The sequence below is a fragment of the Hyperoodon ampullatus genome (assembly GCF_949752795.1).
Source record: "Hyperoodon ampullatus genome assembly, chromosome: 4".
NCBI lineage: Eukaryota > Metazoa > Chordata > Mammalia > Artiodactyla > Ziphiidae > Hyperoodon > Hyperoodon ampullatus.
In genome coordinates this window covers 26437247-26498194 of record NC_136917.1, presented here as the reverse complement: position 1 = coordinate 26498194, position 60948 = coordinate 26437247, and the positions used below count along the sequence as shown (strand labels likewise).

Here is a 60948-nt window from a genome sequence, read left to right as displayed (position 1 = left end):
GATCCCACATGGCATGTGCCACAGGCAAAAAAAAAAAAAAATGTGCTTAAACAATGTTGTGAAGGCATGGACTCCTCAACTTCTCTTTCTCTCTAAGATCTGCCCTCTTCTGTTTTGTCTTCATTCTCATTAAAAAAAATTTTTTTTAACTGAGGCTCATGGTCCAGAGATACAAATACAAAACAACCACAATGATGCTCCCAGAAGGCTTAAGTCCAGCTGATAGGTGGGTGTGAATGCACAAACGAGGAACAGCAGAGTGGCTGGTATCTAGGGTCAGAGTCTATGTGGGACATGGTCACGCCCTCCAGATCTCAGAGCTGTTGGGTGGCAAAAAATGACTCATGGCAGCTCCAGGCTTCCACTGTATGGCACCATGAGTGACACTGCTTCTATTTCAGACTAAGTGCCTGGGATGACTCTCATTGGTCCCACTTGAGTCACATGTTCATTCCCCGAACCAATCACTGTGGATGGAATCTCTGTGGATGGAAATTCTCTGATTGACCGGGCTAATTTGATAATGGATCTGTAGAACCACATGAGCATGTGAGAGGGACAGTCCCCCACAAACACTGGAGTGCCATGTCCAGAAGGGTATGCTGGATCCTAAGAGAATAGAACACAGACAGCACTTACAAGTGCCCGGCTTTGATGGGGTTTCCAGTAAGGAGATGCCAACCCATTTCCATTGCCACCCCATCACAGTCCTGGAAACATAAGCACAGGCAGCTCCCCCATCTTCCTGATCCAGGACCAATGTCGAATAATACGCTAGTGTATGGAAGGCCCCTGTTCTGTTTATCCACTCGCGTCCATTGATGGACACTTGGGTTGCTTCCAGGTCTGGGCTATTGCGAGTAGAGCTGCTAGGAGCACTCATGTACAAGTATTTGAGTCCCTGTTTTTAATTCTCTGGGGTGTGCACCTGGGAGTCAATGCCGTGACTCCAGTCTCACCCCCTCTCTCACCCCCTCTGTTGTATCCATGCCGATGACCAGGCAGTACCCGAGTGGAAGAGACACCCCTGGACCAAGCTGTTATGTGTGTGCGCCCTGTTCTGCCCACCCCGCCACACTGCCTCTCCCTCCCCGCCTTAGCGCTGCCCTGTGGATGCACAGACTTGGTGCATGACTTCCATTAGAAAGATTCAGTGGCAGGTGTCTGGGGGGGGTGGATTCCCTGGTGGTCCAGTGGTTAGGACTTGACATTTTCACTGCCGGGCCCGGGTTTGATCCCAAAATTCTGCTGCTGTGCAGTGCAACCAAAAGAAAAGAAAGAAAAAAGAAAGATTCAGTGGGCCTTTGTTGGTTTTTCTCCCCAAAGTGGAGTTCTTTGTGTTGACACAGAGGATGCATGTTGTAGGCGGACATTTGTCTGCATGGACAGCCTGACAGCAGGGTCCCTGGACAAGGGGACCCCACTGGTAGACAGGTGGGTTGGAGGCCAGCCAGCAGCTGTCAGGTTGCAGCCAGAGGATTGCAGAAATCCTGTCTGTCCCTGTCCGGTAAGGAAATGAAGGCAGCATGCAAACAAGAGGCAGAGAGACAGGGATCACTTCTTTTCTCTCTTTTGTGTCTTTCCTGTTTTCAGGAGAATTTCACACAACACAAAATTAACTGTTTTGACAGGACAATTTGGTGGGATAGAGAGTACATCCACGATGTTGTATAACCATCAGTCCTATCTAACTGTGGAACATATTTATCACCCCAAAGGAAACTCCATGCCCATTAGCAGGCACTCCCCATCCCCTCCCCCAGCCCCTGACCCCACCATCTACTTCCTGTCTCTGTGGATGTGACTCCTCCAGGGACGCCCTCTGAGCAGAATAAGATAGTATTTGTCCTTCTGTGTCTGGCTTCTCTCACTGAGCGTCACGTCCTCAAGGTTCATCCATGTCATAGCAGGTGTCAGAATCTCCTTCCTTTTCGTAGCTGAGTAATATTCCGCTGTATGGATGGACCACATTGTGTTCATCCATTCATCTGATGACGGATATTTGAGTTGTTTCCACCCTTTGTCTATTGTGGATAATGCTGCTATGAACGTGGGTGTACAAGTATCCATTCAAGTCCGTGCTTTCCACTCTCTTCTGTATATACCCAGAAGTGGAATTGCTGGATTTTGGGGTAACTTTTTGTTTAACTTTTTGAAGAATCACCACAGTGTTTTGCACAGCAGCTGCACCATTTTACATCCGTACCTGTATGTGTTTTTGCATTTTGAGAAATTAAAACTAAGCAGAAAGATACATTGAAGAGATTCATTTTTTAGATGCAAATAATCTAGGCATTGCTTTTAATAACATACCAGTTAAAGAGCATTAAAAAAAATCAGCAGAGAATTCCCTGGCGGTTCAGTGGTTAGGACTCCGTGCTTTCACTACTGCCAAGGGCCCAGGTTCAATCCCTGGTTGGGGAACAAGATCCCACAACCTGTGCGGCAGGGCCAAAAATTAAAAAAAAAAAAAAAAATCAGCAAAACAGGGACCCTTGGCTAGCTTGGCTAGCTTGAGTGGGACATGCAGGGATGGAAAGATGTCTCTAAAAAAAAAAAAAAGTTAAACTAAAGCACACATTAATCTGAGTATTTAGAAAAGAAAAGAGTGATTAGCTTCCAGCAGGATGGCTTCCCGGAGTGCTGTTTCACGTAGGAATAGATTGGGAGTGGGTTCTCCCCTCCAGCCACCGCCTTCCAAGGGTAGACGTTGAACGGATCTTGGCAGGGGATTCCTTGGTTCTTGCAGGAGGGGAGCAGGGAGAAAATGGAAAGATTGAAATTTTTCCCCCTTCAGGGTCCTTCTAGACCTAAATCTTTCTCCTTGCTTAACAGTGGGGTTAAACCACGGTCTTCCAACCCCCCCCCCCCCCGCACTGTGGACAATTTGCGAGGCTGTTTTGGGGGCGTCCTATGCATTGTGGGGTGTTTGGCAGCATCCCAGGTTTTGATGCCAGGAGGAACCCCAGGCGTAACAACCACAAATGTCCCCAGACATCGCCCAGTGTCCCCTGGGAGTGGGGGGAGAAATTGCCCCTGGTTGAGACCCTCTGGGTTTAACCTCTTTAACCAGAATGAATAACCGGATTTGCTCATTAGCATGTTTAAAAAATTAGCATGTTTTGCCTGGGAGAGTCAAGAGGTCCCTTTCGCCTACTGTAGAGATGGGAAAGTGAGGCCGGAGTCGGCTGGGGCCCCAGAGCAGTACTGGAACCAGACCGCATCCTGGTCTCTGGGAACAAGCTCTCCGGTGCCACGGGGCAGCAGCAAACTGGACTCGGGGAGTGACTGCAGCGGGTGGCGTGTGCCCCTCCACCTCAGTCTCTTCACTCTGCTGATTTCCCAAAGGGCCCCCAGGGTCGGACTTTTCCCGCCGCCCTGATGGGTCTCGAACCCTCAACTCAGAGATCGCTCCTCTCTCCTGCCGGTCACAGGAGCAGCGTTCAAGAAAGGGGCCGAGCGAGGCCGCGCGGGCGCGCCCGTGCGCGCGAGCCCTTGTGGGGATTGTAGTCCCGGCTCCGCCTCCGCCTCGCGCTGACTCCGCCCCTGGAACTACGCTCCCGTCGTGCCCCGCGGCGCCAGGCGGTGGCGGAGGCGGGGCAGGCGGGCCGGTTGCTAAGACGTGGTGAGGTGCTGCGCTTCCGCCCGTCTCGTCAGGTAAGCGCACGGCCCCGGGGTCTCGGGCTGTTGCGTCCCAGGCTCCCGCGGAGGGCGAGCGGGAGCTGGGGCGGGGGTCGCGGCTGCGGTGGACGCCCGCCGCCCGGGGAGCTAGTAAGCAAACTGGGCCGGGCTCGTGCGCGCCTCGCGCGGGCGCGGGGAGCGGCGCGTGTGCGTGTGCGCGTGCGCGCGCGCGCGGGGCTGCCGGGCCGCGGGACCCCGGTCTCCGCGCCATCACCCTTCTGCGCGTGCGCGCGCCCCTGCCGTCCGTGGTGGAGACCCCGTGCCCCAGCTGTTTCCGGCGTGCTTTGCCCAGGGGTCATCTCGGCCAGCTCTATACCGCCGGGATGTCCACTGGACTGTCCACTTACCAGCTTCCCGCCCGCTTTGGGGGAAAGGCCCCAATCTTTCTGTACGTCCTAAACATTGATAATCCTACCTGATACTTAAGGAAAGTGAGTTTTCAAGACCTTTTAAAATTGTGACCTCTGGTCTCTCCCACACCCCACATGCACGAGGTTCTCAAATTTTCATGCACGAAGGCCCACTTATAGGGTGGCCACGTTCTGCAAATAAACACGCAGGTTGCCCCCTTAAATTGGAATTTAGTGTAAACAACACACACACATATATTTTAAAATACGTATATCCCAGTGATTGCATGGGACACAACAGTTATACTAAAAATTTATCTGCTCATCTGGAATTCGAATTTAGCGAGGCGTCCTGCATGTTATCTGCAGGCCCCACTCTGTTGGGGAGCTTGTCAGAAATGCAGATTTTGGGGCCCTCCCCCTCCTATGGGGCCGAGTCCTGGAAACAGTATTTCAAACCAGCGCACACCCAGACAGTGTGAGTCAGGAGACTCCAGCCCTGGCTGTTCCTTCTGCTCAGGGCTCCCCACCCTCCCTCCAGGCCCAGCTCTGGGTCACCGCCTCCGAGGAGCCCTCCTGGAGCCAGCCCGTCGCAGGGCACTGGGCCCCTGAGCCTCCTGTGGATTTTCTCACTTTCTGCCCCAGGCAGCCGTGCATGGCAGTGGCAGTGGATCCCATTTCACAGTGGGGGAAGCTGGGGGTGGGGTTAGGACAGGTAACACCAGGTCTCAGCCAGGAAACTGTGGGCTGGGTGAGGGCTTCAGGCAGGGCCTAGACACACCCAGGGGTGAGATAAGGCCCCTTCCTCTGGTTGGGTGTCGCCTTCAGAGCCTGACTCAGCTTGCTGAATAAGCCCTGTTGCCTCCTCGGACCCCAGACCCACAGCCCAGGAGTTCCAGGGCACCCAGTGAGGGGATTGGCTGTTAGGTGTCCTGGCTCCCTGGTTCCGCAGACCCTCCAGGGCCTGCCCCATGCAGTTGAGCCCTCCCTGAGCCTGGCAGCTGGTGCCCGCCACAGAGGCTACAACCATAAGTGTAAACAGTTGTGAAAGGGGCTGCCCCCCCCCCATTGTAGCACAGGCACCTTTAGGAGGTACCCTCGCTGTAGGCAGAAGGAGGTGGATGCACCCAGGGAAGGGCCTGAGCTTGGCGGGAGCAGCAAAGAGCACAGCGGGGGGCGGGGCGCAGTGGGGTGCCCAGAGCTGGGGGGTGGATGTGGGGCTTCAAGGACGAAAAGAGGACCAGGTCAGCCTCTGAGCGCGCGCGCTTAGGTCCCCGGGGATGATGAAGCAAGTCGCTGGGCGGGTCACCCTCTGCAGACCCTGTTTCTCATTTATAGAAGGGGCTCAGGACCCCCATTGTCCGGGGCTCAGAAGGCAGATTTGGGGAGCTGCTGGCCACCTGGCCTTAGCGTCAGGTCCTGGCTCTGTCCTCCCAGCCACGTGGCCCCAGGCAAGTTCCTTGGCCTCTAGAAAGGGAACAGCCCCACAGTCTCTGTCCTGGGTCATGGGAAGGAGTCGGGGAGCCTGTTCACGGCAGTGTGAGGACGTGCGGTGGTTCCAGCACCAGCAGCGGTCACGAGGTGCTGGGCCTCGTTTGGGGCCGGCTGCCCTGGCGACCACCAGATGTCCTCCACCACCCCCAAGAAGCAGCAGCTTTACTGAGATATGATTCACACACTGTGTGGTTCACCCACTTAAAGTGTATGTTTGAGTGTTTTTTAGTGTATTTACTATGTTGTGTGATCATCACGTCTAATTCCAGAACATTCCATCCCCCCAACAGGAACTCTGTCCCCATCAGCAGTCATTCCCCATCCCCTCCACCAGCCCCTGACAGCCACGAACCCCTCTCTGTGTCTGTGGATTTGCCTGTTCTGGACGTTTCCCATCAATGGAAGCACACACTGTGTGTCCTTCTGTGTCTGGCTTCTCTCATTGAGCATCGTGTTCTCAGGGTCCATCCACGCTGTAGCGAGTGTCAGGGCTTCACCCCTTTTCATGGCTGAGTGATGCTCCCGTGTGTGGAGGGACCACGTTGTGTTTATCTGTCCATCTTTCTGTGGACATTTGGGTTGTGTCCACCTTTTGCTGCTATGAATCCTGCTGCTGCAAACATGTGTGTGCGGGTGCCTGTGTGGATGTGTGTCTCAGTTCTGGACACACACCTAGGAGCGGATGGTGGCCTGCTGTGGTTTTTAGGCATCCTCCCTGGGAGCCGGCAGCCCGGCCAGCAGTGTCCCAATGGCAGCCCCCTGTATTTGTCACTTGTTTTATTTTGATCAGACAGAGCTTGCATTCTTGGAGACACAAACGGGACTGTGTCTGTCTTGCCTGGGAGACAATTCTCTCTTGCCTGGGAGACAATGGGAGCTTTTGTGGCCTGGGGCAGGCTGTGCAGGCCCTGGCATCCTGGGCACGGTGTGTGCCGGGAGCGGATTCAGAGCCAGTGCTCCGGACCCTCCTGAGGGCCCTGCCTGGCACGGGTGTCATGGGCGCCCGAGGGGCCCATCCACGCTGGCCGCTTCTCAGAGCTGCCATCTGCACCCCTGGTCCTGTGCGTTCGCCGAGCTCGTATCGTGAGCTTCAGACAGGCGGTGGTGGGCGAGGACCTACCGTGTCCTCTGGGGGGCCTGTGAGCTGGGGCACATCACAGGAGCAAAAGCCTCGTCCGGGGGGAGAGGCGGAAGGGGCTGGCCCACTCCGAGACGCTGCCAGGGTGCAGGGCGCTGCGGGCATGGCACCGAGATCCTCTGGGGTTCCGCGAAGGTCATCTGTAGTGCATCTCTAATGTCATCCAAGGCAGCCCTGACCAGTAGGAATATAATGCGGGGCATGTATGTGAGATGAAGCGTTTAGAAGCCATGTTTTTGAAAAGTACGAAGAAACAGGTGAACTTAACGTTAGTAATACGTTTCTTTAACCTGAGACAGGCAGAGTGTTCCCACTTCAGCACGTAGTCAACACAGTCGTTCCCCGGTATCCATGGGGAACTGGTTCCAGGACCCCCAAGAATAACAAAATCCGAGGATGCTCAAGGCCCTTATATAGAACGGTGTAGTGCAGACGGTCCTCGGTATCCGTGGAATACAGAAAAAACTGAGACAGTTCATGTTCATTCTTTTGTATTAAGTCTCTGAGGTCCAGTGTGAATTCTCCCAACATGAGACATCTCAAAGCAAAAGGGGGAAAAAAAACACCGTAACGAGGGCGGTTTAAACTCTGTGCAAAGCAAATGTTAGTAGGCGATGAGTGAGAGCACGACCGCTGATGCGTCTCGCTCGGTTGGACGAGCCTCCAGATTCGGCACGCTCCTGGGACCGACCCCTCGTCCGGCCCAGCAGGCTTCCCGCAGCTGAGGATGATGCCCTGCTCCGGTGTCTGTCCCCGCAGTCGGAGCCCTGCAGAGGATGGACCCCACCCCGGGCGACGTGGAGCCACACAGAGACGCGAAGGCCGGGAGCTCCGAGCGAGAGCCGGCGTGGCAGGCCCTCCCCATCCTGTCTGAGCAGCAGTCGGGTGCTGTGGAGCTGGTGCTGGCCTACGCCGCGCCGGTCCTGGACAAGCGCCAGACCTCACGCCTCCTCAAGGAGGTGTCAGCCGTCCACCCGCTGCCCGCACAGCCTCACCTCAAGAGGGTGCGACCCAGCCCCCGCCCCGGCTGCCCACACGCGCTGGAGATCCTGTTGTGCCTGGCGGGGCCGGCCACGGGCATGCGATCGCTGGCCGAGCTCCTCCCACCGCCGGCCGTGGACCCCCGTGGCCTGGGGCAGCCCTTCTTGGTGCCCGTGCCCGCGCGGCCGCCCCTGACCAGGGGTCAGTTCGAGGAGGCGCGCGCCCACTGGCCCACCACCTTCCACGAGGACCGGCAGGTGACCCGAGCCCTGGCCGGGCAGCTCTTCTCGGCACAGGAGCGGGTGGCGATGCAGGGCCACATGGAGCGGGCCGTGTGGGCCGCGCAGCAGGCAGCCTCGCGGGGCCTGCGGGCCGTGGGGGCAGTGGTGGTGGAGCCGGCCTCGGGCCGCGTGCTGGCCACGGGCCACGACTGCAGCAGCGCGGCCGGACCCCTGCTGCACGCCACCATGGTGTGCATTGACCTGGTGGCCCGGGGCCAGGGCCGCGGCGCCTATGACCTCGCACCCCACCCCGCCTGCTCCTTCGCCCCAGCCGCCGCCTCCCCAGGCGTCCGCGCGGGCTCCGTGCGCAAGCTGGACGAGGACGCCGATGGCCTGCCCTACGTGTGCACCGGCTACGACCTGTACGTCACCCGTGAGCCCTGCGCCATGTGCGCCATGGCCCTGGTCCACTCCCGCGTACGGCGCGTCTTCTACGGGGCGCCCTCGCCCGACGGCGCGCTGGGCACCCGCTTCCGCCTCCACACCCAGCCGGACCTCAACCACCGCTTCCAGGCCTTCTGTGGTGTGCTGGAGGCCCAGTGCCGCCGGCTGGACCCCGATGCATAGGCCCTGCCCGGACCTTCCTCAGCCTCCCTCATGTTGCCAGGGGCTGTCGACCCATCTCGGCTTGGGGACACTTGTGCTGTTGCTGCCGGCGCGTGGGGTGCACGCCTGTCTGGGTGAGCTCTTCCCCGGGCTTGGGCGTAACGGAGCTCCAGCCAGGCCGAGTAGCCGGGCAGCTTCAGACCTGGGCCTCTGGGGCCACCGGGATTGTGTCTCCTTTTCTCAGGTGTCAGGAAACAGCTCTGACGTGTGAAAATAAACAACTGAAAACTAGGTCGGTGTCTGGGACTTCCCTGGCGGTCCAGTAGTTAGGGCTCTGTGCTTCCAGTGCGGGGGGCGCGGGTTCGATAAGATCCCACGTATCACGCGGTGCGGCCAAGAGGAAAAAAGAAACCAGGTCGTTGTCTGTTGACAGAGGAGCGAGGGTCCCTGGGTCGGGGTGGCTGCTCCCGCCGACACCTGGGCTTGTACTGGAGGGGGGGTGGGCCACTCATGGGCAGGGTGGGGCCCCCGGAGTCTGGAAGGCTGTGGCTGGACTCTGGGGAGAAGCCCGGCCAGCCTGGACTCAGCTGACCACATCAATTTCCCGTCCTTTGCAGGTGCCCACGGGGTCCCCAGAGGGGCTCTTGGGCTCTTCCAAGGCGGGTTAGCACTAGGACCCGTGTGTGTGGGACTCGGAGCAGCCTGTTTGTCCATCCAGCAGACACACTTTGACTGACCACACGGTGCCACAGGGCCCTGAGACATCCCTGCTCTGAGCCCCTGCTCCAGCCCCCAACCCGGGGATGCTCCCAGCCCGTGGGGACAGGGCAGGGGGGCTCAGCCAGAGCCGGAGCAGTGGGCAGACAGTGGGGCCTGCAGGCAGGAGGGCAGGGCCAGGCTGGGCTGAGGGTCCCGGTGGGGCCCTCACTGAGCAGGGGGCTGGGGGGTGCACCCAGAGAAGTCTCGGTCACTGGATCCTTCCCACCTGGACCACCTCCAGGCAGGGCTCCCCCACCCACTCTGGTGCCAGGCACAGGGGGCAGTGCAGGGCCAGCTGTACCGTGAGGGCCCAGTGGGCGCTAGGCATGGCCACATTGCCTGGCCCGTTTCCTGAAGATGGCACCATCTGCCCGCAGGGCCCTCGTGGAACAGGTGAATTCAGCTCAGTTACACGCCTTGGTGGTGTCTCCTGTGAGGGGCTGCTCTGTGACACGGGCTCCTGGGTTCCTTCTGGGCAGGGCCGCTGGGTGCCGGGCCTGTCCCCTGGCATTTTACTTGGATTGCAGTGGGGTCCTTGGCCTTGCAAGGCTCACAAGGGCAAAAACCGCAGACCAGAGAGGTTGTGTGGTTTGCCTGAGGTCACACAGCAATGAGCATGGACCTATTTATCAGTGATTCAGAGATTCTTTGTGGCCATAGGAGGTGCTCAGAGCCATCCGTGGATAAAGGGGAAGTTTGGGGGTGTGGGGGAGATGAGGCAGGAGGGCAGTGGGGGTGGGTTGCCGGGATCCTCTGGCCTGATGCCTCCCCTCGCATACATGCCAGGCTGCCCGGGGGGATCTGAGGTGAGGTGGTGACTGGGATCGCACGTTCAGGGCTGGGCCAGCCTTTGGGCCAAGAGCCCAGATACCCCTGTGGACGGTTTGGTGGTTAGGACGGTGCCCGCGGTGGCTCTCTGGGTCTGCAGCTGGCGTTGGGGTCGCCCAGCAGCCATGGGGACCCCCTGACTGTGACTGTCTCCCCTCCAGGTGGCTTCAGGCTTCCGCCCCTGCCCTGTCTTCACAGCGGAAATGTCAGGTGAGTCCTGACCGCATCGCGCAGCGAGGGTTCCAGCTTCTCCACCCCTCTGGGAAGCGCTCATGCGCTGGACGCTGTGCTGCGGGCAGGATCACGTCCCCCTTGAGGCCCGTGCAGTGCCTGCCATGGCAGCGCGTGCGCTAAAATGGAGCCATACAAAGATGAGCACGGCCCCTGGGCCGGGGGACACGCGAAACCGGAGAAGTTTCGTGTTGAAAACCATGCAGTCTGGACCCCGGGACCCTGGAACAGGACCCTACTGCAGATGTAACTTAATTTGAGGTCCCAATGGAATAGGGTGGCCCTGATGTCTCATGGCAGACGTCTAGGAAGGAGGAAACGTGGGCATAGACACACACAAGCCAGGGAAGATGGGGGCGGACACTGGAGGGAGGGGTCCACAAGCCCAGGACGCCTGGAGCCCCCAGAAGCTGGAAAGGGCAGGAAGGACCCTCCCTTGGAGTGTGGCCCTGTCACACCTGGATCTCAGTCATCTGGTGTCCAGAATGGAAATGGATAAATCTCTGTTGTGTTAAACCCCCCAGTCTGTGGTCGTTTGTTACAGCCGCCCTGGGAAGTTCATATGTCCCGAGTGCCAGAACCTTCCCTGGAGTCAAAGGTGTGAATGGCACGTGGGCCCCACCATCGAGTCTGTGTGTGTTCCTGTGACTTCTGAGAAATCACCACCAACTCAGTGATTTAAATAAAATTTGTTCTCTGACAGTCCTGAGGTCAGGAGTCCGACTGGGGTCTCACGGGGCTAAATCCAGGTGTGGGCAGGGCTGGTCCTTCCGGAAGCTCCAGGGCAGCATCGGTTCCCGCCTTTTCCAGCTTCTAGAGGCGCAGCATCCCTGGCTCGCGGCCCCTCCTGCATCCTCACAGCCAGCAGCGCAGCATTTCCCGTCTCTCTCTGTGTCTGATCCTCCCGTCTCCCTCTTAGAAGGACCCTGGGATGACGCTGGGCCTCTCGGGGAATCCAGGGTCCTCCCCATCCCAGGGGCCTTAACTTAGTCCCACCTGAAAAGTCCCCTCTGCCCTGTGGGGTGACATGTCCACAGGTCCTGGGACCAGATGGGACGCATCTTTGGGGCCGCTACAAGCTGATTGCAGTGTGGGTTTTGTTCTGGCCCCTCTGTCTCTTCAGGAAAGGAGAACAACTTCCCCCCGCTGCCCAAGTTCATCCCCCTGAAGCCCTGCTTCTACCAGAACTTCTCTGACGAGATCCCTATCGAGCACCAGGTCCTGGTGAAGAGGATCTACCGCCTGTGGCTTTGTGAGTGGACAGGGCAGGAATGGGAGGCCACCTGCACCACCCAGAGACCCAAGACTGGGACAGGGGCAGTCTAGGAGGCCACCCTGCACCCGGGCGGTGAGAGCCTGAGGGTTTGGTAATAAAGCTCCTTTCTGATGAGCTGCTGTCCGGTGTGGATGGAGCAGGTGGGGGCGCTGGGCCCTCTGGACCCTTCTCTGGCGTGGGGTCCCTGCACTCATGGGAGCCGCCGTCCAGGGGTGGGGGGTGTCCCGGCTCAGCCCCTCTCTCCCCCCTCGCCCCCTCCCCACAGTCTACTGCGCCACCCTGGGCGTCAACCTCGTCGCCTGCCTGGCCTGGTGGATCGCCGGCGGCTCAGGAGCCAACTTCGGTCTGGCCCTGCTCTGGCTGCTGCTCTTCTCCCCCTGCGGCTACGTGTGCTGGTTCCGGCCCGCATACAAGGCCTTCCGGTGAGTGGGGCGGGCGGCCCGCACCCTCCAGGGCCCTCGGGGAGTGTCTGGTGCCGACAGCCCCAAACTGAGGGGAACAGGATACCTCACCGCGTGTGCTCCCCTCCGTGCCCAGCCCCGCATGGGCTGCATCCTGGTCTGCATCTGCCGCCGGGCCCAGGTGTGAGCTCCACCCCTTCCTCTTGTCCAGTTTGGATGGCACTTTATATCGGGTCTGCAGACAACGGCCCACGGGCCAAAACCAGCTGCTGCCTGTTTTGTTCACTTTTAATAACTTTATTGAGATAATATTTTACATATTCTGCAGCTCACCTGCTTAACCATTCGGTGTTTCTAGTATCTTCACAAGGTTGGATAACCATCACCACTGTCTAATTCCAGAACATTCCATCACCCCAAAGGGAAACCTCGTGCCCATTAGCATCCCCCCATCCCCCTCCCCAGCCCCTGACAACCATGAACCTGCTCTCTGTGTCTGTGGATCTGCCTGTTCTGGACGTTTCCTGTCAGTGGAATCACAGCCTGTTTGTCCTGTGTCTGGCTTCTCTCACTGAGCATAGTGTTCTCAGGGTCCATCCACGTTGTAGCAAGTGTCAGGGCTTCACTCCTTTTCATGGCCGAGTGATGCGCCCGTGTGTGGAGGGACAGCAGGTTTGTTTTTTTTTTTAAATAGTATTGTGGGGTTTTTTTTGGCTGTGTTGGGTCTTCGTTGCTGTGTGCAGGCTTTCCTTAGTTGCAGAGAGCAGGGACTACTGTTTGTTCCAGTGCGCAGGCTTCTCATTGCGCTGGCTTCTCTTGTCGCCGAGCACGGGCTCTAGGCGCACGGGCTTCAGTAGTTGCCGCACAAGGGCTCAGTAGTTGTGGCTCACAGGCTCTAGAGCGCAGGCTCAGTAGTTGTGGCGCGTGGGCTTAGTTGCTCTGCGGCATGTGGGATCTTCCTGGATCAGGGCTCAAACCCGCGTCCCCTGCATTGGCAGGCAGATTCTTAACCACTGCGCCACCAGGGAAGTCCCCCCACAGTTGTTTATCCATCATCCATTGATGGGCGTTTGAGTTGTTGCCACCTTTTGGGTGCTGTGAATCTTGCTCTGTGAATGTTCACCCCCAGCCAGCCCCCTGCTACTCAGGTGTGTGCCATGTTTGCCCCTGGAAGGTCCCTGAATCCAAGACTCAGTGGGAGTCAAACAGGGCCCCTGGTGCCCTCTTGGAGGCAAGAACCAGAAACCCGCTCTCATGTGCTGAAGCAGAAGGGGCCTGTTGCTTGAGGCCCCAGGCTGGCTGGTGCGACTGTGCGCAGGAACGGGGACCCCCAAGGGCTTCGGGGACTGCCTGGGAGCAGCCCTGAGCTACGCGAGCATCCCTGCTTCCCCTGCCCTTCCTCTGCTGTGGGTCCCCCAGCGCCTGCCCTCCTTTCATGAGCCGGAAGTGGTCTGGGTGAGCCCCGTGCAGCCTCCCTTGTCCGGGGCAGCAGGCATGGGTCCAGCATGCAGAGCACCTGAAATCCACGATGAGCCTCCCTCGGGCCACGCGGGTGCGGGCACGTGCTTAGGACGCAGGAGGCTCTTAACCTCCCCAGGAGGAGTGTGTCTGGGTGACATCCTCTGGGAAGGGCAGTGCTGGGCCCCTCCTGATGGGAACTGCACGGGAGGGGCCGTCCTACTCCCGCAGCCTCTGCCTCTTCCTCCTCGGCCTCAGTAATGGCTCTTTTCCTTTCCTCCAGATCTGACAGCTCCTTCAATTTCATGGCGTTTTTCTTCATCTTCGGAGCCCAGTTCGTCCTGACCATCATCCAGGCTGTCGGCCTCTCGGGATGGGGCGCGTGGTAAGCAAGACCCCCGAGAGCCCGCAACGAGCGGGGTCAGCTCTGGGGCCACGAGTCACTTGCTCATACTGTTCGTGCAGGCTGAGCTCTGTGACGAGGACCCCAAAACTCTGACAGCTGGGAGAGGGCTGACGTTTGTTCCTTGCTCTTGTCTACCCTCCAGGGAGGTGCCGGCTCAGGGGGCCGGGTGCGGCAGATCCGCCCGCCTTCTGCCGCCTCGTGCGTGGTCACCCGGCCCCAGGAGGACCTGGGAAGCGTGGTCCATGATGTGTCTGGGGGGTGGGAGAGCAGCTCGAGGGCCTGCCCTGAGCAGCCACCTGTGCCTAGGCCTACCTAGGGGGTGAGCCGTTTTCCATTTGTTTGCTTTTGGGGTATCATACGAGGTTTCTGTGGCTACTGTAACAAATTACTCCGGATTTAGTGACTTGAAATGAAAGAAACTTATGTCACGTTCTGGAGATCAGAATTCACTTAACCTGTGAGTGGGCAGGGCCGGTCCTTCTGGAGGCTCCAGGGGAGCATCGGTTCCCGCCTTTTCCAGCTTCTAGAGGCGCCGCATCCCTGGCTTGTGGCCCCTCCTACATCCTCACAGCCGGCAGCGCAGCATCTCCCGTCTCTCTCTGCCTCTGACCCTCCCGCTTCCCTCTTATAGGGACCCTGGGATGACGCTAGGCCCCCCGGGGTATCCAGGGTCCTCCCTGTCTTAGGGGCTTTAACTTAAGCCCACCTGGAAAATCCCTTTTGCCACCTAAGGTGCCACATCCGCGGGGCCCTGGAGCAGGACGTGGCAGTGTTGGGGCAGCGGGTCCGTCTGCAGCAGGCAGTGCCCAGAGGTGGCGCTGGGCGGTTGCTCTTCCTGCCTTGTGTGCCACCAGGCGTGTCCCCATGTCTCTTGGTAGAATTTCTCGGCATGTCAGGACCTTGGCCGCGTGAGCGGCGGGGAGTCTTCTGGGTCACGCCCTCTGGTGCATCTTCTGGCTCCTAGGTCGGGGGCGCCTGTTGCCATTGCCTTCAAGGTGTCTGTCCCCGTCACTCTGCCATGTCCGTGGGGACGGCTGCCACGTGCCCTTGGCAGTGGTGAGCTGTGCGCGCTCCTTTTGTTCCTGAGGCCCCGCTGAGGTTGCACAGCCTCTCAGTGTCCGTTTGCTGCCGGGCCTTCACCCCTCCCCAGGATTGTCACCCAGGGTCACCCAGGGTCATCTCCAGGGTGCGTCTCTCTGGGTTCCTGACATCACTCCCTCCCTGCATGGTGAGCAGACCCTGAATGCTGGGCCTCCTCTTGGCCGATGCCTTCCCAGATGCGGGTCTGGGATCCCCAGGACCACCCCAGGTGCAGGGATTCACTGGGCGACCCCCAGGCACGGCCGAGACCCCAGATCCAGCGGGAGAGTAGGTGCCCGGGTGGACTCCACGTTTGCACAGGTGGTGTTGGGACGGGGAGCCCCCGAGGTCTGGTTCCAGACACAGCCTCACGCCGGCACCCAGCCGCCTTCTGCTTGGCCCCCCATTGCCGTGGTTTCTGCACAGACGGGCAGGGTGCACACACCTTCCTTGGGGCCCAGCCTGCAGAAAGGGAACATCGGAGCCGACCTTCCCACCTCCCGTGGGGGCCTCCCCAGCTGGTGACCTCACCTCGCGCAGGGGCTGCCCCGAGATGTTCCCCTTGTCTGGGAAGTCGTGGGGAGGGGGAGGGGGGTAGTAATAACAACGGTGACAGTGACGGTGACAGTGCTCCTGGGTGTGCAGGGGGGCTTGGGCACCTCCCGAGGGCTGGCTCATTTGCTCCCCTTGAAGGGGTCTCCTGACTTCCTAGTCTGCAGACAAGGGGATGGGCGTGGATGGGGGCAGGGGTTAGGGTCAGGGTTAGGCTCCGTACCTGGTACCCAAGGCCCTCCCCTTCCTGCCAGTGTGGGCAGCTGTCCTGGCTCTGGTCCCGTACGGGGACCCCCAGGCTCCACAGACGTGGGGGAGTAGATGGCGCCTGGCCCGGGGGCCGCCTTGGGGCTCAGTGCTGGGGCTGGGGCCGAGGAGCTGCAGCTCTGCCCGTCTGCGTTCACCCTGACGGGCCAGCCTGGGCTTCCCCCGCCTGGGGTCTGCCCCACTGCTGAGCCTCCCCGCCCGGGGTCTGCCCACTCCGGGGGTCTCCTCCCGGCTGGCTGGGGTCTCCCTGTTCCCGGGGTCTCACCCTCCTGCCCAGGTGGCCGCAGTCCCGCAGGTCACCTCCAGGGAGCGAGTGGACCACCCTGGGGTCAGCGTGTGGAGCCTCGGGGATACCTTCCGGGGGCACCGGCTCCCAGCCAGTCCCGGGCCCGCAGGTCTGTCCCTCCCCGCTCACCCCAGACGCTTCCCTGTGAGTCCGTGCAGGAGGTGGACTTTTAAAACCTCTGACACGTCTTATACGTAAAAGGCCGTGATGCTGCTTTGCACCAGGAAGCCAACAGTGACCCCAGCACCTCAGATGCTCACATGTGTCTTTCTTGCCCTCTAGTGACCTTCTCACGTGGGGCCCCTTAGAGGTTCACGGACCCGGGGCAGAGCCCGCTGCCCACCACTCAGCCAACTCCCCGCCCACGTCCTCGCCTCGACCACGCATGGTGGGTGCAGTGCTCTTACCCACCTGCAGGTGTCTTGGGTTTCCACAGTGTTTCCATGACAAGTCTTTCCCCTCGGGGATCCCTGTGGGTTGTTAACGTCTGGTCTTTGTGGTTGGTTCACATCAGACTCGAGGTGAGGTGTGCACGCCTCTCTGATCCGGGAGCTCGACCGTCTGTAGTCTCCACGGTAGGGGCTTTATCTAGGTGTCTTCACAGCCAGGAAGGCAGCCTCTTAAGCGCACGATTCAGTGGTTTTCAGTGTATTTACAAGGATAGAGGTTCATCACCTCTATCCAATTCCAGAACATTCCGTCACCCCAAAAAGAAGCCCGTCCGCATCATCAGTCACCCCCACCCCCTCCCCAGCCCCTGACAACCACGCATCCCCTCTCTGTGTCTGTGGACTTGCTTGTTCTGGACGTTTCCCATTCACACACTGTGTGTCCTTCTGTGTCTGGCTTCTCTCACTGAGCGTCGTGTTCTCAGGGTCCATCCACGTGGTAGCGAGTGTCGGGGTTTCTCTCCTTTTCATGGCTGAGTGATGTTCCCGTGTGTGGAGGGACACGGTATGTGTGTCCATTTACAGACACATGGGTGGACGCTTGGGTTATGTGTGCCTGTCTGTTATTGCAAGTTGTTCTGTTGTGCAGTTTCTACAGGTATCCGTGTGAATGTGTGTTCTCGTTTCTCTTCCACCTGGTTGTGGAATTGCTGGGCGACACAGTAACTATTTAGCCGTCTGAGGAGCTGCCAGGCCCTCCCATAGCTTTTGCAGGCTGCATCCCTGTGCTGTCCTTTTGCACCTTCTGTCCCCATATCCCTGGCTCTGTCCCCTCAAGCTCCTGGCCGAGTGGCCTTGGGGGAGCACCTGGCACCCTCGTGTCCCTGCCGCCTTGTCTCCAGGCCTGTCATCCTCCCTGCCCTCCCCCCACTGCCACTTGCCTTGGCTGACCCGCCTGGTGGGTGCAGCAGGCTCTGCACGTCTGTCCGTAGCTGGTCAAGGCCGGTTTATCACCCACTGTCCTGAGTGGGTCACCCTGGGCTGTTGGTGAGATCGTTCTCTGGAAGCTCCGGCTGCTGGTCCCTCTGGGAGGCTGGGCAGTGGAGCAGGTCCCCATCCTACAGCCCCACCCTCCCCAGTGGCCAGGATCCATGGCCCCAGATCCGATGCGAGATCATTGGTCCCCAGAGTGGCCCCTCCCCCAGCAGAGCCAGCCCCTCTTCCGCTCCCAGTAGCCCACAGGACAGCATCCAGCCCCCCACTGGCCCAGCCCCAGCTGCCTGTCTACCCACCTGAGCCCCCCAGCCGCCCAGCTGTGCTCATACCCCTCAAAGTGTAAAGCAGTGTGTTCTGTTGTCCTTGTTTGTACACAAGGACGTCTCTCCTGGTTTCACAGAGGGGCGAGGCTTGTTCGTGTGTGCCTGCAGCAGGTTGCATACATCTTATAAACTCTCTCAGGAAGGATACATAGTAGATGAGCTACACCAGTCCCCTCTGGGCTGGGGAGGGGGTCGGCAGGAGAGAGACTGTCTATTGTGTATTTTTTTTTAATTTCCTGAATCTTGAACAGTGCGGTGTCATTACTTGCTAAGAAGAAACATTCTCAAAAACACCCTATTTCCTGCCTCTACCTCCCAGAGACCAGATGGGTGTTCTTCCGCATGTGGACTAGGGACGCACCCAGTGACCACCAGCTTTCTCTTGTTTTGCTGTCTCCTTAATAAACTGATGTTCCAGTCATTCCCAGCCAGTGGGCATTTACAGGTTACCCTCAGCTTTTCCTTCTTACAGCAATGGCCGTGGCGTAAATTTTTACAAGTGAAATAGTTGGGGGAAAAGGAATGAGCACTGGGGCTTCCCTGGTGGCGCAGTGGTTGAGAGTCCGCCTGCCAATGCAGGGGACACGGGTTCGTGCCCCGGTCCGGGAAGATCCCACATGCTGCGGAGCAGCTGGGCCCGTGACCCATGGCCACTGAGCCTGCGCGTCTAGAGCCTGTGCTCCGCAACAGGAGAGGCCACAACAGTGAGAGGCCCGTGTACCACAAAAAAAAAAAAAAAAAAAGGAATGAGTGCTTAAGTCTTGTTCTGGGTCGCACCCCACACTGACAATGTAGTATTTGTTTCTCCATTCCCTCACTATGTTTGCCGGGACGATGGTGTCAGAACGAGACTTTTTCTAACTTGCACATCTTTGTTGGTGGGTTCGAGCATCGCTTCCAAAGTTTGTTGCTCCTTGTGAATTGCCCATTTTCTCTGCCAGTCATTTACCTTTTTCTTGTTGGTTTATTGGAGCTCTTTACACATGAGGGATGGTGGGCCCTTGTCTGGTGGTCATGCTGGCTCCCACACACTCTCTCGTCCCTTGCAGTGGTTGGCTGGCCGCGATTGGGTTCTTCCAGACCAGTGTCGGGGCCGCCGTGGTCATGCTGCTTCCGGCCATCATGTTCTCCATGTCGGCCGCCATGATGGCCATCACAATCATGAAGGTAACTCCTCTAGGTCCCGAGACATCCCGCTTCTTCTCTCGCATCCTGTGTCCTGACCTCCCAGCCCCGGGGGCTCATCTTACCCTGTTTCGGTAGCAGGAGACCGAGCATCGGGAAGTGAAGTGAGTGCTGTCAGCAGGGCACACCCTCCGTGGTCCAGACCCTCGACCTCTCAGGCCAGGGCCCTGCTTTCCCGCCCACATGGCCTTCCAAGGAGGAGGGACTCGGGGAGACAGTGCCCTGTGGCCGATGGTGACCACTGCCTGCCAGAGCCCCTAGCACGCGTGTCCCAGAGGGTGGTCCACACTGCCAATTCAGCCACCACCGGCCACTAATCACTGTTTACAGTTAAATCCAAATTGAGTAAAGTTAACTAAAACTAAAAATTCCTTGTGTCCGTCGCACCCACCTCCTCCCGAGCGCTCAGGCCGTGAGTGGCTGGCGCCGACCAGCTCCACCGTCACGGGCTCTCCCTGGACAGCCCCACTCCAGGCGTTTGGAGGCTTCCAGCTGGAACATGAGCCCTATAGTCTGGGGGCATCGGCTGCATGAGGGTTTTCCTGGGGCCACGTGGAAACCGACGGGTGACGAGGCTGACGGTGCGTCCACCTGGCCTTCCCGGTGGTGATCCTCTCGGCCGTGCCCCTCCTGTGCGCCCAGTACCGCTGCTCAGGGAAGCCAGCCCTACCCACGACTTTTTTTTTTTTTTTCCCCATGCCGTGGGGCTTGTGGGATCTTAGCTCCCTGACCAGGGATCGAACCGGCACCCTTGGCAGTGAAAATGCAGAGTCCTGAGCACTGGATTGCTGGGGAAGTCCCTGAAAGCTGGGTTTTGAGTCCCTTCCAGCCTCCGTGCCGTGGGATCTCAGCTGTTTTGTCAGGTTTTGAGGCCTGCACTGTTCCGTCGGAGCCCTGGGTCATCTGGAAGGACAGAGGGGTGCCTGCTCCTCCGTGTTTGCCCCTGAAGTCCCCTGGCTCTATGGATGACCCGAAGGGGGCAGGAGGAACCAGCAGAAAGCAGACCCCGGGAGGCTTGGGGAGATGCTGGGACGAAGGCCACACAGGGACAGCTGTGGTTCCACCAGGAACATCTCAGCAGCAGACGGGAGGGGTTCCGAGCTGAGCGAGTCCTCCAGAGCAGAGCTGCCCCATCGGGGTCCCCAGCACCGCCCCGGTTTGGGGGTTCGCCGGGAGGCCATTGCACAGGAGAAAGATAAAGGACAAAAGTGTCAGCTTCACTGCTCAAGAGCCTCAAGTTAAAACAAATGCCATCTTTTCAGTTAGTGGATTTGCTGGGATTTCCAAAAATAGCCCAGCCCCGTGTCTGAGGGGCCCAGCCTTCCTGGACGGTGGGGAGGAGGCAGTGGTCCATCCCCAGAGGTCTCTGCTGAGGAAGTCATTGCAGAGATGCCCTTGGCAACACGGGGGCCCGGGACCTGATGTGCCCCGGGGGGTGAGTCACTGGGTGGTCACCAGGCAGCAGACCTGTCCTGGACGAGCCCCTTTCTGCTGGGGCGGTGGAGACCCTCGGACGGGCAGGCAGTGGTCACAGCACAGGCGTGGCCTTCAGAGCCCCCGTCTCAGCTTCTGCACTTTTTCTAAAGTTCCTGCAGTTTGTCATCCGTTTAAGAAAAGCCCCGCCTCGAACCCAAGTGGGTCTCTGCACTGTCCTTTTTTCCACCCCCGCAGGTGCACAGCATCTACCGCGGGGCTGGTGGGAGCTTCCAGAAGGCGCAGACGGAGTGGAGCACAGGTGCCTGGCGGAATCCGCCGTCCCGGGAGGCCCAGTACAACAACTTCTCAGGGAACAGCCTGCCAGAGTACCCCACCGTGCCCAGCTACCCGGCCAGCGGCAGCCAGTGGCCTTAGCAGGAGCCCAGCGGCCCCGCTGCCTGCCCTCCACCGGCCAACCTGCCCCTCGCCATCCACTCCCGCTGCCCTGGGTTTGATGAGGCCCCTCCGCCAGCCGGGACGGCAGACCCGGGGGCTCTCGGGGACCCGCCCCCGCATTCACCTCACTCCCGAGAGCAGGGCTCCCTGCAAGCTCTGCCCAGAAGCTGTCCGGCCGCCGCTGTCCAGCAGAAGGACACCCCCTGTGGTCCTGAATGCATTTAGTCACTGTGACGTCCACTGTGCTGCAGCCACACCCTCTCCCCTCGGGGTCTCGGGGGGCTGACCCGGGCCTTGCAGGTCAGAGGTGGGCCGGCTGCCCCCTTTCCAGAGCTGCTGACACAGAGAAGGGCCCCGGCCCCGCGTCCACCCTTCCTGGCCATGCGTCCACCCTTCCCGGCCTCCATCCGGGTGGTTGCCCTCGGCCCAGCTTCCAGTAAGAGGGAAAGAGGGAGGCCTTCCCAGCACCAGGTTCCGGTCCCTGGTGGGAGACGGAGGGGCTCGACGGTAGCTGGATCCTCCATGTGTTTGCCCTCTTGTGGACTTGCCGCCTCACTGCCACGATCTGAGCTTCACCCCGTCTGGCTGGCTGGCTGGCTGTCCATCTGTCCGTTGGCAGCTTGCCTCCAGTCCCCCTGCCCGTGGCCATGCTCATTCCGAGATGCTCTCATCCCCCCCGGAGGGGTCTTAGAGCTGGGACCCTCAGGTAGGACCTCGTCAGATCCGAAACCTGGGACCAACTCGCTCTGCGGGGAAGGGGAGCCGCTGGTCTGTCCCGGATGGAAGCAGACGGGAAACCAGACGCATCTCCGCAGAGCGCACGCCCCAGGCCGAGCGCTGGGCCCGAGGCTCGTGGGCTGCCATCCACGCAGCCCTCCTGGGACCGCGGGACCAGGAGTTGGAGTCCCTGAGGGGACAGAGGAGAGTGACAAGTCTGTGCCTTATTAGGAATCTGAACCTGCCCCTTCGCTCTGCCCTCCGGTCCTTCCAGCTCCTTCCCAGACAAGCAGCCTGCACCTGTGTGAGTGGATGGGCCCCCGTCCAGGCTCCCGGGCGCCCCAGACGCTGCCCCTCGGCTCCTAGTCACCCAGCCCTCGGGGCAGGACGCCCTTCCTGTCGCACCAGCTGGGCCGCCCCCCACGCCCCCGCCTGCTTGCTTGGCTACTCATGCTGACCACCCCGCGGTGCCCGAAGGCGGCCGCGAGAAAGCGCCCGGGTCTGGGACCCTAATGGGCCCCTGAGATGGGAAACCCGGGTCCCGTCGCGTCCCCAAGGCCACCTCCCGTGACGGAGGCGTGCGTCACACTCCCCGTGGGGCCAAGTCGCGCGTGAGCGGGGCGCCACCAGTGACGGGCGATGAGCAGGCATCAGCCAGCCCGGGATCGCCCACGGCACCCACCCCCACCCCACTCCTCGCTGTGCGTTGTGGTTTTTGTTACGTGAGAATATCCAGGAAATAAAGACATCCTTTCTGCATCAGAGGAGCCTCCGCGGGGGCTGTTTTTGGCGCCACGTGGTATCACCTCCGGGGCCTTCATCCCCTGGATCCCAGCGCCCACGGCCTCCGGCGGGATAAACCAGGACCAGGCTGTGCGCTGGGCCAAGTCCTGTCCACGCTGCCGGCCGCCCCTGCCAGGGACCCTGCCCCACCCACCGCGGAGCCTCGCCCGCGAGCCATGTCCCTTCGTGTTCTTGCTTTCAGTCACATTTTCTTCATGCTCAACAGCTTTCAACCGAAAAAGAAAATTTGCAGGAAGTGAGACACCAGCTCCACTTGCCATGAAGGAGACACGGGGGCTGAAGTGGCTGGGATAGGAGCAGTGTGGGTCTGCAGAGGCCCCAGTCCGGCTCATGGGGGGCCCTGGTGGTGGAGTGGACACCTCGCGTGGACACGGGAGAGCGGCGGCGGGTCTGTTACCCCACGGACACCAGGGGAAGGAAATGAAGTCCGCAGAGAGGAGGCAGACAGAACCCAGAACAAGTGGCGTGGGTTTCCTCGCGTCCACCCAAGTTCACTTGAAGTCCTGACCCAGCACCTCAGAGTGGGACCTGTGTGGGAACGGGGTCTTTGCGGGAGTAGTTAGTTAAGGGGAGGTCACACAGAAGCAGGTGGTCCTAACGCAGCAGGACTCGTGTCCTTAAGAGGGGGCCGTTTGGACACACACGGGGAGGGGCCGTGTGAAGGCACAGGCAGAGACGGGGTGAGGCCGCTCCGAGCCCAGGGTTGTGGGGACCCCCGGAAGCCAGGGGAGAGTGGGGGCGGAGGGTGGCAGGTGGTCCCTGGGCAGGAGCCAGCCTGGGACCCCGGATCTTGGGCTCTGCCCTGCCGAGCTGAGGGGATACACATGTGTGAGCCGCGCAGTCTGCGGTGCTGGGTCGCGGGCGGTGTAGGGCTCGCCTGTCAGTGTGGGGGACGCGGGTCTGGGGAAGGGCATCTGCGTCCTCGGCTCAGAGGTGATGTGGGGGACCCAGGACAGGTCGAGAAGGGGACCGTCTGCTGGGGCGGCTGTGACAGGACCACTGACCTGGGACCTAAACGAAAGATTTATCCCTCCCGGTTCTGGATCCAGGTGTGGCTGGACCGCACTCCCTCCAGACTCCAGGGGAGGGTCCTTCCTGCCTCTCCCACCCTCAGGGCGCTCCAGGCTCTGCCTCTGTCCTCACAGCCTTCTCTTCTGTCTCTTACAAGGAAACCATCCTTGGATTTGGGGCCCACCCCACATCCGGCATGATCTCAGCTGGATCCTTACCTTTAATACATCTGAAAAGACCCTGTTTCCAAGTAAGGTCACGGGTTCCAGGCCACCGCTCAGCCTGTCCAGGGAAAGAGAACCGAGGCTGCACCGAGGGGCTTGGCTGTGGGGATGGGTCCCTGGGATGGACGAGAGCATCATTCACGGGGGAAGGGGCGCAGGTGAGGGTGAGGGCAGGGCACCTGCAGACGCCCATGGGAGCCTTCCTGCAGGGGAGGCTGGGCTCAGAGCATCCTCAGTGGGATCCAAGGGGAGGGGCTGACCTTGGTCAGAAGCAGGGACAGGTCGCCTCTGGTGACGGGAGGCCGGCGGACCAGGCAGGTCCTGCAAATTGTGAGTAGTTGATAGCTGACAGCTGCTCACCAGCTGTCCTCCAGCTCGGGGTCCCCTGGGCACTGTGAGCACTGGGGTTGGAGCATCTTCTGAGGACCGTCCGGGGTGCTGTGGGGTGTGGAGCAGCCTTGCTGGCCCCACCCCCTTGATGCCAGTAGTCCCCCAGTCGTGATGACCACAGACATCCCCAGACATGGCCCCCTGGCCCCTGGGGCAGGACCATCCGGGTGAGATCCCTGCTTTAGCTGCAAGATCTGACCTGGCAAATCTGTTCTCAGTGGAGGTCAAGAGCAGCAACTGAACAAGAAAACTTGATGAAGTTTTTTTTTTTTTAATCTGATTGAGGGATCAAGTACCCTCAGTTTCATCACAAAGCATCGACGATGATGGAAGTCACTTCCAGGAGTAAGAACATGAAACAAAAAAAACGAGAAAGTTTTTAAAAGGGGACTTGCCTGGGTGTCCAGTGGTTGAGACTCAGCGCTCCTAATGCGGGGGGCCCAGGTTTGATCCCTGGTCAGGAAACTAGATTCCACATGCTGCACGGCGTGGCCAAAAAAAAAAACCAAAAAAACGGTAACTGGAAGTGATTTAACTTTGCTATGGAGAAAATGAATGATTGATCAGGATTACATTTGATTCGTAGAGTTTACTCTGAACCTCCTCTCAGAGAAAGCTCATCAGTTTGGGGGCGGGGAATCTGGGTTTAGATGCTGTGCCTTCATCAACAAAGACCCCGGGGCCAGGGGGCAGGTGGAAAGGTCCATGTAACAGACGACCACAGACTGGGTGGCTTAACACGGCAGGAATTGATGCCCACGTTCTGGAGGCCTGAGCGCAAGGCTGAGGTGTCACAGGGCCCTGCTCCCTCTGAGACCTTTGGGGGGACCCTTCCTGCCTCTCCCAGCTTGGTACTGTTATTTACTATATTAGGATTGAAGACAGAAAATTTTGAAACATTTTTTAATGTCATTTGAAAAATAAACTCATTACATTTGAACTGTTTTTTTTTTTGAAGTAGAGTTGATTTACAATGTTACGTTAGTTTCAGGTGTACAGCAAAGTGATTCAGGTATACATACATATATATATGTTCTTTTTCAGATTCTTTTCCATTATGGGTTTTTTTTTAACATCTTTATTGGAGTATCATTGCTTTACAGTGGTGTGTTCCATTATGTTCTTAAAAGGTATTGGATATGGTTCCCTGTGCTATTCAGCAGGTCCTTGTGTGTTCTATACGCTGTAGTGTGTCTAAGTTAATCCCAAATTCCTAATTTACGCCCCCTTCCCCCTTTGGTAACCATAAGTTTGTTTCCTATGCCTGCATTTTAACGTTTTTAAAAACCACATTTTCCAAAAATAAAAATAAAAGGATGAGTAACATTGCTTTCATTTTTCAAATCTCTGACTTGTGGCTTCAGAGAGGAGGAGCTGGATTCTCCCGTGGGCTCCTTTGCAGCAGGATGTTTTGGACCCGAGACACAGATTGAGGGTGAAAGGTTTACCCGGGAGGTGGAAGGCATAAATGAGCAGGTCACAGCTGTGGGCAGTCAGGAGGGCTCAGTCCCTCGAGGACCCTGCCTCAGGTTGTCTGCCCATGGGGGCGGGGTGCTGGGGGCATTCATCCTCCAGTTCACACACCTGGGCTGGGGACCGGGGGGACTTGACTCTGCCCTCAGGTGGAGAGTGCTGGTCTGTGTGCCTGCGTCTGTGTGTGTGCACGTGTGTGTGTGTGTGTGTGTTTGTGGGGAATGTGTTTGTGTCTTGTTATGAGTTGAATTGTTTCTCCCCGTCACCCCACCCCCCCCAAATTTGTATGTTTCAGTCCTAAACCCTAGGACCTCACTGGGAGCATATTTGGAAATAGGGTCATTGCATGTGGGATTAGTTAAAATGAGACTATAGTGGAATGGGGTGGTCCAAACGCAGTATGGCTGGTGTCCTTATCCAAGGGGGAGTTTGGACACAGACAAGACATGCAGGCAGAGAGAACACCGGGGGTGGTTGAAGTGATGCTGTCACAGCCAAGGAACCACCAGAAGCTGAGAGAAGGGCCTCCCCTCTCCCCTTCGGAGGGACACCTCAACCTTGGACTTAACAGTCTCCAGAACCAGGAGAAAATAAATCTCTGTTGTTGAAGCCACCCAGTCTGGGTGCTTTGTTACAGCCATCCCCAGACACACACACAGATGGGTTGTCCTGTCGCCTGGCCAGTCTTCATCTCTGCTCCTGTGACCCCAGCTGTCACCAACCAGGTCCTTCACCCACAACCCAGAATGTCTCCCCACTGCCTCGTGGCTTCTGTTCACCCATCGGGTAAGCTGGGCATCTTGCCTCAAGCATCAGAAACCAACTCCGGCTGTCTCGAGACGGCCCAGGAATTCATTGGAATTGATTTTTCAGAATAAATTGATTTATAGGAACTTAGCAGATGCCCAAGGAATTGGTGGGTGGCTGGGGACCCTGAATCAGACCCCGGACCAGGAGCGAAGGTGGCTGTGAGGACCAAGAGATGCTAATAGAACATCATCTTTTAAAGCATCCTGCGTGGTGAGAGGATAGGACCACGGCCTCGCCCCTGGAGTGAGCTGGTGGGAGCTGGCTCCAGGCTCCAAATCCCGAACAGGACTGTTCAGTGGCTGTTTTAGTCTCCTGGGGCTGCTGTAACAAATTAACACAAACACCGTGGTTTAAAAGAGCAGATCTGGACTTCCCTGGTGGCACAGTGGATAAAGAATCTGCCTGCCAATGCAGGGGACATGGGTTTGATCCCTGGTCCGCGAAGATCACATGTGCCATGTAGCAACTGAGCCCGTGTGCTGCAACTAAGGAGCCCATGTGCTGCAACTAAGGAGCCTGCCTGCCACAACTAAGACCCAGTGCAACCACATAAATAAACTTTTTTTTTTAAAAGAGCAGAAATTTGGGAATTCCCTGGCAGTCCAGTGGTTAGGACTCTGTTCTTCCACTGCTGGGGGCCTGGGTTTGATCCCTGGTTGGGGAACTAAGATCCTGCAAGTCATGTGGCGCAGCCTAAAAAAAAAAAAAGAAAAAAGAAAAGAGCAGAACTATATTCCCTCCTGTTTCTAGAGGCTGGAAGTCTGAAATCAGGGTGTCAGCTGGGCTGGTTTCTTCTGAAGCCACCAGGGAAAATCTTTTCCATGTCTTTCTCGGCTTCTAGTGGCTCCAGAAATCCTTGTCGTTCCTTGGCTTGTAGACACATCACTCCAATCTCTGCCTCTGTGGTTATGTGGCCTCTCCCTGTGTGTCTGTGTCCAAATGTCCCTCTTCTTACAAGGACACCAGCCATTGCATCAAGGCCGCCCTAATCCAGTGTGATCTCATCTTAACTTGATCACGACTGCAAAGACCCAATTTCCAAATAAGATTGCATCCCAGGTCCCAGGGCTCAGGACTTCAACATACCTTTTGGGGACCACAATTCATAACAGTGGCTAAATCTGGGTGCACATCTGTATGCATTTCCTGGGGTGGCCGTAACAAAGTACCACAAACTGGGTGGCTCAAATCAGCTATTTATCCTCTGAGGGTCCTTCCTGCCTCTTCCAGCTTCTGGGGGCTCCAGGTTTCCTTGGTTTGTGGACATATCCCTCCAGTCTCTGCCTCCGTTTTCATGTGGCTGTTTTCTCTATGTGTCCCTCTTCTTATAAGGACGCAAGGCATTGGATTTAGGGCCACCCTAATTCAGCACGACCTCATCTTAACTAATTACATCAGCAAACACCCTATTTCCAAGAAGGGTCACATTCTGAGGTTCCAGGTGGATGTGAATTTGGGCAGATGCTATCCAACCCTCTACCTTGCCCAGGCCTTGGCCCCCAGGAGTGGGGTGAAGGAGCTCCTCGTGGAGGCTCCTTGGGGACAGGTAGGACATTATATGCCCCATGCTCGGGTGACTAAGCCTTCCTGGTTTGGTGGGATTTTCGGGATTTTATCAATGAAAGGTCCGGGTCCCAGGAGACCCGGGTATATTGGGGTGCTTGGTCACCCTACACTGTGTCTCAACAATGGGGGGTGGTGGATGCCAGAGAAACCACACAATGGCAGGCCACCATCTGGGTCACATCTCACACAAGTCATGTACCTTGGCCTCCATCCGCTGAGCAGTCCTAGAGGAGGATCTGATTGGCTCATGCTGGGCCAATCAGAGATGGCTGGGAAGTCACATGGTACAGACCGGGCTGCTGGGGGCTGTTCTCAGAGGATGGGGAGGCCCCTGGGGTGAACAGTTTGCCCTGGGGAGCTTCTGCATCCTCAAGGCCTTGGTTTCTTCATGGCCGCCCCTCACTGCCCTGTATGTGTCTTCTGGCCTGTTTTCCCTCCATAGCTCACAATGACCAAAGAGAGAAATTTGATTTGTCCCAATCACTGGTGAGCTCATGGTGCCAGGCCTCACCTGCAGCCACTGGGATTGAGGCGCGGGGGGTGGGGTGTGCTGGGCCCACTTTCTACCCACTGGTGGAAGGCAGCAGCGTTGGAGGTTTGAAGCTGGTAGACACTGGGCATGTCACTTGGCCTCTGTAATCCTGTTTCCACAGCTCGAAAATGGAGATGTAGGTGTCCAAGTTCCTGCCCCACTGGGGCAGAGGCCTGGCTGCACGGAGGGCTAATTCCATTCAATTCAACAAAAGCTAACTGGGGCACCCGCTTGTGTCTGTGGGCTGGTGCTGGACACCAGGACGCAGCCCTGATTCTGTCCTGGGGTCTCTCCATGCACCTGCCTCTTACAAGGGTAAAGGAACAGAAGGGGGTGCTTCCTGCTTGTCTCTTCCCTGAAATCTACAGCTGTTTGGGATTTATTGGGAGGCTGGGATGTTGTTTGACCTTCCCTGGTGGATGGGTAGGGGTGGGGGGAGGGGGCAATGTGGAGACTAGCTCATCCTCTTTGCAATGTTCTTATTATTTTATCGAGCCCCAAATGGGCTGTTTCCTAACCCAGCTTCCCCAAATGGTGTCCCCCATGATCAAAGCCAAAAGGAAGCAGGAACATGTGGAGCACCTTTGAAGTGGGTTAAAAAAGAAGGAGCATGAAAGGCTGTTTGCTTTTTCAAAGATCCCAAGTGATTAGAGAGGAATATGTCCATTTGAGGCAGAAGGTCCTATGCTGGCAGTTCTTTATTCACTAATTCACGGATTCTCATGATGTACCCGAGGAGGCTATCGTTAGTTACAACTTACAAACGAAGATGCAGAGGACCCGAGGGGGTTAGTGACCTACTCATAGTCACAGAGCCTTTGGCCGGCAAGCCCCAGTCCCGTGGCCTTTCTGCATTCTTTCCTTTGCACAAGCCCCCCTGCCTTTTACAGGGACAAGGCTGGAGCTCGGGTTTAAGGCTCAAATACATCTGGAGGAGAGGCCACCATGCCTCCTGCTCCCCTGGGAGTTGAGCACCTGAGGGCAGATTTTTTTTGAACGACAAGAGTAGGTGCCTACTGAATACAGGCACAGCAGTGAGCAAAACAGATTCAGTCCCTGTTCTTGTACGGCTGGTGGAAGCCTTTGATTTGAAACAAACAAAGTTAAGGCTCAGGTTGGAGAGAGTGAGGATGCAGTGAGAAAGGACAACAGGGGAACGTGTCTTGGGCTTCCCGGAGGCGGTGACACTGCAAGTGGGGCTGAAGGAGGAGGACTGGGGCAGGACAAGCCCTAAACCGTTGTCATTCCGCCGCCCCCCTCCAGTTTAATTCTCTCCCCCGTTTTTGGCTGCCGAGACCATGGAAATCTTCTTCCCGTCTGCTGCATCTAGCTCTTAGCCTTTAGGGCCTGGCCCTTGGTCACTCTGCCCCAAGTCACCTTGTAACACCATCTGAAACCGTCGTGTCCATTTATTCACCGTCCTGTCCATCCCCCGGCTCAGGACTTAGAACTCGCTGGGAATCCATGCCAAGAGCCTAGCTCACCATTCTATTTTCAGAGCCGCTGGCAGGCACTTAATAAAGACGAGAATGAGTGAGTCTCCTCCAACGGTAAAAATGCCCCGCCGGAGGAGGCCCTGTCCCGGGGGGAGCAGAGCCTCACTGCAGGGCCCTTGCCAGTCGCCCCCTCCCCAAGCTTCCTCTCGGTCCGGGGTGGACTGACAGTGCGTGAGCCAGCACTCTGCAGACGACACTTGTTGAGCGCCAGCTGCGTGCCAGGGCCCGTGCTCGGCCGGAAGGCCCAGCTGGACCAGTGCCTTGGGTGACCCCCTCCTTGGCTCCTCGCTTACGTCACTGTTTCTTAGGACGCGGAGAAGTGCCGCCAAGCCGCTCGCCCGTCGACCTAAAGGCTTCACCCCTCCCGGCCCCACCTAGCCGACTCCCGCCGCCTGCTCCGGAAGTCGGCCTGCCCCGCGCTAACCACGCCCCGCGGCAGCGCCCGGCCGTGACGCCAAGTGGCGAGACGTTGACGTCACAGAAGCGCGGTGGGGCGGTGTCCGGGCGACCGGCCACGCGTCGCCATGGCAACGGCAGGGCGGGCCAGGGCCGGCGGCGGGAGCCCCACCTCCCGGGAGGGTGGGTGGGGCCCGGTTCCTTCCCCCAGCCCGTGCGCGCCCTCGCGGCCGCGCGCCTCCAGTGGTCCCGCGGGCTGCGGCCCGGCCGCGCTGGAGCGGCCGCAAAGCGCGGCGGTCGTCGCGCGGCTCCACCCGCTGCCGCGAAGCGGCGGGCGCGCCGCCGGGCCCCGCCCCGCGCGGTGACGTCACGCGCGCGCCCATGGCCTCCGGCCGCTGCGCAGTGGGCGCCGGGCCCTCCCCCGCGACGCTGGCGGCGTAAACGCGGGCCGCGAGCGACGCTGAGAGACAGGGGCGAGCCGGGCGCCCGCGCGGCGGGTACAGCCCGCGCCCAACATGCGGAGGCCGGCGGCGGCAGCGGCGCGGGAGCGGGGGCCCGAGCGGGCGCCGGAGCCGGAGCCAGAGCGCGAACGGGGTCCGGAGCGGGGGCCCGCGCCGCGCTGCTGAGGGAGCCCGAGCCGCCCAGCCCGGCCGTCCGGCCGCGGGGTCACGGCCACGGCCACGGCCACGGCGGAGGCCGTCAGGTAACGACGCGGACGCCCTTGTCGGCGGCCGCGGCCACGCGCCCCGGCCCTGCGGCCCCACCCCCGCGGACCCCCGGACCCCGCCGCCCTTATATCCCGAGGACCTCCCAGATCCGCACCCCGCAGCCCCTACACCCGCACTTCGGATCCCCGCAGACCCCCGCACCCCGTGTCCCGCACCCCGCGGACCCCACAGTCCTGACCCTTTCCTGTGGACCGCTGCACTCCCGACTCTGCTTCCCCACTGACCCCTGCACTGCGACCCCCCTGCCCCTCCAGTTCACTGACCCCCACACTCTAGACTCCAACCGCTCAGTACTTCTCCCCTGCACCCCTGATCTTGCCGCTGCCAGCGACCCCCGAACTCAGGCCCTGTCACCTCTCACCCCCACTAATCCCCATACTGCAGACCTCATTGTCCCTCCCGATTCCTCACTCCAGACCCTACTGTTCCCTGACTCCAGACCTCAGTGTCCCCCACTGTCCCTCAGCCCCACCCCACCTTCCCCCTTCACCACCCCCCAGCGCTCAAGCCCACGGTCCTCTCCCCGCGTTCTCCCACCCTTCCAGCTCTCTCTACTGGGCCCATCGCTCCTCCCCACGCTGGCTCATACACTCGCCCCTCTGTGGCCCTGCAGGTTTTAGCGGGGAGCTGGGAGCAGGGAAGGGGAGCAGCAGTAGGGGTCTGGTCTGGGGGACCTGTTGTGGGCTGCTCAGGAACTCCCGGCTCTCGCCTGCCTGCGCCTCCCCCTTCCGCCCTCGCCACCGGCTTTGTTTTCCGGAAACACTTCAGATCAGGGAGGCGGGTGCGGTGTCTGCGTGCCCAGCAGCCACACTCATCCCCTCCCTGCCCTGTGCTTCCCCTGTTTTCTCTGCCCTAGTTTTCTCAGGGGAAGTGTTCAGTATCGGGCTGGGGGCCTGAGAGCCCTGCTGTGACGTCCGAGGCGTCGTCCTGGGCAGGCTTTGGGCAGCTGGGGTAGTCCCTTGGCCTCCGGATGGCATTGTTTTCAGGAAACGGCCTGGAGAGCTCTGTGCACGTAGGTGGAGCCTAGCATTCTCTCCCCAGCCCCTTCCACAGGGGGACCCTGGCCCGGCCAGCATCTGGGACTCCAGGCTTGTTCACACATCCATCCCCTAGGGGCTTCTGGGGGCCCCCCCGTCCCTGCCCCAGGGGACACGGACAGGCTCAGTTGGCGTTTCCGGGCCCCCACGGGCTCCTGTGGCTCAGGGATGTGAGAGATCAGTGGGAGAGCACAAAGGCTCTGATCTGGGGGCAAGACCAGGGGCTGGGGGATGGCTCTGATTGGAAGGGGGCGGAGGCTGCCCTTAACAGGCTGAGCTGGGCCGCTGGTTTGAAAGGGGGAAGTTTGTGGTCCTCGCCAGGAGTTTGTTTTTATCTGCTGCGTCTCCACCAAGTTGTGGCTCTACAGGCACGTGGCCAGGTGGGTTGGGGGGTTGACTGTAGCACCCCCAGGAGCGCACACAGGCCTGGACAGGCCCGCCTCACTGTCTCCAGGGCCCCAGGTGTTCAGTTCCCCTGCTGCAGTGGTGTCTATGGCCCTGCCTCTGAGGAGTGGAATGGGAGGGCCAGTTGGGGATGGTGGGTGTGGGCCGGGGGTCCAGCTGGTGGGGGGCAGCTCCCAGGCCGGGGGGCCAGTTGTGTCTGCTGCATTTGGCCGTGGAGGGAGGGAGGGAGGTCGGGAAGGAGCTGGCTGGACCCCCACCCTAGGGGTGGGCCAAACCCCGGGGTCTGCAGTGGTCGTCCAGCCTGGCTCTGGTTTTTCCGTGTGCAGATGCCAGTTGGGTCTTCTGGTCTGATTTCGAGTTCCTCTAATTTTTCTGAAGCGGGTTGGGGACAGGCGTCTCATTCCCTGGCTCAGAGATGTGACAGCAGAGCCCTGTGTACACAGACTCCTCTGAACTGCTGCTGCTGGTTCCATCTTAACCTCCTCTTTTAAGCTACATAGTAATTACCTCTGGATTGCAAGAGGAAGTAGGTGAGGTTTTTTGTTTTTTGTTTTTTAACACTGAAAGCTTTCTATCTGTTCGTCCCAGCTCTGGGGAAGCCAGCCAGCCAAGAGGTGTTCTGGACAGCTGCAGGGGCAACCTGTGTCCTGGTGGGTCTGAGTGAGCACTCAGTGTGGGCCCAGTCCCCACAAGGTTGTACCTGGGGAAGTAGCACGTCCCCTGGACATCCTGGGGCACCAGGAACTCCTTGTTCCAGTGCTGCCCCGGCCACCTCAGAGCAGCAGGGTTTCTCCTCATGGTTGTTGTGGGTTTGGGTTGCTGGCCTCCCACCTCCCCACAGAGGCCTTACTGGGAGGCCTTACCAGACTGCAGGCTGGGGAGGGAGCTGGCAGCGCGGTGTCATGGCCAGGGGCGTTGGGTGGGTCAGCATGGGTGGTGCGTGCTGCTTGGGGTCGCGGAAGGCCCTACCTCGGGCAGCTCCGTGTCTGCCCATCCCCATTTGGGAGCTTTGGGGGGCCTGTGCTGCGCGATGGCCCAAGTGCCCGTCCTGCAGATGAGGAGGTGAGGCCTGAGTGAGCTCCAGTAGGAAGACCTGTGCTCCTTGGGAACCTCTGTGCGCGCTGGCTGTGGCCTGCGCAGGAGGCTGGTGGCGGGAGGACCGGCTCCCTGGGCTCCTCTGGCCCACAGCGGCTGCGAGTACCCATCTCCTCTCCTGGCCTCAGCCCCTCTCTCCTGTCCAGGCTGAGCCCACGCCCGCCTTTTTAGTGCGGGGCTCCATGCAGAGGGTCGGTGGGACTCTCCGGGAGAGTGGCTGGTAGCAGCACCTCCTTCTCCGAACCCCGTGCGTCCCCTGGTACCCGGCACGGTCCACGGATGTGGGCCCGCCCCCCTATCACGCAGCCCTTCCTATAAGCCCCTTTCAGTGAGTGGCAGAAGCCAGGTTGCTGGGGACAGACTACGGTGCTTAAATTCCAGAGGGTGAGCCCCTCCCCTCACTGTGGAGACCCAGCCTGTAGAGCCTGTGCAGAGTGCATGCGGGGCGCCAGGAGGTCCCAGCAAGTGCAAGTGTCGCGGTGCCTGAGCACCCCTGGCGCGGGACTGCTCTCCCCCAGTGCCCCCGCCAGCAGCTCGCCCTTTGGAGAACAGAGAGCTGCCCACCATCCTCCCGCTGCTCAGAGCCTCTCCTGCCGGTGGCGGGCAGGGGCACCCAGGTGCTGGATCTGGTCCCGGGTCATCCTGGCTCATGGTAGGATTGCTATTTAAAGGTAGAAATAGATATACGGTATGTGTTACAATTTTACGTCGGTCCGTGATGCACCTCAGTCTTAAAAAAGTTGTTCTTGGGGACTTCCCTGGTGGCGCAGTGGTTAAGAATCCACCTGCCAATGCAGGGGACACGGGTTCGAGCCCTGGTCCAGGAAGATCCCACATGCCGCAGAGCAACTGAGCCCATGCGCCACAACTACTGAGCCCGCGCTCTAGAGCCTGCGTGCCACAACTACTGAAGCGCATGCACCACAACTACTGAAGCCCACGAGCCACAACTACTGAAGCCCGCGAGCCTAGAGCCCGTGCTCTGCAACGAAGAGAAGCCACCGCAGCGAGAAGCCCGTGCACTGCAACGAAGAGCTAAGGCAGCCAAAAGTGGAACTTCCGCCCTCTTTTTTTTTTTTTTTGCGGCATGCGGGCCTCTCATTGCTGTGGCCTCTCCCGTTGCGGAGCACAGGCTCCGGACGCACAGGCTCAGCGGCCACGGCTCACGGGCCCAGCTGCTCCGCGGCATGTGGGATCCTCCCGGACCCGGGCACGAACCCGTGTCCCCTACATCAGCAGGTGGACTCTCAACCACTGCGCTACCAGGGAAGCCCCTCTGCCCTCTTGAATGAGGGGACAGCCCTGCCTGGTGTTGGGGCCAGGCCGCTCCCCCGCCAGCCCCCTGCAGGACGTAGGGTTGTAGGGCAACGTCACTCACTGTGGGGCCTTGGTGAGTGTTTGCGGTGCTCCCTCGCGGCCGCGCCCATCATGGGGGGCTCTGCTCACTGTGGTTCCAGGGCTTGGCTGGTGGGCACGTGGCAGAGCTCTGCTGGGCGCCCAGTGGGTGACCCAGCCAGGACTGTGGGGCAGCTGGCTGGGGAGTAGGCTGAGATTAAGAATCCCAGGCAGAGAATTCCAGAAAGACTAGGGGCTTTCGTGGGGGGATGGTGGGGTGACGAGGGCTGAGGTTGGGGGAGGTGCCTGGGGACACGTGCAGGCTCCCTTCCTCGTTGCTTCTAGAACAGGCCTTGGGTGTCATTTCAGGGGGCCATGCTGGGAGACTGGTGTATTTACAGAAACTTGACCGTGCTGTGTGCCAGGCCACACCGTCTTGGGGATCACCCACATGGACGGGCTGGCCTTGAAGCCAGCCGCTCGTGTAGCTTAACCCGAGCGGGCCGGGAGGGCCCAGGTCAGTGCCGATAGCTCCCAGGACCCCTTGTGCCACCCTATGCGCCTGTCGCCCCACCAGAGCCCCACCTTCACCTTTGCTCTCACGCCTGCATGGGGGCAGTTTGGGGAGCTCCCGCCCTGGCCTGGGCCCTCCCTCGGACTGCTGGCCCTCAGTCATGAGCTGCTTGTTTCCTGAAGCTGCAGCCGTGGGTCTAGTGGGAACCTGTGTGAGGGACTCTTTCTAGAACCAGGTCTCTCCTTTCGGCACTGTGGGCGTCGGGGCCGGGTCATTCTCTAGGGCAGCCCCATCGTGACAGCTGCAAACATCCCAGGCGCTGCCTGGTGTTAGGGCGGCAGGATCAGCCCGGCGAGCGCCCCAGCTGGGTATTTCCTGCACCCCACAGCCTGCGGTGAGCTGCCTCTGAGGGCCCGGTGGGTGCCCGTTTCAGGTGCTCCCTGAGTGCGTCTCTGGGCCTCCACAGGCCCACCTTTGCCCCCAGGAGCTGGAAGTCTGTGGAAGCAGGTGGGGAGGGGACCGGCAGAGGGGAGGCCCGGAGGGATGTGGCTCATGTGGACTGGATGTGGTGGCCGGCCAAGGTCCCCCCATGGGGCAGTGTCTGCCTCCTCACCTCGGGCCGCCCTGCTGCTCGTCCGAGGGTGACCCTCATGCTCCCTCCTGGTTTCGCCCCCTGCCTCCAGGCTGCTGCCCGGGGAGTTGGGGCTTCCTCTGTGGCCAGATGAAGGGGGCAGAGCCAATCAGGAGACCGTCTCCCCTGGACGCTCCACTGCCTTCCCTCCAAAGCTGGGGCTCCAGCCTGGCCAGTCCCTGCGCACCCCTGGGTAGTGCCCCTCGCCCAGGCAGGCTGCAGGGTGCGCCCGGCGCCTCTCACACCCCACCTAGGCTTCGCCGTCTGAAATGGTCATGACAGTACCCAGCTTGCAGGCGGTGCGGAGTATTTTGGAGGCCCAGGTATCTATCAGGGCCCCCAGCCCCGGTCTGCAACACAGGATGTAAGCCGTGTGGATGGTGGACAGTGTGCCGGTACCTGGTTGAAAAGTAGAAAGCAACAGGTGACGCTCCGTTTATGTCATTTAATTTCGTTTTCTGAGGTATGATCATTGAAACGTTAATTGGTACGAGAAGTTACCGTTGAGGCGGTTTATGTCCTTCCTGTTTGGGTATATATCCATACTCGTGGCTCATCACCATTTGGAAGCTAAGTTTTCATCGGAAACGCTTGATTTTAACAAATACACGGACTTGAGTAGAAAACCTCAGTGCCTTTGGGAATGTGAGTCCTGCCAGAGGCTGTCTGCACTGCTGTCAGGCATGGCCACATGTAGCTGATAAAAGTGTGGGGTGCCCAGTGAAATTTTAGTTTCAGACAAACCACCGAAAATTGCTTAGTATAAATAGGCCTCAAATAGCGCGTTGGACATACTTGTAGTAGAACTTATTAGTTGCTTATCTAAGCTTCCGTGTCGGCTGGGTGCCCTGTGTTTTTATCTACGTCTGGCCACCCCGGGCTGGTGGCAGCCTACCATCTGGGGCTCAGGGCTGTGTTGGCCTCAGTGGGTTGGGGCCGGTGGCCGGCCTGCGAGGTGTGGAGGGGAACCTTCGAGATGAGGCGGTGGTGCTCCCAGGCGGCTGCAGGCCCCGCCCCGGCCTCCGCATCTGGGGGTGGGCTGGGCATCTCGTGACTCTGATGCAGCCTCTGGGCAGTGGAGGCTGCTCCAGCTTGCGGCCGATCTGGGGGACCAAAGTCAGGGTGCTGCTTGCTCGCTGAGCGGGGCCAGAGGCCAGCGGGGCAGTTCTGGGGTGAGAAGGGAGCTCCCGAGGGTGCCTGGGTGAGCGTGAGCCCGTCCTGGGCCATCGTGGGGACACTTCTGCGCCCCTGGGGCCTTGTCCAGGGCTGCTGGGAAGCACCGAGGCTGTGAGTCAGCCCTTCCTCCTCTCCCCACCTTCTCGCTGGTGTCTGCGTCTCTTACTTCCTGTGGGCACGAACCCCTTGATTCCTCTGAAGGATTTATTGCGTGTCTGTCACAGAAGCTGCTTCAACTGGTAGGAGTGGGAGGCGTGGCTCTGGCAGCTGCAGGTGCGTCGGACTTTGATCTGCGCTGGACAAGCCCTGTTCTCTGGGTTGCCTGCCAAGCCCCACGCCCTGTGCCCCTCCAGACAGCTTTGTGGAGATGCCACACACGCCCCTGGTTTTAGCTGAGGTACGACTCCCCAGACCATGAAGTTCGCTGGCAAGTACACCTCAGTGGTTTTAGTGTATTCACAAGTTGTGCAGCCATCACTAAAATCATTTCCAGAACATTCCATCACCCCCAAAAGAACCATGTCCCCATGAGCAGTCACTCCCCAGCCCGTGACAATCACTCACCACTCTCTGTGTCTGTGGATCTGCCTGTTCTGGACGTTTCCCATCAGTGGAATCACACCCTGTGTGGCCTTCTGTGTCTGGCTTCTCTCACTGAGCATCGTGTTCTCAGGGTCCATCCACGTGGTAGCGAGTGTCAGGGCTTCACCCCTTTTCATGGCTGAGTGACATTCCCGTGTGTGGAGGGACCACATTATTTATTCACTCCTCAGTTGATGGACATGTGGGTCGTGTGTACCTCTTGGCCATCATGAGTCATGCTGCTGTGGATGTGTAGACACAGGTCTGCGTGGACATGTTCTCAGTTGCCCCAGGTGGACACGGAGTAGGTCGAGTGGTGACTGCATGTTTAACTTTTGAGAAACCGCTGCTTGTTTTCCATGGCGGCTGCACCACCTTCTGCCCCACCCGCCGTGGGTGAGGGTCCCGTTTGTCCACGTCCCCACCAACTTCCTCTCCAGGTTCTGTGTCCTGGCCTCTCCCAGCATCTCTCCTGTCCTGGGTTGGGGTCTGTCCTTTGTGGTGGTGTCTGTCTCCTCAGAGCCTGGGAACCCTGGCCGGTTTTTGGAAGACCGTGCTCCCACTGCCCTGCACTTTCCAGAATGCCAGCCCTTTGGAGCATGTGGGCGCTGTGGCTGGTCCTGCCCTTTGACATCACAGACAGCGGGCTGGCCCGTGGACCTCGGTCCTGGCGCCCTCAGCTGCTCTCCTCTGAGCAGGCTTGTCTAGTGCCTGGAGTGACCGGCAGGCCCCACAGGGCCAGGTGGCCCCCCCAATTGTGATACCACAAAACCACTCTCCTCTCGTTGGTGTTTTCAGTAGCAAAAGCCACACGCACGTTGAGGAGAATGGCCGTTGGGACGAAGCGTGGGGATGTCTTGAGAACTCGCTCAGAATCTAGGAGGTGGGCACCAGCCACGCGTCGGTGAGGTCCTTCCAGACCGCTGAGCAACACGGGCGTATTTGCAAGCGGGGCCAGCCACACGCTGTGGACGGCCCCCCTCGGGATTGGCTGCGGGTTTCCTTCGTGTGGGGGAGAGAGACCGTCTCAGGCTGCGCCACGAGAAACGAAGCCCTGTGGGCCTCAGGCAGGCTCCCGGTGCACCCGGTCTGGGTGGGGGGGGGTTGGGGAGGGAGGACCATGGAGGCTCCAGCCTGGATGCAGGAGCCCGGCCCATTGGGCAGGCGCTGGGCCTCCTTCCCAGAGGCAGCTGCCTCGTGATGCCCCCGGCCCTGAGGGGAGGGGCCGGGTCTTTGTCCCTGATGCCTCACCCGGTGGGGGGCTGGCCGGGTGGGCTTGTGGGTGTGGTTTTCTGGCGAGTTTGCAGGTGCTCTGGGGGCCCCTTAATGTCCTCCCTCATGTGTCTCTCCGGCCCCTGCGTCTGCGTGTTCCCCCCCACCCGCCGCAACCCCGCTTCCGCTCCCGCTCCCAGCCGGGGCTCCGCGTGAGGCTCTGTGCTGAGAACCCTCTTCCCCACCCTTTGCCCCCCTGCTCCTGAGCTCAGGAAAGTTTGCACGTGCTGGCTGGGGCAGGGAAGGCACAGAGGAGCCCCTGGGCTGCAGTCTGGCTTCCTTGCTGTGGGAGCGTGGAGGCTGCTTCTGCGGGCCCTGACGCCCAGGTTTCCATCGTTTCCATCGGCGCATGTGTCCCCACCCCACGCTCTGGCCCGCAGAGGCCTTCGCGTTTCCTCCCTGCTCTGCCCCTTGTGCTCTCGGACCCCTTTCAGCGAGTAGCTGCCATGTTCCCCCCTGGGACCTGCTGTGTCCCTGGGGAGCACGTTGGGTGGATGGGCTGCTGTCGATGGCGGTGAGCGCCGTGATGCTCTTCGAGGGGCCGGGGGGTGGTGGTGACATTGGAGTGAAGACTGGAGTGGGTACTGGGGGAGCTGCTAGAGGAGGTGGAGGTTGTTTTTTAAATAGACTTTATTTTTTTAAAGTTATTTATTTATTTATTTTGGCTGCGTTGGGCCTTAGTTGTGGCATGCGGGATCTTTCCTTGCGGCGCCGGCTTCTCTCTTAGTTGTGGCACATGGGCTCCAGAGCGTGTGGGCTCAGTAGTTGTGGTGGGCAGGCTTAGTTGCCCCGCGGCATGTGGGATCTTAGATCCCCAACCAGGGATCGAACCCGTGTCCCCTGCATCGGAAGGCGGACTCTTACCCACTGGACCACCAGGGACGTCCCTAGATAGACTTTGTTTTAGAACAGTTTTAGATTTACAGAGAGGCTGTGAATCAGTTCAGAGGGTCCCCGTGTGCCCACGACCAGCCCCTTGGCACCGCCCGCATCCCAGCTGATGGGCCTGTGTTCGTACGTCGTCCTCAGCCAGAGTCCATGCTGCCCCATGTCCTCTCTGCCCCACGTCCTCTCTGCCCCAGGCCCCCAGGCTGTGCCGGTGTCGCCCGCTCTCCTGGGGTGGGGGGCATGGCCGTCTCCCTGTCTCTGTCTCCTCTCCTCACAGGGCACCCGTCACAGCTTCAGGCCCACCCTCATTTGCAAATAAGGTCACAGTCCCAGACTCCACGGGTGGGACGTGTCTTTGGGGGACACAGCTCAGCCCCCTCCTGGGACCGATGCGGGGCTGCAGTGCAGGCACAATTGACCTGAGCGCCCAGGACGAGGGGTCACGCAGGGCCTGTCATGTGGGCTGGGATGCTGCTGCCCGCTCCATGGGCGGCTAGCTTACTGCGAAGGTGTGGACAAGGCCTCGGCGGAGGGGCTCCAGGGAGAGGCCAGCCTCCGCGGTGATGGAAGGTTCCAGACCTGCTCGTCCAGGGCAGTGTGTGGCAGCCCCGGCGGTGCTGAGCTCCTGGCATGTGCCTGGTGCCACCGAGCGCGCTTCTGTGTGTTTGCCTTCTGTTAATGGGTGGCCCGTGTGCTGGGGCAGTATGGTCAGTTGTGCCCGTGCGGCCGGTCCGGCCCTGTCTCTGCGCCTCCAGTTGTCTTGTGTTCCACCTGGCATCATGTGGGGTTTGGACGCCCGCCGTCCCCGTGATCGGACTCCTTCTGTGTCCCTCCCCGCCCTCCCCGACCCCCTCCTGTTCTCCTTTTAGCTCTCTGTCGGGAGACTTTTAAACGTGCCCAGATGTAGGGAGAACAGTCCAGTGAGCCCGTGGCCCTGTGGCCCGGGCCCACCCGTTCCCAGCATTGCGGACGACGCAGCACCTCAGCTCGTCCCAGGTGCTGTGTCTGGGGGTCACTGCCGAGCACTCCTCCGGTAGGTTCTTGAGTCGCCCCTGTGCAGAAGCGCCCGGTGACTTCTGGGCTGAGGCTGTGGGGTCTCGTGAGAATGTTTCAAGTCTCTGGAGAGGTTTGAAGGAAAGCGCTGTCAGTTCCCCAGTCCTCCTGGGCTCGCCTGTAACTTGGCTGCACCTGTGCATCTCTGCCCACACCTGCTCTTCATGACCCCGAGCCTGCGGCTGCCCCCGAGTGTGAAGTCTGGCCGCCTTCCACACCTTTCTCCAGGGGGCGCAGGGTCTGGGCAGCAGCCCTGCGCATCCTCTCGGGGCCGCGGGCTGGCTTGTGCCACACACGGACTTTTCCTCTTGGTCGCTAAGAAGGTGACGCCGGGCCGCGGCCTCGGCGTGTTCCAGCGTTGCTGGTGGTGGTTACCTGCAGCCTCTGCCAGGTGGGGTGCCCCTTCCTCTCCCGTCTACTCAGGGTTGTGTTCCATTGTCTGTAAATCAGTGTGTTGTGACCCATTTCTGCCTAATTCATTTGTAGGTGTCGACCTCGTCCCGGGGGTGGTCACTGTTCTAGGGCCACTTCCTAGCTCTGTGCTGTAACTCCACGTTGCAGTGACCTCAAGCTTCTAGGCTGCGGCCCCAGGGCTGGCACATCTCCAGGGTCCAGGTCCCTCTTGGGGAGCGGTGCATAGGCACCAAGACGTGACGCTCGGGGTGCTCACGGCTGCTGGGGTGCCAACCCCGGCTCTGGTGACCCTGGGGAGGAGGCCCTCCCTACATGTGTCACCAGGGCCCTGTGGGACGGAAATGGGCTCAGCCTGATGGAGGGACACGCGTGTCCGGAGATGCCTCAAGGGGGCCACAGCCGTGATCCCACCAGAGTCCCGGCACTTCCCAGGCAGCACCCACCAGGGCCTGCCGTGTGCAGTGGAGCCAGGCAGCCTCCGAGGGGCCGCCCCCAGGAGGGAGGCTGCCCACCTCTGCCCCAGACTGGCCCTGCCTCTGGGCCAGGGCTGTGCCTGTGATGTCGGCCAGGGACTGTGACATCACTGGGTGGAGGCGCTCAGACAAGGGGGTTCCTGGGGCCTCCGCAAGGGGGACCTGGCCCGGGCCCTGACGAGATGGAGGACCCCCCCAAAGAACACGGCAGGTAACTCACCTGAGCTGGAAGGCAGGCCAGGGGCCACCTGGGGACTGGCCTGGGGCGGCGAGGGGGGTCGTCGGGGCTCAGCGGGGCCTGTGGAATTTAAGTTGGCCATGGGGGCCTGAGCAGAGCCCACACCCCTGGAGGGCCTTCCCTGTGTGTGGGAAGAGTCCAAGTGCCCCTGGGAGGACCTAAGGGCCATGTTGGTTGGATCGAGACTGGCTTTGTTTTAGGGTCGGGTCAAGGACTGGGTACCCCCCACCCATGATGAGTTTTAGCTTCGGCGCTTGCACCGGGGCTGGCATCACACACACCTGCCTCCCGGTCCCCCAGGTGTGCGGGGGGCACCTGCAGACTCCCAGGCTCCTGGCAACATTTGGCTCTGGTTTTAGCCCCGTGTCCACTCTCTGTTACCCCTGCTCCCCCCAGGTCAGCAGGGGATTCGCTCTTGCCATCCCCCCTCAGCTCCCAGGAGGGGACCCAGGATAACCGTCCTGTGGATGGTGGGGCGACCCCTCCGTGCACGCTGGGGGTGGCTGCTCTCGTCCGCGGGGTGAGCAGGGCTGGCGTCCTGTCCCTGGGAGGCTCAGGGTCTAGGACTCCTCCTCCGCCTCCCCGCGGTGGCCACACGCCTGCCTGTTGTCAGGAGGCGGATGCGGGGGCGTAGTCCTGCCTTGCTGCTGTGGGCCTGGCCGAGTGAGCTGCGGTGGGGCCTCTGGCGTCACGTGTGGGCTGCAGGCCAGGGTGGGGAGTACACACACCAGAGTCTCTGGTTTTGCCCCTGGCTGCCCGCCGGGAGCCCCGTGGACATCGGGGCGTGGGGGCCAACATGGTGCGCCTAGCACCGCAGCCCCTGTCGACGCGGGCTGTGCCCTGGCTCTTGGCTCACACAGGGCTCCTTCCCTGCTGTGCCTCGTCACGCCCGTCTCTGCACGGCACCTCCTGGACCCTCGGCCCACCGGCTGCCGCAGGTGTGCTTGCGAACGTGCCTCTCCGCGCTGGCTGGAGGGCCCCCTGCTTGACCGTGTAACTGAGAGAACAGGCCTGCTGCTGGGGGTTGTGGCCGGGAGCCCACTGCTGCTGGAGCCCTGGGCGCGGAGTAAGCGCTCACCTAACACCAGCCATCCTGGGAGGCGGCAGAGGAGAAGGGTCTGCCGAGGGGAGTGTCGCCGGACCCTGAGTCTTGCGTCCTGCAGGGGCTGGGAGCCAGGGCCTGGGAGTGAGCACCTGGGGGTAGGGGTGCTTCTGAACAAGCCCGAGGGGGCGTGTCTCGTGTCTTTGTGGCCGTCAGAGGTTCTGTGGGCTCGGAAGGGTTTGCACCCGGGGACGTGAGGCCAGGCGGAGGCGAAGGCCGTGCCTCTGTGGATCTCGGGCTGGGGCTGAGAGCATGTCCCGCCTGGCCTGAAAGCGGGGGTTGCGGCCCGGAAAGGAGGCCTGCTAGGGAGCCAGGTGCCGGCGGCCGGGCAGGGGCTCCCAGGCGGGTGGGCTTGGAGTACAGAGGAGTGGGGCCCTGGGAGGGGTTCCTTGTGTGTGCTGTGGGGCTGGGCGGTGTCGGGGTCCCCCGCCCCATAAAAGCTGCTTGCACAAAGCGGGACCCAGACCTGAATCCCTGCCCGCGGCGGTGTGTGGGTCACGGCGGCGGGACACAGGACGGCGAGGCGCCCGCCCTGCACTGGCGCAGACACGCCCAGCCCTCCTGGCCTCGTCTGCATGGAGACCACCCTCAGAGGCTCCTTAAGAACCTCCGCGCTCGTCCCCTCCCGCTTGTGTGTGCGTCCCCCTGAGCTCACGGCCCCATGGTGGCCTGCTGCTGGCGTCCGCCTGCCCCGCATCCTGGCTGCTTCTGCCGCTTGCAGGCGGGAGTGCCTGGCAGGAGTGCCTGGGGCGTCCTCGGGGAGTGGAGCCGAGGAGCTGGGAGAACGCAGGGCTCAGCTTTTAATCTTTGAAATTCCCGTGGGTTTTACATCCACCTCTGGTGTGCCTGCGTATGTGTGCACAGGCGTGTGGTGTTTTTTGGGGGTTTTTAAAAAATTTCTTTTTGGCTGCATTGGGCTTTCTCTAGCTGCAGCAAGCGGGGGCTACTCTTCACTGCGGTGTGCAGGCTTCTCACTGCGGTGGCTTCTCTTGTTGCGGAGCACGGGCTCTAGGCGCACAGGCTTCAGTAGTTGTGGCACGCAGGCTCAGTAGTCGTGGCGGGCTCCAGAGCACAGGCTCAGTAGTTGTGGTGCACGGGCTTAGTTGTTCCACGGCATGTGGGATCTTCCCGGACCAGGGCTCGAACCCGTGTCCTCTGCATTGGCAAGCCGATTCTTAACCACTGCGCTACGAGGGAAGTCCCCAGGCATGTGTTTTTAATTTCTTTCTGACAGGAAAGAAAATCCGGCTGGAAACCACCCTTAAGTATCCATCAGCAGGGTGGCCTGTAGATTTTGGTGTTCCCTCTCTATGGACTCCGGGAGGATTTCAGAGCAATGGGGGTACAGTGTCCAGGCATGTGGTCCGGGAACAAGGTGCCCAGGGCATACAGAACACGGGCTCGCTGTGTGTGTGCAGGTCTCGAAACAGCAGACGCAGGGGGCTGGGCACCAGGGGCGGTGGCTTCAGTTTTCTGCAGGAATCCCACGCCGGCTGGTTCCCATCTCAGGGAGTGTTTGCTTCCTGCCCGGTCCTGCTCCCTCTGGCCTCTCGGTGGCTCCAGAAGTGAGTCGTGTGCACAGACTCCCGTGTGGTCAGGCGTCCGGCCGCTCTGATCCTGGCTCCACCTGGTCCCCGTGCACACCTCCCCCACTGCTGGGTGCCTTTCCCACAGGCACCCCTGAGATGAGCGCGTGTCCGGTGCTGGTATGGGCTCTGGGGGCGACGTGTGCCCAGAGGTGAAGCAGGACCCCCACACCCCGGGCAGCTGTCCCAAAGCTGGGCAGCAGCAATGCCGGGGGATGCAGAGGGCATGGGCGGGCACGGAAAGGGGGGCAGCTCCTCCGGCAATTAAAATAGAGCTTCCACCTGACCCAGCAGTTGCAGCCTAGGTCCGAGCCAGGAGACAGCACTTGCCTCCTGGGGGCTGCACACAAACGCCCTGGCCGCACAGTTCACCGCAGCCCAAAGGTGGGCACAGCCCAGGTGTCCTCCCGTGGATGAGCGTGCCCCACACACATAGCAGCATCACTCCGCCACGAGAAGGACAGAAGCCCTGACACTCGTGGACGGACCCTGAGAACACAATGCTCAGTGAGAGAAGCCAGACACAGAAGGACCCACGGTGTGTGATTACACTGATGGGAAACGTCCAGAACAGGCAGATCCACAGACACAGAGAGTGGGTTCCTGGTTGTCAGGGGCTGGGGAGAGGGGGAGGAGGTGACTGCTGATGGGGACGGGGCTTCTTGTTGGGGTGATGGGATGTGCTGGAATTTGAGGTGATTGTAGCACAACTCTGCAACTGTGGTTCAGTAAGAACCGTTGAACTGTCCACTTTATTTATTTATTTTGGCCTTGACGTGCGGCATGTGGGATCTAGTTCCCTGACCAGGGATCGAACCCGGAGCCCCTGCATTAGGGAGCGTGGAGTCTTAGCCACTGGACCAGCCGGGAGGTCCCACTCTTTCCTTTGTTGTTAATGTAGTGATTTCCTTGTAAGTTTGTAACAGCTGTTCCCAGTCGACTCCCAAATTCCTGATGGTGAACAGCTGTCCCCCCCGCCCGCCCCCACAGGGAACTAACTGCTTACAGGTGGGGAGCGGCCTGGCCCGTGGCGTTGGAAGCCCTGAGACGCCGAGGGTGTAGGCCCGGCTTCTTGGCCGCGCCCCTCCCTGCCCGCCTTTGGGCCTGCAGTGTTCCCATGGCGTCCTCTCGGCTCAGGTCCCTCTTCTGCGAGCGCAGCCGGTGAAGGTGGAGACAGACGGGTGGCCGCCCGAGCAGGGGCAGTGCTTGGCCAGCGACCAGTGTGTCGTCCACAGGCGCGGACAGCGCTGGTCTCGGGTGGGGGCGCGCTGCTGGCGGTAGGAGCTGTGCACGCGCGGCCCCGGGCCGGCCCCTTGCTCGGGTGGCGCGGCTGCGGTGCCGGGGTGTCGGCTGGTGGGAACCCCAGGCAGCGGTGGAGCTGGGCGTGCGGTTCTTGTTGGGGTTGGATTGTCCACACACACCGTCCATGTGGTTGGGAAGCTGCCGGACTTAAACGGTGAGGTTTGTCCTGAAGCCTGGGCCCCTGCCTGTCTGGGCATCTCCTGGGCTCCCGGGCTCTGGCCACTCCGGCCCTGCACGCCCCCCGGGCAGCAATGACCTGCATGGGTGCCGAGCACGGACTGGCGTGTGTGAGCGTCCCCCCACCCCGTCCTGCCGGCTGTGGGCCTGCCTCTGGGCGCATGGCCAGAGGTCCCCTCATTCGGGCCTGTCCTCGGCCTGCGATCTTGGCATCTGTGCCGTCGGTGACGCACGGTTGCTGGCTGGCCCTTCCGTCCATCAGGCCCTCGGTGGTAGGTGGGGACGCTGGGGGCCATGTGGGCGGCCAGTTGGGGGCTCGGGCACCCATGGGTGTGGGAGGCGACCCCCTCATCGCCCCCCCAGGGCACCGGGCCTCAGTGCTGGTCCTGCAACAGCCCGCCGGGGGCCCCCCGGGTGCCTTCATGGGCTGTGGATGAGCTGCAGCTGGGCCGCCTACCTGGCGTGAAGAGCCGCCGACGTGGGCAGGGCCTTCACCTGGCCTCACCTCCCCCTGACCCCTGCAGACGTTCAGGGGGCATGGCCTCCACCAGGTGTCAGCCCTTGAGTGCTTGGTGGGGAGGGGAGCACAGGTGTGAGCCTCGCAGTGGCCGCTCTGGGCCCGAGGGGAGCGTGGGCAGGCAGAGAGCATGGGGAGGCGTTATAGGAGCAGGTTAGTGTTTTCTTTCTAAAGCGATTCCTGTGGCTTTGGCGTGAGAATTGGCTAGAGGAGACAGGAGGAGGCGAGGGCCTGTAGGAGGGCCTGTGACCCTCGCTGAGAGGAGGGGGTGGTTTGAGAGGCTAGGCCAGCTGGCAGGGGAGAGCCCCGTCCGTCTGAGCTGCAGGGTGACTGGTCCACATGGGGGTGGGAGGAGGGAGAAGCCAGCACTACAGACAGACCTTGGGGGTGTATCCCCACCCCCAGCTCGGTGGCCAGCCCCTCCCTGTAACCTGGAGGGCTCTCCGGGTGCCTGTCGTTCCCTCCACAGCCCCAGCTTTCTGCTGGAGAGGCCAGGCCAGACTCGCCTTGGGCGCACGTGTCCAGCCAGCGCCGTCAGGCTCACGGCCCATCTGCCCGCACTCGGGGCCCTTGCAGCCCCTCCTGCCCTCTCACTCTCCCGCAGCAGCAGCCGGTCACCCACCTGACCACAGGGTCACGGGCTCCTGTAACGAGGCCCAGGGACGTTGATGTCACCTGGATATTGGGCAGGGGTGGGGTGGGGGAGAGGCAGCTCGGAGGCCCCCAGGTCTGTGGCAGGGGCCTGTCTCCTAGCCTCGGGCACTTTCTGCTCTGCACCTGTCCTCTTCCGAGGAGCAGTGCTGGGGCCTCTGTTGCTCAACTAGGCGTCTCCTCTCCCAGCACAGCCATCCTCTAGTCTGCGGTGGACCGGCAGGCGGCATGTGGAATTCTCGGAGGCCCGAGCCTCCCTCCCCTCTGCCCCCAGAAGGTCACAGGTTGCACGAGCCTCCCTCCCCTCTGCCCCCAGAAGGTCACAGGTCGCACCTGCATGTCAGAGATCTTTCCAGAACGTGGTCCCGCCACCACTTAACGCCCAGTCCTGGGTCCCCGGCCAGGCTGTGCTCTGGGCCCCGGGGTGCGTGGCGGGCGGGCGCGCGCATTGCAGCCTTCTAACCCGCGCCTCTGTTTCTCCTGCAGCCGAGAGCCACGAGATTTGAGCCCCCGGGACCCGTCAGCAGCATGTGTCCTCCCCCCATGCGTGACCCGGAGGCCACCAAGATGAGCGCTGCGGCCGGGCCCTTGCGAGCGCCCGCGTCTCACTAGCAGGAGCCCGCCAGGCGCCATGGGGTGCTAGCCCCGAAGAGCCACCGCGACCGCAGGTCTCCGTGGAGCCGGGATTTGCACGGCAGCAGAGTCACCGTGGAGAGGCCAGGGTACCACAAACTTATGGATTTTGACAAGAAAGGAGGGAAAGGGGAGTCGGAGGAGGGCCGGAGAATGTCCAAGGCCGCCGGCCGGAGCAGCCACGGCATCCGGAGCTCGGGGACCAGCTCGGGGGTCCTGATGGTGGGCCCCAACTTCCGGGTCGGGAAGAAGATAGGCTGTGGCAACTTCGGGGAGCTCCGGCTAGGTGAGCCCCACTCGTTCACTTCCGGGGACGCGGGGGCGGGGGTGGTCGTAAGGGCTGGGAACGCAGGTAAGCGCGTGTGGGTTTCTGTCCCCTGCCCCGGGAGGAGGCTCTGCAGAGGCCTGGACCTCGACAGCTGTGGGGCGGTTGTGCCGGGGCCCCAGGCCCACAGAGCTCAGGAGGCTGGCAACGCGGAGCTGGGGGTCCAGGGGCATCTCTTGCACAGCACTTAGTGGTTGGAGCTTAGTGGTGGGTGACCCCCAGCCCCCATCTAGTGGTCCGTGTCTGTCTGTCGGCTGGTGTTGCTGGTGTCTGACACGCCCAGTGGCCTGCGAGGCCGGGAGGAGAGGCCCGTCCTGAGCCTGAACCTTGGCCATGCCAGAGGTGCTGGGATGGGGCTCAGCAGCGGGTCCTCACTGCCCTGGGCTCTGGGTTTCTGAGCCAGTGGACTGTCAGCAGTGGGGGCCCAAACTGCTCATGGGAAGGGTGGAGGCGTGGGAGAGACAGGCCCCCTCCCCCGAGTGCGGGGCCCCACGTGCCCAGCCCGACCTGTGCTGCACGGTAGCCAACTCTTCAGCTTCCCCTGACGGGGCTCCCATGACCCAACCCTGCTGCCCCATTGGCGTGTGCACGTATGTGTGTGCACACACACACTCACGTCCCCCGGCCCAGTCCTGTCCTACAGCCTGGGGGTGCCCCTTGTGGCTTTGGGGACCCAGATGGCTGTCCTGGGTTCTGGCCTGGGCATTGGGAGCTGCAGCCTAAACAGCACAGTTCTGGGTAAACAGATGGTGGAGCGTGTGTTGGGGACTATGGGGGTAGCAGCTTTTGGCTTAAAATGCTTTTTAAGAATCAAGGTTTGGTTGTTGCTCCATACCTCAGTATGCGAAACCCGCGGTACAGGGGTTGTGTTGGTTGTGCTGTGCAGTTTTGTGTCAGGGGCTGGAGCAGCTGCAGATTTTGGTATCCTCTGGGGCTCCTGGAAGCGTTCCCCTGGAGGCTGAGGGGCAACTGTGTTCTTTCCTGCCAGGCTCCTCCGGCTCAGTGCCTCTGGTTTTCTGGGCCTGCAGTTAGTCGCTGTTTGTTACTCTGTCCATTTGTATGACTGCACCCCATTTTGTTCGTGCGTTCTCCTGCTGAGGGACATTTGGCTGTGCCCAGATTTGGGGTGTTGTGGATAAAATTGCCCTGAGCACCCTTCTTCAAGTCTTGTGTACGAGTGTTTTCATCAAAGTGCTGGGTCACGTGTGCTTATGAGAAACTGCCAGGCTGGTTTCCAAAGCAGTCGTACCACTTTAAACTCCTGCGGGCAGCGTGTGAAGGTTCTCAGTATCCCACATCCTCATCAACACTTGGAGTTGTCAGGCTTTTCCATTTGGAGCGTGCTAGCGGGTGTGAAGTGGTGCCTCACTGTGGACTTTACTTGCATTTCCTTGATGACTACTGTTGACCACTGTTCTCCTGTATATAGTATGTCTTGTCTTGTGCCTGTTTCAGAAATTTTCTTTTCATCTCTGGGTTCGGATTTTGATTCGGCCTTAATTTAGGTGTGGTTTTTTTTTCTGTTTATCCTGTTTTGGGTTCATTGCACTTCTAGGATATGTATGTTAACACTCTTTTATTAAATTTGGAAAAACTTTGCCATCATTACCTCAAATGTTCTTTCTGCCTCTGTTTAGTCTCCTCTCGTTCTCATACTCCAGTCACACATTAGGAGTGTTTTGATGCTGTCCCACAGGTCCCTCAGGTTCCTCTCAGTTTATTTTTCAGTCTTTTTTCTTTCTTCAACCTGGATAGTTTTTTTATTTTATTTATTTATTTATTTTTATTTTTTTTTGTGTGGTACACGGGCCTCTCACTGTTGTGGCCACTCCCGTTGCAGAGCACAGGCTCCGGACGCGCAGGCTCAGCAGCCATGGCTCACGGGCCCAGCCACTCCGCGGCATGTAGGATCTTCCCAGACCGGGGCACGAACCCGTATCCCCTGCATCGGCAGGCGGACTCTCAACCACTGCGCCACCAGGGAAGCCCCCAACCTGGATAGTTTTTATTGCCTTATTGTAAGTTCACCCTTCTTTTTTTTCTGCAGTGTCCAACATATTATTTGATACATCCACTGAATTTTTCATTTGATACACGGTATTTTTCACTTCCATTTGATTCCCTTATTTTTTTTTTTTGTGGTACGCGGGCCTCTCACTGTTGTGGCCTCTCCCGTTGCGGAGCACAGGCTCCGGACGCGCAGGCTCAGCGGCCATGGCCCACGGGACCAGCCGCTCTGCGGCATGTGGGATCCTCCCGGACCAGGGCACGAACCCACGTCCCCTGCGTCGGCAGGCGGACGCTCAACCACTGTGCTACCAGGGAAGCCCTGATTCCCTTATTTTTCTGTTGAGATTTCCCATCTGCTTGTTCATTTTGCCCATCTTTTCCTTAAAATCCTCGAACATACTCGCAATAGCTTTTTAAAAATATATATTTATTTTACTTATTTATTTTTGGCTGTGTTGGGTCTTAGTTGCGGTGCGCGGGATCTTTGTTGCAGTGCACGAGCTTCTCTCTAGTTGTGGCACCTGGGCTTCTCTCTAGTTGTGGCGTGCGGGCTCCAGAGCACATGGGCTCTGTAGTTGTGGTGCATGGGCTCTCTAGTTGAGGCGTGTGGGATTAGTTGCCTCGCGGTGTGTGGGATCTTAGTTCCCTGACCAGGGATCAAACCCGCATCCCCTGCACTGGAAGGCAGATTCTTAACCACTAGACCACCAGGGAAGTCCCAGCTTTTTAGAAATTGAGGTATAGTTGATTTACAATGTTGTATTAATTTCTGCTGTACAGCAAAGTGATTCAGTTATACATATATTCTTTTTTAAATATTCTTTTTCATATTGGTTTATCATAGGATGCTGAATATAGTTCTCTGTGCGATACAGTAGGACCTTGTTGTATCTGCTGACATCTTAGCTAACATCTGCTAACCCCAACCCCCCACTCCATCCCTCCCCCAACCCCTCCTCCTTGGCAACCACTAGTCTGTCCTGTATGTCTGTGATTCTGTTTCATAGACTCCACATATAAGTGATATCATATGGTGTTTGTCTTTGTCTTCCTGACTTGCTTCACTTAATATGATAATCTCTAGGTCAATCCATGTTGCCACAAATGGTATTATTTTTTTAATGGCTGAGTAGTATTCCACTGTGTGTGTGTGTGTGTGTGTGTGTGTGTGTGTGTGTGTGTGTACGTGTACACCACATCTTTTTTCTCCATTCCTTTGTTGATGGACATTTAGGTCGTTTCCATGTCTTGACTGTTGTAAATAATGCTGCTAATGAATACAGGGGTTCATGTATCTTTTTGGATTAGAGATTTGTCTGGCTGTATGCCCAGGAGTGGGATTGCTGGATCATATGGTAATTCTCTTTTTAGTTTTCTGAGGAGCCTCCATACTGTTTTCCACAGTGGCTGCACCAATTTACATTCCCACCAACAGTGTAAGAGCGTTCCCTTTTGCAGTAGCTATTTTAAATGCAGTGTCTGTGGTGCCTCTGACGCTGTTTTTCCTTCTTGCAGTGCTGTTCCTTTTTCACATGTCTAGTGATGTTTTATTGTATGTTGGACAATGTGGGCGCCACACGTGAGGTCTGGATCGTGCTTCATCCTGGTGACTCATCGTGACCCCATCAGGGACTATTTTTCAGCTTTGATAGGGTGGGTGGCGAGCAGGCATTACTCAAGGGCTGGAGTCACCCCCTCCCAGGGTGTGGGCTTTCCGGGTTCTCAGCCAAATGTCCGGGGAGTTCAGGGCAGCCTCCGTGCTCTGGATGGTGGAGGCTCCAGCGTCTTCCTGCCCTGTGCAGCCCCGGCATCTCCCTTCTGCTCATGGCCTCCCGGAGGCATTCTCTGTCAGGCCTTGCAGACTCTCCCACTTTTCACACCTACAGCTGAGCTGGCTGTTGGTGAGGCTCAGAGCCTGGAGCACCCGAGGTCCCCCGGGAAACTGTAAATCCAGACTTCAGATGCCCGCATGCACGTGCGCGCACACACACTCTCGCCTTAAACTCAGCTGGACTCCAGGACTTTGGTTTCCCCACATGCACGGTCAAAACAGGAGGTTTCTTGACCAAGACACAGAATAAGATGACCAATTACCAGAAAAGATCAGTTAGGTATCATCAAAGTTTAAATATCCAAAAATGTTGTTAAGAGCATGAGTACGGGGACTTCCCTGGTGGCGCAGTGGTGAAGAATCTGCCTGCCAATGCAGGGCACACGGTTCGATCCCTGGTCTGGGAAGATCCCACATGCTGCGGAGCAGCTAAGCCCGTGCACCACAACTAGTGAGCCTGTGAGCCACAACTACTGAAGCCCGTGTGTCTAGAACCCGAGCTCCGCAACAAGAGAAGCCACTGCAATGAGAAGCCCGGGCACCGCAACGAAGAGTATCCCCCACTTGCCGCAGCTAGAGAAAGCCCGCGCACAGCAACAAAGACCCAAAGCAGCCAAAAATAAGTAAAATTAAATTAAAAAAAAAGCACGAGTAGGCGAGCCACAGACTGGGAGGTGCTATTTGCTGAGCACCATTGGACAAAGCGCTGGTACCCAGGACGCAGGAGAAGACAACAGCTTGGTCAGTAATAAAAAAACAGGTGCTGCGATTAAAACTGGGCAAGAGATCTGAACAGACACCACCCAGAAGCAGATGGACAAGCGGCTGGGGGGTGTGGAGGGCACCTCACCTTGTTGGCCCCGGACAGGACTTCTGCTCCGTGCGCAGCACAAGCCAGCAAACCTGCCCGAGAAGTGACCCGACCCCTGCAGGAAGGCCCGTGCGCAGCATTCAGTAACGGACACTGGAGACAGGCCAGGTGTGTCCGTCATGTGACGGACGCGCCCGGGCAGGAAGCCAGAGCGAGCCGTGTCATGCGTGTGCAGGGAACCCCAAGGAGCAGGGAGCATGTGGGGTGGTGTTCCACCTCTCAGGAGGTGAGGTGGCGGTGACGCTGTCTGTCCTCACGGGATCGGGGTGGCACAGGAGCACGCATTTGCCAAAGCTCATCAAATGCTGTGCGTTTCCCAGGTAAATGCCTCCTCCCAAGGGAAAAACAAGCACTAAGTACAAATTGAAGTTGATCTGCAGGCTGCAGTGTTTAGGGGGCAGGGTACTGAGGTCTGCAACTTCCAGATGCATCTGAAAATGAGATGAACAGGTGATAGCTGTGCAGCCGTGCAACAGAACAGAGCAGTCACGAATTGTGTGACCCAGGCAGCCAGGGTGTGGAGCTCCCTGCGCACAGCTCTTCCCGCTTTTCTGAATGTGTGAAACTTTCATAATAAAATGTTGAGAGGAAACACAAGAGGCATGCCTGTTATTTAATGAAAATGAGAATGAGGACTAGATGGGCGCTTTCTTTCTCTGCCCCTGGGTGCCTTTTACTCGTAGTAACCGAGGAAGTGGAATCTGCAGGAGGGGCCCCTGCGGGCATCCCCTTCGCACGGTGGCAGTGAACGGAGCAGAGCTAGAAAGCTGGGAGAGGAAGAAATACAGCTGTGACCTGTCTCGGACGGCTTGATTGTCCACGTGCGGAGGCCAGAGTAGTCTTTCAGTAAACAATTAGGAATGAGTTTAGTAAGGCTGCTGCATATACCAACACAGATCAACTGTATTTCTCTGTTGGAGCAGCGAATGGAAAATAAATATTTAAGAATAGTCCCGATCGTGTAAGAGCACCAAAACCCATCAGGTGCCTCCAGAATAAATCTCACAAAGGCCGCACACTCTCTCTATGCTGAGCACTAAAAACATCGCTGAGAGAAGTTAACTCTGGAGACGTGGACGGCATGGTTCTCCGCAGACTCGGGGCCACCCCTGCAGCTGTCTGGGGACCAGCTGACTCTATAGACAGGGATGGACACCAAGGCCCTGGAGGAGCTGAGGCTGAGCTGAAGACTCCAGGCCAGGCCACAGTGATGGGACAGCCGGGATGGGCAGGGACCCGAGGGACCGACTGACAGGCATGCGGGCCCCTGACTTGGGCCTGTGGGGTCACACACACCAGTGTCTTGGCCACCCATGGGTGGGGCAGAACGGCCTGGTGCAGCTGTCTCCCAGATTGTCCCACTGCAGTGGGATGGAGAGGAAGCTGAGGCCTCTTCCCACACTGGATCCTCTCAGAAATAAGACGCAGCAGTACGGCACTTTGGGCGTGAGGTCGCCTGGAGGAGCAGCGCGTTGTGGGGCTGAGTCGGAGCTCAGGACCTGGAAAGGTGGGACAGCAGCACCGGGAGGGGCAGAGGGTGGAGCGTGTGCGCAGCGCTCACCGTGCATGCAGACAGCCACCCGGGGGCTGGCCCACACCGTCTGGGGCTCAGCCACTGGTAGGAACTGTAGCAGGTGAACAGCTCGTGATTTTGCAGTTTCGTGAGGTTGAGCGCCGTGGCTTGTTCTCCGTGGGCACCTGGAGGTCCAGGTGGGCCAGCGATGGGCCGCGGGAGACATCCTGCCCCAGGCATGTCTGTCTAAGCTGAGGTCGCAGGTTACACTCCCTCTTCACGGGCTCCTGGCCAGGGCCCCTGCTCCACAGTGAGGGGGCGGGGCTTGTCCACTGGACGTGTACAGCTCAAGGCCGGAGTTCCTGGCGTTGCGGAATGGGGGGGCGCCTTCGGGGGTCCCTAGAGGCTGGAGCGGTGAGCGCAGGTCAGGCGGCAGGGGGGCCTCACAGAGCATCTGGGGACGGTGGGGGGAGAGTGTGTGGGAGGGGTGTGATGTCTCCTCCAGGTTCCCTGCGGCTGGAGCTGAAGAAAGGCCTTGGGGTCACCAGGACTCTTTGTTGTGTTTTCACTTTTTTAGATGGGAGAAGTTGGAGCGCGTTGGCGTGCTGGCGGGAAGGATCCCGCAGAGGACTTGGGAGCAGCCCCGAGTGGGCGGAGGCAGGGTTGGCCTGGGGGGCGGTGCTGGAGGAGAGGGCAGGACGGCAGGGAGGGGGCCCAGGAGATGAGGGCGTGGGGGGCAGATGTGGGTTCCCACGGCCGGTGGGAGTACCTTGCGGGCCCGGGAGGGATGGGCCCATCCTTTTCCCTTCCAGGTCCGGGAGGGATGGGCCACGCTCCAGGAGGGCTGCCGCAGAACAGGAGGTGCCCCTTGGAGTGGTGGGTCGTGAGCGGTCTCCTGTGTGCTGGGAGTCCTGCCGACCTGACGTGCCTCTCCTCCCACAGGAAAGAATCTCTATACAAATGAATACGTAGCTATCAAATTGGTGAGTCCGGGCCCTGCCCCCTTCCCCCAGTCCCTAGGCCGGGCCGGCCCCTCGCCGGCCCCCCAGCAGAGGCTGTCCCCACGGGCCGGGAGGAGGGCAGGACCGTGCCCTGCGTGACATCCACGTGTCCCCTCGTCCCTCCCAGGAGCCCATCAAGTCCCGGGCGCCGCAGCTGCACCTGGAGTACCGCTTCTACAAGCAGCTCAGTGCCGCAGGTACCCCGGGGCCGGGTGTGGGAGCGCAGGGGGAGCCCGCCCGGGCGTGGCGTGAGCCTGTGTGTCCTCCACCTGCAGAGGGCGTCCCTCAGGTCTATTACTTCGGCCCGTGCGGGAAGTACAACGCCATGGTGCTGGAGCTGCTGGGACCCAGCCTGGAGGACCTGTTCGACTTGTGTGACCGCACGTTCACGCTCAAGACAGTGCTCATGATCGCCATCCAGCTGGTGCGGGCCGCGGGAGGGCGAGGGGGCCGGACGCTGTGGGGCGGCAGAGGGAAGGTGGGCGGGGCGGAGGGAGCCCGCTGAGGCCCGCCCGCCCGCCCGCCCGCCCGCAGATCACGCGCATGGAGTACGTGCACACCAAGAGCCTCATCTACCGCGACGTGAAGCCCGAGAACTTCCTGGTGGGGCGACCGGGCACCAAGCGGCAGCACGCCATCCACATCATCGACTTCGGCCTGGCCAAGGAGTACATCGACCCCGAGACCAAGAAGCACATCCCGTACCGCGAGCACAAGAGCCTGACGGGCACGGCGCGCTACATGAGCATCAACACGCACCTGGGCAAGGGTGAGCGGCGCGCGGGGCGGGCGGGGGGGCGCGAGGGCTGCGCTGACCTGCCGTCCCCCCCAACAGAGCAGAGCCGCCGTGATGACCTGGAGGCGCTGGGCCACATGTTCATGTATTTCCTGCGTGGCAGCCTGCCCTGGCAGGGACTCAAGGTGGGCGCGCCGGGGCCGGGGTGGGGATGGGGGTCTCCCGCGGGCAGCGCCTCGGTGCTGACCGCACTCTCCCCGCAGGCCGACACGCTCAAGGAGCGCTACCAGAAGATCGGGGACACCAAGCGGGCCACGCCCATCGAGGTGCTCTGTGAGAGCTTCCCAGGTGAGGGTCTGCCCCCTGTCCCCCACACTCCCCGCAGACCCCCTGCCCAGTGCCGCCCGCCCCCGCTCCTCCATGCCCCCCAGCCCTGTCGCTGTCCGCAGAGGAGATGGCCACGTACCTGCGCTACGTGCGGCGCCTGGACTTCTTCGAGAAGCCGGACTACGACTACCTGCGCAAGCTCTTCACCGACCTCTTTGACCGCAGTGGCTTCGTGTTCGACTACGAGTACGACTGGGCCGGGAAGCCCCTGGTATGTGTGGGGAGGGGAGGCTGGTGCTGGAGGGGCCCCTGGCGTGTGGGGGCAGCTGGCAAGGACCCTGAAGCCCCTGTGCTCGGGGGCGGGGGTGGCTGGCACGTGATGTGGGGCGGGGGGTGGCTGCCGGGCCTCAGCCGCATCCTGCCCCCTTGCAGCCCACGCCCATCGGCACGGTCCACACCGACCTGCCCTCGCAGCCTCAGGTTCGGGAAAAAGCCCTGCTATACAGCAAAAACCAGGTGAGGGGCCGGCCGAGGACCCCAGCAGCGTGGGGGGGGGCAAAGCAGGGCCTACAGGACTCCCCTGCCCCTCTTGCCTCACAGGCACTGAACTCCACCAACGGGGAGCTGAATGCCGATGACCCCACCGCTGGCCACTCCAACGCCCCCATCACGGCCCCCGCAGAGGTGGAGGTGGCCGACGACACCAAGTAAGGCCCCTGCGGTCGCTGGAGGCTGGGACTCCCTGGGCCCACCCCCTCGTGCCCATTCCCTCATCCCCCTCTTCTCCAGCCTGCGCCCCCTTTTGCAGCCTGTGCCGCCTCCTAGCCTGTGCCCGCCCCTTCCAGGTGCTGCTGTTTCTTCAAGAGGAGGAAGAGAAAATCTCTGCAACGACACAAGTGACCCCGGGGCAGTGGCCTCTGAAGCCTCCCGCTGCAGCCCCTCGGGGCCCGCTTGTCCACGGCCGCGTGGCCACCGCTGGACGCAGAGTGCAGGCCCGGCAGAGCTGCCAGCCCCCGCGTGGGGTCACTTCGTTCACGTAAGACTTTGACCGCGATTTCTACACCTGTGTCTAGTCCTCCCCTCCGAGAGCATTAACTATTTAAAACAAGGAAGAGAGAAAACCACAGCGGCCGCCCTGCCTTGTGCCCCCACGCGTCTGCTGAGTGAGTAGCGCGGCCGCCTCCGTCCAGCCGGCCGCTCGCCCGTTAGTGTCATAAAGTGCAGCTTGTTCCCCTCGATCCAAAGGCCGTTTTCTCGAGGGGGCGCTGCGGGGCGTTGCTGCCAGGGGTGAGCCCGCCCTGGGCCTCCCCAGACCAAAGGGGAAGGCGGGATGGGACCGGCCCCCAACTAAAATGCTGCACCAAAGCCTGGGCCGGTGGGTGCGGCCCACGGGGGTCCTGCACACCTGCTCGTGGAGCCGTCGGCCTGGAACTCGGGGTGGCCACCGCGTGGCCCGTGGGTGGCGCGTGCCCGCAGGCTCCTTGTGTCGCTCTGCGCTGCCGGCCGAGCCTTGGAGACAAGCGCCTTAAAGCCCATCCGAGCCCCGCAGGTGCGTGCGGAGCGGGCAGCCCGTCGGTGCGGCCCCCGTGGTCCCTTGGGGCCCGCGTGCTGAGGGCAGAGCAACTGGGGGCGCCCTGCGTGTGCGTCTAGGTCTTGCTTTACAAAAAGTGTACAGAAATGGCACTTCCGTTTCTCTGATGCTTCCTGGAAGCCATAGAACTTAGGGGCTTTTTTAAAAAAATAAAGGAAAATGAAACCAATTCTGAGCGTGGTGTCCAGTCTTTCCAAGGGTCTTGGCTGAGCAGCAGCTCAGATAGCCAAGTCCCTGGGAAGGGACAGGCTAGGAGGCAGGACAACTTGGGGAAGGAGCCGGGGAGTGGCAGCCCCCTTGCTCAGGAGAAATGAACAGTCAGAAACAAGGTAACAGAACTGAAGTGGATGTAAGAACCAGGTTTAGGACTTCCCTGGTGGCACAGTGGTTAAGAATCCACTTGCCAGTGCAGGGGGACACAGGTTTGAGCCCTGGTCCCGGAAGATCCCACATGCCGCGGAGCAACTAAGCCCAGGCGTCACAGCTACTGAGCCTGCGCTCTAGAGGCTGCGAGCCACAACTACTGAGCCCATGTGCCACAACTACTGAGCCTGTGCATCTGGAGCCCGTGCCCTGCAACAAGAGAAGCCACCGCAGTGAGAAGCCCGCGCACCGCAACGAAGACCCAACGCAGCCAAAAAAAAAAAAAAAAAAAGAACCAGGTTTACTTGGGGCTGGTGGAAAAAGAGCCATTGAAGTAAATCACAGTGAGAACAGCAAACACGGGAGCTGAAGGACAGGCTCCTTGCCCTTGTCTGCACAAGTCCATCTAAAACCCTAACCCTAAGGCTTCCCTTCCAGGAGCAAAAAGGTGCCAGCTGTATGTGAATGGTTAGGTCTTCAGTGAACCCAACAGCACAAAGTGGGAAGCCTTGTGACGGCATCACAGTCACTGTGGATGTGGCTGAGGAAAAATGACTTTGGTGGCTATGGACTGATGGTTTATGTCCCCCAACATTCAGATGGTGCTGCCAGACCCACAGTGGGGGACAGTGTTAGGAGGCATGGGGCCTTCATGATGGGACTAAGGTCCTTGTAAGGAGAGGAAGAGAGACCAGAGTTCTCTGTGCAGGGTGAGGATACAGCGGGAAGGTAGCTGTCTGCAGGCCGGGACGCGGGCCCTCACCAGGAACCGGCTACACCGATCTCGGACTCCAGGAGAGTGAGAGATACCATCTGTGGTTTCAGCCTGTGTTGTTCTGTTAACGGCAGTATCAGCTAAGAAAGCACAACAGCAGCAGTTCTTGAAACAGTTTCACAAGGATTCCAGGTAGTTGAAAACGATGATAACCCACCATCTGTCCCAAACAACACAGAACCACTGGGAGGAATGCCTGCTGTGTGCAACGTCCTGCCCACATTTCCAAAGTAAGTAACACCGCCAAGTCCCCCGTGGGAGCCTGGCCTCCCGCCCACCCCTTCCTCTCTGCTGGGCCTTGTGGGAGCATTGGCAGGGGGCAGCCAGCAAGGTGGGCAGAAGCCAAAAGGCAGAGGTTCACAGCACAACCTGAACATGTCCCTTGCCTCAGCCAGGAACCCCAGCTTCCCCAGGAGAGAGCATGAGGGTCGGAGAAGGGCAAGACTGTCCCAACAGCGTCAGAAGATACGAAACCATCTTGGATCAGAAATTCAAAAACAAGGGACGGATGAGGACAAAAACCAGACTTGGAAATGGCTGATCCAATTCTGGAAGGAAATGAAAGAACAAATGATTTTAGAAACGAAGGATAAACTGTAAGGTGCCCGAGGCTCCAGGGAAGATCTGAGAAAAGGCCTGGGAAGCAGAACAAGACGGTGAAGAGTTGACGCAGTTGCTGACGCAGGAGATGGTGGCTGAGTGAGTGTCGGTCTCGGAGTCTGAAGGAGATCAGAGTGGGTATTTAAAGCGGTTGCTGGGAGTTCCCTGGTGGTCTAGTGGTTAGGACTCCATGCTTTCACTTCTGTGGCCAGAGTTCAATCCCTGGTTGGGGAACTGAGATCCTGCCAGCCATGCAGTGCAGCCAAAAAATCAAAAAGCTGCTGCTGAAGGGAACTTTCCAGGTAGAGCCCGGAATCTCCACCATGAATTAGAGACAGTCACCCACAAGGCACATCCTCGCAAGGATGTGGGACGACCTTACGAGGACGTGCACGGGGACGGCCATGATTGGGGCCTGCAGGCAGAGAGGTAGAATCATGCACCGAGGCCTGAGAACTCGGCAGCTCAGCCTTTTCAGAACCTGGTGGAACGAGCCTGAGCTGAGGCTTCCACGTGCTGCCAGGGTATCCCTCCAGCACCGAGGCCTCGGAAGGCCAGTGCTGCCCAGCCCGGGATGGAGGGGTAGAGGCCACCTCTGTGTTGTGGGGAAGTGGAAATGGCGCAGCTGGGAGAGAAGGCGGAGAGGAGGCCAGGCCAGCCCTCTGGCAGTGACGGAACCAGAGGGGTCAGCTCATGTGGCGGTTTTCGTTATAAATAGGGAAGGAACGCAGAAGAGAGGGGCGCCTGTGTGATGTTGGCCTATTCCCACTTACCCCCACTTGTGCTATTTTTGCCATTTAGTTTACTTCTGACATATGTTATAAGCCGGCAATTCCATCGTTATATACGGTCAGCCTTTCAAATACATTTTAAAATAAATTTATTTTATTTTTGGCTGCGTTGGGTCTTCGTTGCTGTGCATGGGCTTTCTCTAGTTGTGGCTCGCGAGCCCTAGAGCACAGGCTCAGTAGTTGTGGCGCACGGGCTTAGTTGCTCC

At 59.8% G+C, this 60948-nt stretch overlaps 3 protein-coding genes across 3 annotated transcripts; all 3 read left to right on the top strand.

The window, feature by feature from the left end:
* Nucleotides 1-7439: 7439 nt before the first annotated feature.
* On the top strand, nucleotides 7440-8679 carry ADAT3 (adenosine deaminase tRNA specific 3; the record flags this gene model as incomplete). Its single annotated transcript, XM_079702431.1, has 1 exon — nucleotides 7440-8679. The coding sequence occupies one exon, from the start codon at nucleotides 7440-7442 to the stop codon at nucleotides 8490-8492; it is 1053 nt and encodes a 350-aa protein (XP_079558557.1). The 3' UTR covers nucleotides 8493-8679.
* A 1330-nt stretch (nucleotides 8680-10009) lies between these two features.
* Nucleotides 10010-22259, top strand: SCAMP4 (secretory carrier membrane protein 4; the record flags this gene model as incomplete). The annotated part of the gene is made up of 7 exons (XM_079701439.1): nucleotides 10010-10036; nucleotides 10220-10268; nucleotides 11413-11541; nucleotides 11831-11987; nucleotides 13708-13809; nucleotides 18773-18890; nucleotides 20580-22259. The coding sequence occupies 7 exons, from the start codon at nucleotides 10010-10012 to the stop codon at nucleotides 20757-20759; spliced, it is 762 nt and encodes a 253-aa protein (XP_079557565.1). The 3' UTR covers nucleotides 20760-22259.
* Nucleotides 22260-48110: 25851 nt separating this feature from the next.
* Nucleotides 48111-58382, top strand: CSNK1G2 (casein kinase 1 gamma 2; the record flags this gene model as incomplete). Its single annotated transcript, XM_079702726.1, has 10 exons — nucleotides 48111-48294; nucleotides 55501-55541; nucleotides 55687-55756; nucleotides 55835-55983; nucleotides 56094-56480; nucleotides 56559-56643; nucleotides 56745-56893; nucleotides 57055-57138; nucleotides 57223-57329; nucleotides 57468-58382. The coding sequence occupies 10 exons, from the start codon at nucleotides 48111-48113 to the stop codon at nucleotides 57520-57522; spliced, it is 1311 nt and encodes a 436-aa protein (XP_079558852.1). The 3' UTR covers nucleotides 57523-58382.
* Between the last annotated feature and the right edge of the window lie 2566 nt (nucleotides 58383-60948).